The sequence below is a fragment of the Camellia sinensis genome, chromosome 14 (assembly GCF_055761805.1).
Source record: "Camellia sinensis isolate YWXY chromosome 14, ASM5576180v1, whole genome shotgun sequence".
Taxonomy (NCBI): Eukaryota; Viridiplantae; Streptophyta; class Magnoliopsida; order Ericales; family Theaceae; genus Camellia; species Camellia sinensis.
The window spans coordinates 81,382,593-81,450,374 of NC_138974.1; the positions used below are offsets into that span (position 1 = coordinate 81,382,593).

The 67,782-nt window shown below is 36.3% G+C and overlaps 3 protein-coding genes, 1 long non-coding RNA gene and 1 pseudogene across 8 annotated transcripts; 3 read left to right on the plus strand and 2 right to left on the minus strand.

The window, feature by feature from the left end:
- Positions 1-2,727: 2,727 nt before the first annotated feature.
- Positions 2,728-6,319, plus strand: LOC114279807 (receptor-like protein EIX2; annotated as a pseudogene). The gene has a single exon (XR_014351142.1). The product of XR_014351142.1 is annotated as a receptor-like protein EIX2 (transcript).
- Positions 6,320-16,411: 10,092 nt separating this feature from the next.
- LOC114279799 (GDSL-like lipase/acylhydrolase superfamily protein) lies at positions 16,412-19,036 on the plus strand. The gene is made up of 5 exons (XM_028222075.2): positions 16,412-16,839; positions 16,959-17,089; positions 17,683-17,916; positions 18,226-18,481; positions 18,592-19,036. Exons 1-5 carry the CDS (start codon positions 16,590-16,592, stop codon positions 18,783-18,785), a joined length of 1,065 nt encoding a protein of 354 aa, XP_028077876.2. The 5' UTR covers positions 16,412-16,589; the 3' UTR covers positions 18,786-19,036.
- Positions 19,037-20,948: 1,912 nt separating this feature from the next.
- Positions 20,949-25,282, plus strand: LOC114279813 (recQ-mediated instability-like protein). 3 transcript variants are annotated; one of them, XM_028222095.2, is made up of 5 exons: positions 20,949-21,136; positions 21,198-21,327; positions 21,424-21,485; positions 24,748-24,854; positions 24,995-25,282. In XM_028222095.2, the coding sequence occupies exons 1-4, from the start codon at positions 21,017-21,019 to the stop codon at positions 24,841-24,843; spliced, it is 408 nt and encodes a 135-aa protein (XP_028077896.2). In that variant the 5' UTR covers positions 20,949-21,016; the 3' UTR covers positions 24,844-24,854; positions 24,995-25,282. The 3 variants fall into 3 exon arrangements, with proteins under 3 accessions (XP_028077896.2, XP_028077891.2, XP_028077895.2); XM_028222090.2 differs by having other exon boundaries at positions 24,786-24,854; XM_028222094.2 differs by having other exon boundaries at positions 24,748-25,038.
- Positions 25,283-25,783: 501 nt separating this feature from the next.
- LOC114279812 (ARM repeat superfamily protein) lies at positions 25,784-42,925 on the minus strand. 2 transcript variants are annotated; one of them, XR_003635404.2, is made up of 12 exons: positions 42,652-42,925; positions 41,158-41,517; positions 40,314-40,379; positions 39,939-40,078; positions 39,662-39,788; positions 31,773-31,924; positions 30,664-30,799; positions 29,056-29,140; positions 28,692-28,942; positions 28,393-28,529; positions 26,205-26,418; positions 25,784-26,124 (listed from the first exon to the last, which is right to left on the minus strand). XR_003635404.2 is itself a non-coding variant. In XM_028222089.2 (11 exons), exons 1-11 carry the CDS (start codon positions 42,757-42,759, stop codon positions 26,400-26,402), a joined length of 1,581 nt encoding a protein of 526 aa, XP_028077890.2. In that variant the 5' UTR covers positions 42,760-42,925; the 3' UTR covers positions 25,784-26,399. The 2 variants fall into 2 exon arrangements, 1 of the variants encoding a protein (XP_028077890.2); XM_028222089.2 differs by having other exon boundaries at positions 25,784-26,418.
- Positions 32,757-35,904, minus strand: LOC145807773 (uncharacterized). The gene is made up of 2 exons (XR_014351143.1): positions 34,775-35,904; positions 32,757-34,547 (listed from the first exon to the last, which is right to left on the minus strand). It is a non-coding gene; the product is annotated as an uncharacterized LOC145807773 (long non-coding RNA).
- Positions 42,926-67,782: the final 24,857 nt, after the last annotated feature.

Consider the following 67,782-nt stretch of genomic DNA (forward strand, 5'->3'; position numbering starts at 1 on the left):
ATTACCCTTTTGTGTTATCAATGCATCTTGGCCTCTAGCCTCCTCTTCGACTCGAATACGAGTGATCAACGCCTCTAAGAAAGTCTCATTTTGTTTGTTGCACATGTTCTTTTGGAATTCTCTCCAAGATGGTAGTAACTTGTCAACAAGTCCTGCAACAACTAAATTGTCACCAATCTTGATGCTTTTAAATACTTCTGCAACTATCATTTGGAAATCTTGTGCTTACTCCACAACAGATTTTCCATCCACAATTTGGAAGTGAAAATATCAACTAGCTGCATACGTTTTTTGCTCCTGCCTCTTCACTATCATACTTAGCCTGTAAAGCTTTCCAAATTTTCTTTGCGAAAGTGTAAGTCGTGTCACAGTAATCATAAAATTGATCAGCAAGGCAATTTAAAAGATAAAAACAACATTTATACTCATATGTATTGTATAAAGCCATTTTTGCTTCATGTGCCTCGTAGTCTTCATCATTCATCTCCTCAGTTAGGATTTTGTTTGGGTTCTTCTTGGTAAGAACATAAGCAACTTTCAAAAAGCTGAGGTAAAAAAGAACTTTTCCTTTCCACCTCTTAAAATGAACTCCCTTGAACTTGAAAGGCTTGTTAAGATCTCCAATTCCGTCATTGGCTTTTTCTGGTACTTGTTCCATATTGATCTCCTTAAAATTGTTGGTGAAAATACTAGAAGAATTATATTTTATTGATAAATAATGCAAAGAAAATTAGATACAAATAGATCAGACTGAGGCACTGATATCTCGTTTTCTTTAAGGAGATCAAGCCTACTGCAGTAGAAAGAACCCAAATACCGATGCAGCAGCCACTAAACTCTGACTTGTCCCCTACAGGATACAACAGCCCGACCACTTGTCGTATGGTTCAGGCCAACTCTGCACAAGATGATGAACCCAAAGCTCCACCAAGAAAAACACCCTTGTTTGACTAGTAATCTCTCAAGTGTAAAAATAATTGGTCTAGAAATGAATAGATGAGAGGAACAATTTATAAGCTACTAAGACCTTACAAATCACACCAAAAAATAATGACCATTAAACTAGAGAAAATGAAGAGTCCCAAAACCTCCAAATATTAACTCACCACCAAGCACATGACCTTCCAATTAACCTCCATTCATGAACAAGACAAAAGGTCACCAAAATAAATAAATAAATAAATAAAAATATTAAAATGGTCCAGCACTCTTCAATTGGGCCACGTGGCAATTCCCGCCGAGTTATTCACAATCCGATGTGTGGCTGTCCACTCCAAGAGCAGCTTCTACCAACCGGCCTAGCTTCAAGATACCCAATTGATCATCTTCAGCTCGGTTAAGCCAGTGGAACTCGCCCAAGCCAACCTTGCCCGGCCTTGAACCATGGTTAACTTCATAAAAATTGACTTACGAAAATTTTGAAGGTAAGTCATTTTTGAGAAAATAATACAAAAATATTTTTCTTAAAAAATGTTTTATTTACTTTTTACTCAGCCAAAAAATAAAAAATAAGTAAAATATACGTCAAAACAGAAGGAGTCTTAATTTTTCCAATTCACTGAAATATTTTTTGGAAGTGAATAACATCAAAGACTCCAAAGGTGGAAATGAAGGTCTTTTCCACGAAGACCATCGCTTTCTTAATAATGGCACTTGTTGGAGCACCCACATTCTTTCTCAGCCCAAAAAAAAGTCTTGAACCACCCAAAAAACATGAATATGGTAATTAATTTATTCTCATTAAAAATCATTCATCTCATGCTTATTCATGTTAAATGATGCAATCCACTTTTTTGACGAGTCATTAAGCCAACCTTTGGCTGCTTACAAAGTATTGGTAAAACAAAAAAGTCATACATTGAATTGAAACATGTAAAACAACATTACTTTGATGAAATTAGTTTACAGAAATAGTTAAATTTTTAAGAAATCTTATCTTCAGAGTGGGGAAATATGTATATGATTTAACTGATATGGAATATAATCTTGTGTTAGTGATGTGCAATGGTGATTTTAATGTAATATTAGTGATAGTGGTATTATCTATCTCATATCCCTCTCGTTCTCTTACCTTAATTCCTTTCTTTAACACACAATGAGTTTTTTTTATTGTGTGTTATGGAGAGTAAGTTTGAAATTGAATGACGAGATAATCTAGACTAAAAAATCTGATCTTTTGGTGTTCTAAGACCAACAATTCATTGCTATAGTGTGTTATTCGTCTCTTTTAATGGATTCAATTTCTAGTGATTAATTTTGGTATCAATTAATTATGATCAGTTAAATTAGAAGAGAGACGAATGGACAAGAGAGACAACTCTGTGTGGTTCCTTCCCATTAACTCTGTGTTGATCATTCTTCTTTAATGGCGATTGATAATTTTATTTTTAATGTATTTTTAGTAAAACCAAATATGAATATAACATTGTGATGAAATGATAATTTTATTTCACTTAATTAACCAAACACTAATTTAAGGTAGTTGAAACCTATTGGATGCCTGAGAAGCAAGCCAAAGTCCATTAACATATCTGATTTGATCTTGGTGCAAGTTCCACTAAGTCGTTCCCACTTCACTGACTCAAGTTTGAATTTTCCATACAACTGATCCAATCAATCAAAATTTCCAGAAGAGAGGGAAAAAAAAATCTAGTAACTGTGTGGTTTTGGACACTATAAATTGCCCACAGATTTAGTTTTTGTTATTGAGTTGCATAATGATGGATAGATTCATGAGAGTTATAGCATTTCTAGTTCTTGTGATTCTCACTATAGCAACCATTAATCGTAGCTCTTGCAATGGTGATGTGGTTTGCATTAATAGTGAGAAACAAGCTCTTCTAAGCTTCAAGCAAGAGCTCAAAGACCCTTCAAACAGGCTCTCCTCTTGGGATGTTGAAGATGATTGTTGCAAATGGGCAGGGGTGGTTTGTGACAAGTTAAATTAAATGGCCATGTAATTGAGCTCCACCTTCAAAATCCCAACTCTACAACTCCGGTGGTTGGCAAAGTTCATCAGAGCTCGGCCTTGGGTGGCAAAATAGATCCTTCTTTGATCAATTTGACGCGCCTGAATTACCTCGATTTAAGTCAAAATGATTTTGGAGGAATTCATATCCCAAGGTTCATCGGAAGCTTGGCAAACCTACACTATCTTTCTTTATCCGGGGCAGGATTTGGAGGAAAGATCCCCCACCAGCTCGGAAACCTGTCAAGTTTACGCTTTCTAAGTCTAAGTGGTGGTGGTTCATACCCTGGTGTCAAATTAAGTGTTGTTAACCTTCAATGGCTTTCTGGTCTTTCCCATTTGGAGCGCCTCGACTTCAGTCAAGTGAACCTCAAGAAAGCATCCCATGATTGGCTACAGGTGATTAACATGCTCCCTTCCTTGGTAGAGTTAAATATGTCATCTTGTGAACTTCATCGCGTTCCTCCTCAACTTCGTCATGTGAATTTCTCATCACTTACTCTGCTAGATCTTTCTAAAAATGACTTCAACTCCTTAATACCTGGGTGGATATCGAGTCTCAGTAGTCTCGTTTCGCTTCATCTTAGTTCTTGTGGTTTTGGAGGTCCTTTTCCTGATGGTTTTTGCAACTTGACGTCTCTCAAAGTCCTTGATTTGTTTCAAAATGACCTTAATTCTTCACTTCCCAGTTGGTTATTTAGTTTGAATGGTTTAGTTTCTCTCAACTTAAACTCCAATCGCTTCCAAGGTCCAATTCCACATGGCCCTTGGAACTCGACCTCTTTGAGATTCTTTGATGTCTCTCAAAATGAACTTAATTCCTCACTACCCAATGCATTATTCAGCTTAAATGACCTACTTTCTCTCAACCTACATCAAAATGGATTTGAAGGTCCACTTCCCGGTTCCCTCTGGAACATGACCAGTCTTCGAGATCTTGATTTGTCCGAGAATAATTTCAATTCCACCATACCAGTCAGTCTGTACAGTTGCAGCCATTTAGAATCACTCAACCTTGGCCACAACCAATTCCAGGGTGCAATCTCAAGCAACGTTGGAAACCTGACCTCTGTCACCATCCTCGACCTCTCATACAATAAACTTGAAGGGAGAATATCCGTGTCTATGGGAAATCTTTGTAACTTGAGGGTTATCAATCTCTCAAGTAACAAACTCGCAGTACAACTGTCAGACGTGTTGAAGAGCTTGTCCGGATGCATTTTAGAATCTCTAGAAACATTAGAACTATGGGAAAATCAACTTTTCGGTCATTTCACTGAGCAATTCGGACGATTTAAAAATCTACGCGAACTTTATTTTCAAAACAATTTAATTTCGGGTCCGATTCCAGTGAGTGTAGGAAGACTGTCATCCTTGGCAGTGTTAGATTTAAGCTATAATAAGTTGAATGGAACTCTTCCAAAAAGTCTTGGACACCTTTCAAAGTTGGGAATACTTTATATCTCTTATAATATGCTGGAAGGGGCTGTGTCTGAAGATCACTTTGCCAATCTGACATCTCTGGTGGAATTATCAGCATCCGGAAACCAATTAAGTTTCAATGTGAATCCAAACTGGATTCCCCCTTTCCAACTCGAATTGGTATATTTGCGATCTTGGCAGTTGGGACCGCAGTTTCCCCTTTGGCTGCAATCACAGAAGCATATTTTGCAATTGGACATGTCCTGCACTGGGATATCTGTTGCCGTTCCTACTTGGTTTTGGAATGTGTCTTCCTCCACCACTTATGTAAACCTCTCTCACAACCAAATCCATGGTGAGGTTCTGAAAATCCCACACGTTCATTTCGCGGATGATTTTTACGTTCCCTCATTGTTTTACTTGGGTTCCAACAACTTTAGCGGTCCATTGCCCCGTCTCTCACAGGATGTGACCGAGTTAGACCTTTCCAACAATGCATTTTCGGGAGGTTTGTCCGATTTCCTATGTGATTCAGAGGATGGACCTTACCAATTGGAACTTCTTCATCTAGGAGGAAATCTTTTGTCGGGACAAATTCCTGATTGTTGGACAAACTGGACTTCATTGCTCGCCTTGAATCTGGAAAACAATTATCTGAGTGGGAAGATTCCGAGCTCCATGGGGCTTATACCGTACTTGCATTCATTGCACTTGCGCAATAATAGTCTCTCTGGTTTGCTGCCTTCGTCTCTACAAAATTGGATCGCCTTATTGGCACTTGACCTCGCCGAGAACGAGTTTATTGGAAACATACCGACATGGATAGGGAAAGGCATTCCAAATTTACAGATTCTTAGCCTTCGCTCGAATTATTTTCATGGAAAAGTTTCTCCTGAATTGTGTCGCCTTGCCTCTCTTCAAATCCTAGATCTTGCAGACAACAATTTATCTGGAAGCATTCCGAGTTGTATCAGCAATTTCACAGCATTGGTCTCTGAAAAAACTTCAGCTGAAAGGAATTCCTATTCTTTTCACTATGGAGTATTCTTAGAGAATGCATATGTGGTGACGAAAGGCAGCGAGTTTGATTATGATACCATTGTTAAACTGGTCACTAGCATGGACCTTTCGTGTAACAATTTTTCAGGAGAGATTCCACAAGAACTAACAGGTTTGTTGGGGCTGCGATCATTAAATTTGTCGAACAATCATTTGAGTGGAATGATCCCACCAAAGATTGGAGAAATGGGATTGTTGGAGTCGTTGGATTTCTCCAGAAATCAACTTTCAGGAGAAATCCCTCCGAGCATGTCAGATTTGACGTTTTTGAGTTACTTGAATTTTTCTTACAATAACTTGTCAGGGAGGATTCCATCAAGCACGCAGCTCCAGAGCTTTGATGCTTCTAGCTATATCGGCAACAAACTTTGTGGACCTCCGCTCACAAAGAATTGCAGTGTCGATGGTGTAGCACCTAACCCCGGAAACAATGGTGATGATGGAGGAGCTAAATCTGAAGTGTATTTGTTTTATTTGTGCGTGGCTTGCGGATTTGCCATGGGTTTTTGGGTTGTCATTGGTCCTTTGTTGTTCAGAAGATCATGGAGAATTGCCTATTTTCGATTTCTAGATGACATGTGGGATAGGTTTTATGTTTTGTTACGAGTCAATTTTAATAAATTTCAAAAGTAATGTAAAGATGTTGTACTTGTGCTTCTTTTTTTTAAGTTGATGGGATTCGAATCCCAGCGTATGTTGGGGCCAAAAACACGAGTTGTGATTTAGCCCACTTTAGTTATAAATAAATAGTTATAAAAGGCATCTTTTTAAGGAGTGTAGCTCATCATTGTTAAAGCTTTTGTGGTTCTTTTCAATTATGAAACATATGGAAATGCTTAAGAAAAATAAAATAGAGTATATTAACCTTCATTGCAGAGAATTCTCAGAGTATCATTTCTTGCCACATATTAGCTAGAAAATTCAACCAAAACTGTAAAACAGAAACAGTAGGATATATTAAAACAGAAACAAAATTATATATATAAATATATAAATTATTTTCTAATTTATATTTTAAAATAATAAATAAAATTAATTAAAAATTTAATACTAATGAACAAAAGAAAAAGCAATATACTTAAGATTTCTAATAAAATGTTTCTTGAAGATATTTAAAAATTACACCTTTTAAAACAGGATCATTAAATAAAGGATTGTTTGGGAAGTACCATATTAGCTCACTTTTTTTTATTTTCTTATCTTTTTTGGGTCACATCACATCTCTACTTTTCTATATATTCTTTCATAAAAAGTAAAAATGTATACTTAATTATCTTTTTTGTGTCACATCGCATCTTTACTTTTCTAAACATATTTTCGTAAAAAATAAAAAAATATATACTTATTTGGCACTTCCCAAACTACCACTAAGTTGATATTAAAAAAATTTACTTTTTATAATGGCATAAATAATTTAAATATGATTTTTTAGAAATTCTTTTTAATTTCAAAATTACAATAAAATACCATATTAAATTTTGTAGAAATTCTTTACAATAATTTTTTTAATTATTATTTACAATAAATTCTTATTTATTAAATTCTTATGATTTTTAAAAATAACATAGCACAGTTACCACTAAGTTGATATTAAATTTTTATTTACAATAAATTTTTAAATTACAATAATTTAAATATGATTGTTTTAGAAATTATTTTTAATTTAAAAATTACAATAAAATACCATATTAATTTAAAAATTACAATAAAATATTAAATAGAACAAAAACAAATTTCTTGCAAAATAAAAGTATTTCAATAAATAAAGGTAAGAAGAAAATTTAATATAGTATTTTCATTTGATCTGAAAATAATTTCAGATGAGCGATAAATTATCACTTATAACCCACTTTTTTTTTTAAATAAAAAAAATTTAACAAACTATCACTTTTAATAAAAACAATTAATGTTTCTTCGTAATTTATTTTAGCAAAAGTAACTTTTTAGCAATTTGAGTCAAGTATATCTTTATTCTTTATTTTAATTTCTTTAATTGACAATTGAGTTTTAAAAAAAAAATCTAACAAAATTCACCATGTTTGGTAAGTACTAAAAAAGTTATATTTTGTTCTTTTGTCAAATAAAAAAATTTATATTAAAAAATATTATTGTTCAAGTCCTTATAGTTTAGAAGGATATAATTTTTTTATAAAATTTAAAAAAAAAAATTAATAGCGATTAATAATTTGAACATGTAATGTCCCGAAATAATTACAATAATTCAACCCAAGGTAACTAATACAATGTAATCATATATGAAATATAAGCTTTCATTAATTAGAGTTCATACACAAAATGTGACACATGCGATATATATTTATAAATCGTTCATCATAAATCTACAGCATGTGTTATAAATAGTAAAAGGAAGGAAAGCTAAACAAATATTCATATGCCCTCAAGGCTTACATTTTTCTAAATCACTACTTGGTTACAATAAAAATGAGTCTAACTCAATGCAATCAAGTGCTTTGCTATACAAAGTAAATACAAGCAAAAAGAAGCTCTTGCTTTAAATCCTTCCAAGCTACTGTCTTGGCGGAAGTATATCACCAATACCTAAAAATAGTTTTTCTCAAATATGGTGAGCTAAAGCCTAATACAAACAATCTAACACAATATATGAATCTTGACAAATATACAAGTATGAGATGCATATCCAATGCCCGTGGCAAAATCATTTATAACTCTTTTACAAAACCATGATATGCCAAGCTTTACATCTCAATTCATTTTATCTAAATTCATTTTATCTCAATTCAAAGATCATTCACCATTTTATTCAAACCACCAAACTGAGGATACAATTCAGTGGGTCTCTACCCAACACAACATTATACACACAATTCCATTTGCCATTTTACGGATATTTCATTCACGGGAATCGACACCATGTATACACACAATTTTCGGGACTTTCACCCTAAGCACACAGGCCAACTTAATTCAATAGAGTCCATCCCCTTTCTTCTTCCAAACATGGAGTATATCTCCTTTCTTCTCCCACACATCATACATTTACAATGTATTAAAAACATAGTTATATTCCATGATAACGGATAAGAGATTAGTTTCAATTCACAAAATCCTTATGTAATTTCTACAACAATCTTAGTTATCCTCTACCGATAGTCCAAAACAGATATTTCTACATAGATATGCAATCTCCAAGACAGATAAATTATCCAAATTTCTATAGATGAGAGATAATACATATGCAACTCCACCATTTATCTAAACATCCATCCAATTTCATATTCCCAATACTAATTTCATTTATTTATACAAAATAACTATTTAAGATACTTTAGGACAAAACTCTATTTTCTTCCAAAATCCATCACAGGCAGGGACGGAACCAAGAGTTATACACTGGGGGGCCAAGTCGAGACTAGGCATATATGTATGGGTCAGATTAGGCCTCGTTTGGGAACAAGCTTTTTTAGTAATTTTTTAGCTTTTTGGCTAAAATATGATGTAAAAAATAATAATATGTTTGGAATGACTTTTTGACTTTTTACGAAAAGATGTGTAAAAAATAGAGAGAAAATAGAATCTTTGACTTTTTAGCATAAGTTGTTGGCTTTTTGACTTTTTGACTTTTTTAGTGACTTTTTCACTAAAAAAAACAGTTGCCAAATGAATCTCAAGTCTCAACCCAAAACGACTCATACAGAATGATAAAAAAATTTCATATAGAATGATATGATTTATAAACCTTTTACTTTTAGGTTAAACACTTGTGAAGATAACTTTTATTTTATAAATTTTGTTTTAATATTTTTTTGTTTATACATATGTATATTAAACTACTAATTAAAATGATTGACCAACAAAATTAGTTCCATGTATGTTCATTAATCACTCAATCGTAAAACAAATATAAACAGCAAACTTTTACTGCTATTTCAAACCATTTGGGATTGACCAAAAAAATGAATAAACTATTACTTTTACTTCATATCATACTAGCATATCACTCGTGCTATGCATGGATTGCATTTACAATCTATCTATATTATATATTAAGCAAAATGGGATTTTTAACCCCCAAGGCCTATGGGAGTTTCAATATCCTAATCTGAATTTTCTAAATTTTTTATTAAAAAAAAACCTCAATATTTATTGATTTGGTCAAAATTCTCTGATCAGCATTTATTAATTTTTTTCAATTCACATGTATAAGATTTTTTTTTTTAAATCAAAAAATTAGGAAATTTGGATTGGGAAATTGGGGCTCCTTTTCAAGGAATTAAATGTCTTTTTTTTATTTTATTATATTAAAGTTTAATATTTTGATAATAATCATATGTGTTAGACTAATCATATATGTTGGAACTTTTTAAGGAATTCATATGTGTTAGATTTCAAAGAATTTTTTTTATGATTGTTCTTAATGCATTAAAGTGTTATTATGAGGGTAAGACTTGGGAGTTGGGAGAAGTTAATAAATGCTAAGAATTTTTTTTTTCTAAATTTTTTATTAAAAAAAAATTAACATTTATTGATTTGGTCAAAATCCCCTGATCAGCATTTATTAACTTTTTTCAATCTACATGTCTAAGATTTTTTTTTTTTAAATCAAAAAATCAGAAAATTCAGATTGGGAGATTCGAGCTCATTTTCAAGGAATTAAATGTCTTTTTTTTATTATATTATATTAAAGTTTAATATTTTGACAATAATCATATCTGTTGGACTTTTTAAGAAATTTTTTTTATGCTTGTTTTTAATGCATTAAAGTGTTATGATGAAGGATAATAATCATATGTGTTGGGACTTTTCAAGGAATTCATATGTGTTGGATTTCAAAGAATTTTTTTTATGTTTGTTCTTAATGCATTAAAGTGTTATTATGAGGGATAATAATCATATGTGTTGAGACTTTTCAAGGAAGTCATATGTGTTGGATTTCAAAGAATTTTTTTTATGGTTGTTCTTAATGCATTAAAGTGTTATTATAAGGGTAAGACTTGGGAGTTGGGAGAAGTTAATAAATCCTAAGATTTTTTTTTTTTTTAAATCAAAAAATCAGGAAATTTAGATTGGGAGATTGGAGCTCTCACAAGGCTTGGGGTTAAAAACTCCCTTTTGCTTAATATATAGTATAGATTGTTGTCCTGCAAAGGGAAAAATGGTTGTTAGAGAATGGAGGGGGGCCCACGGTAAAGTATTTGCAGGAAGTAGCTATACAATCCATAATATTCTAAAGTGAAGCTTGAAAGTCGGGGGGGGCCACAGCCACCTATGGTCTCAACAAAGTTTCGTCTCTGATCCCGGGTACTAAAATCAACAAATTTATCACAACAAAATCTCACATCTACTCTCATAACCATTTTTAATGCACACATTTGAAAACCCCTCTTTTGATTTTAAACCAAAACCTTAGGTTTGTTCAAAATCATCCCAAACTCCAATATTCTTTACATGTCAACAAATAACTAAGTTAAAACTCTTAGAAAAGTGTATAAAGTGCCTACCTCGAAGCTAAAGATCAAGAAGAAAATGGAGAAACCTCAAATGAACCGAAACCCACTTTTGTTCAGATGAAAAGAGAGCCCACAGCGTCCTCTACCTTTTTAACAAAGGCACACGGGTGGAGAAATCCCTAGATCTAGATAAAAATGTAAAGAGAATGTAGGTTTTAGAGAAATAGGGTCTTAACTTTAGGATTTTGAGAGAAAAGATATGAAAAAGTGATGTAAAAAGTCACTTTCACGAACAAGAAGTGACGCTCCAGCATCTGGCACAATAAGTTGTTCCGCTCGAGCGCAGAATGCACACTCCTAGTAGTTTTGCAAACAACAGACCAGCGCTCGATTACAAGAAAGGTCGCTTAAGCTGAGCCCACTCGAGCGTAGAATACACTCTCCCAGTAGTTTTGCAAACCTGCAAAAGTACTGAGAGTTCACAAAGCCTACTCGAGCGCAAAAAGTGCCACTTCAGCGAAGAAGTAAAATTCTGAACAACAAAAGGTTGAAAGCTAAGCAACCAACCTGTTCCAAACATAACCACTACGACCCAAAAGCCAAACTCAATGAGGGAAAAGAGAAATAAGGCAGGAGCAACAATACAGAATCATGAAACTCGAGTCCAGAATACAAAAAAGTTCGGGTCAAAACCGAAATCGCTATAGAACACATGTATTTGAAACAAATTATATTTAGACTAATAATATTATGACACATGTGAATATTGATCACATTCTAATTGTAGTAATATAATTTGAAGAAAAATTTAAATTTGAATTTTTTATTTTATAATTTAATAAATGATGCAAAATTTATAGAATGAATATTGATTTCATTTCAATTATAGTAACATAATTTAAGTAAGAATCCAAATTTGAAATTTTATTTTAAGAATATAAGATTAATTTATAGACCAATCATATTGTAACACATATTAACAAAAAATTAAACAAAATAAAAAATGAGAAAAAAGGATTACAACTTTAATTTATAGAACAATCATATTGTAACACGTATTAACAAAAAATTAAACAAAATAAAAAAAATGAGAAAAAAGAATTACAGTTTTCAACCTTAATGAAATGACAATATTTTGCAATTATAATATTATATAGATATGTAGATATATAGATAAATCATGGAATACATCATTATTTAAAACTTATATATTATGGAATAAATCATTATAATTTTAAATTTAAATTAATGGAATGTTTTTCATATTTAGTGTCTCTCAAATTTGAATTTTGAAATGGATTAATATACTTTCTATTTTTTATTTTATATATTTGATATACTTTCCATTTGAAAGTCATAAATCAAGAGGTATTATTATTTTTTTATTATTATTATTTTGGCTTGAATGAGAGCTATAGAGGATTTTTTTAATTATTTAAAATTAAAAAATTAGAAATTTTAACTTGAGATATTAGGGCTTTCACAAGATTTGTGGTTAGAAACTCCATTTTATTTATATAATATATAGATAGATAGATTTAATAAGAACTTATATTTGTTTTAAATATTTTTTTAATATACAAATTATTTTTTTTAGATTTTTTATAAAAATAATTTAACGATCCCATCATTAACCATAATATATGGGAAAAGTTGAAAATGATGTAACAATAGGTATGAGAAAAGTCAAAAATGCTTATAAGGTAGGAAAAGTCAACAAATGCTAAGATTTTTTTTTTTTAACTCAAAAAATTTAGAAATTAAGATTGAAATATTAGATCTCTCACAAAACTTGTAGGTCAGAAACTGGCATTTTTCTTATATAATATATAGATTATAGGACCACAAGTATAATTTATCCTGAAAACAAACCTTTCATGCTTCCCATATGTTTCAAAGTTCATTGAAGATATCCAGATCTATTTATTCAAAATAAAAAATAAAAATGAAAAATGAAAAATGAAAAAGAAAGAAAATATCCTTATTAAATTTGTTCTGCAATTGAGCAACCAAAAAAATTTCCAGATAACAAGGTTTTTGGAAGCAGATTATCAAAAAACTAGAAAAGAACAATGATTTGGAAATAATAATTTGCAGGAAAAAAAAAAAAAAATATATGGAAGCTGGGTTTTTTTTCACATTTTCCTACCTTTTTTTTTTGTTTGTTTTTTTGTCCATTCCCAAATTTCTCCTCAAATTTGACAGTTTAATGGCCCAAATATTGCGGCTAATTTAACAATCTTCATCATCCAACCAACAAACAGATTAAATATACAAATAACTAAATATATATATATATATATAGAGAGAGAGAGAGAGAGAGAGAGAGAGCCATACCCTTGCTTAGGTATTACATAGACTGAATTTCTAGAAGATTGACAAGATCAATCTGTAAAGAAGAAGCTAATAAAGATTTTTTAACACCACCCACCAAATTACAGCTAAAAGACCAAGAAAAATAGTAAGTCATTTATTTTCTATAAGAGAAGTAATCAGAGAGCAATTTGGGCACTCACCATACTAATATTTATGTTGTTTGGTACTCTAAATAAAATAAAATAAATAAATAACATATTAGTTGAAACCAATAATATTTTTGTATGCAATAAAGGCACCAGCTTTGGCTAACTTTGCCCTATTAAATGTAATAAAGGTATTCAATTGCCAAAACAGGGTGTCTAAGTCTATGATCATATTTATATTGACATAACAATAATGCTATGCCTTATAAATAATAAATAAATAAAGCACACAAAAAAATTAATATATGTTTCAAATTGAGATTAATTTCAAGCCTCCGTTTGGGAAGTGGGTTGGCTTTTTGGCTTTTTGGCTTTTTTGGCTATTTTAGCCTGGCTAAAAAGCTTGGTTTGGGAAGGGCTTTTTGGCTTTTTGGCTTTTTTGACTTTTTTTGTGAGAGAAGAATGTAATGATTATAGGTTGGATGTGATGTTTTGTTTGTTATGGCTAAAATAGCCTATTTTGTTTTTTGTGGCTAAAATAGCCAAAAAAGCCTGAAAAAACCCTTGCCAAACGGAGGCCAAGTGTGTTTTTCAACATACCTAGAATGAATGGGTCACGCATTGATTTTACCATATATATTTTTGTGATTTTTTACATGTGCTAACAATAATGTTTTATATAAAGATTTGGGTACGTTCTATTTTTCACTCTTGAACTTTCACTCAAATTTTACTTTAATCTCTCATATTTTAATTGTAACAATTAAATTTGTAGGCCCATAACCTTGTGGCCTAGTGACACGGAGGCAACACTTGAAGTATGGCTAGGAAGAGGTTGAGAGTTGAACTTTCTACGTGAGTTAATCAATAATTAACAATTAATTTTCGATTTAAACCCATGATTCAATGTGATTATTTAAATTTAAGTAAAACTTAAAACATGAGGGCCAAAGTAGAATTTGAGGGTGAGTTGGCACGTTGTTAAAAGTCACCTTTTTTTCGAATTTTTTTTGTCTTTAGTAATTTTTTTTCTTCAAAATTATGTCAAATTTTGTACTTTTCAAGTTTGTCTTGTGTAGATAAATCTAAAAAAAGAAAAAGAAAAAGAAAAAAATTCACCAAAAACCAACAAAAAAAAAATTTAATCTTTCTAAACTTTTTTATTTTATATTTTTCAAACGGATCAAATTGAGTAGTAGTCAAAAGCATAAAATTTTTTTAAAATTAAAAATCAAAAAAGACTAAAAAAATCAATCCAAAACACACACAGTGAAGTGAAAAGTGCAATTTCTCCGTTTGGCAATAGCTAAACAGAACTTTTTTTGCTATTTTAGTCACAAAAAATAAAATAGGTTATTTTAGCCACAAAAAATAAAATATCACATCCAACTCATAATCATTACATTCTTCTCTCACAAAAAAAGTCAAAAAGCCAAAAAGTCCTTCTCAAACCAAACTTTTTAATCCAAGCTAAAATAGCCAAAAAAATCAAAAAGCCAACCCACTTCCCAAACGGAGGCTAAGTTTTTTTTTTTTTTTCCTCCTTTAATGTTCTTAAAATGTGCTCACCAGAGCACTTTCTATCTAATTTTTAATAATGGTGCCACTTGTATCAATTAGTATACTAATTAACAACACTAATTATAATATTATTATTGACCCCACTCATTATACAAATTATAAATACTAAAAATCTCTTAAATTATATCACATCATCAATTGGTATACTAATTGGTATATTAATTATTACATATAGTATCATTTAATTTTTAATAATAAATAACAGAAAGACTATATTGAAATACGAGTTAAAATTTAAATACGCAATTGTTATAATTAAAATATGAGAAACTAAAAGAGACATTGAGATGAAAGTTTGAGAGTGAAAAGTTATCCTACAAAGATTTCTTTAGGGTCGGTTGCATGTAGGTTATTAATAGTAGCAAATACATTAAAATAGGGCACACTAGCTAGACAACAACATAGAAAGGTCAGCATTGAGCAGCTGAGAGTTTTACACTGTATTTCAACTGAGACCCTTTCTGGTAGTATAAGAGTGATATGGAAAGTGTCCTAGAAGCTAGTTAGGACAGCTCAAAAACATACTTGAACAAGACACGTCTCTTGAATTTAGATGGATGTGCTTATATATAAGGACATTGTTGGTCATATTGAATAGTTTATTGGCATGTAAAATTCCAAGGGCAAGTTCGGGTTTTTGCTACCCCTTATTGAGAAGGGCCTCACCAAATAAATAAATAAAGTATTGCTTATAACATTCGTGTAATCTTTTTGGACCCTCTACTTTTTTAGATATTCGCAAACTTTTTTCAACTTTTGTAAAAAAATATTTGAACACCTCACTTAATACTAAAATTAATCTCCAATCGTCTCAAATTCTAACCCTACCTCCACCTTAGCTACTAGCCACCACTACTACCACCTCCAACTTTGGCCACCCTCCCCGCCCCTTTGATGCCACCCCTTCATCTCCTTCAACTATACAAAGAGAAATAGTGAAGGTGGGAAAGCTACGAGAGTGGGGTTGCGGTTAAGGGGGTGGGATTGGGTGTGCAGGGGAGATGAAATGGTGGGAAGAAGCAGGTGAGGATAAGAGTTTAAAATGATGTTTATACTTTTATATTTAATTTTTATTAAAGATGACCAAAAAAAAAAATCCCTCCCAAAGGCAGCCTAACAATCCAATCCCAAAAAAAAAAAAAAAAACAGGGCAGCCTAACACAATTTAATTGAATTGGATTGACTTGTCAGCTATTATGGATCAATGAATGCTTCTAAGTGCACAAGAAATAAAAGGTACTTCTCCAATACGAATCATATGGCACAAGGAGGGTAAAATCCCTTGAAGCAAATTATAATAAATCATTAATTTCTGCTTGTGTGGTATGTTTGGTGTAGGTACAGTTGACAGATTCAGTAATTAATTTAGTACATAGTAATCTAAATTTATCTTATTAATTTGACATTTTTAACACTTCATCACGTTAAACAAAGATTTTCTTAAAAAGGGATTTCAATATTTTAGCTACTTTGACAAGCTTGTGAGTTGTAAATGATCAGATTTCTTCAAATGTTGCCATTCTAGCCTATGTGGCACTTTAGGTGCCAGTTCCAGGTTCCTTTAAATTCTCCCTTTCTCACTAACAATCCCAACATCCCCTCTCTCTCTCTCTCTCTCTCTCACTGAACAAGCAAATTTAGTTCACAGTTGATCAACAGAAAAAAATCATGGGCATTTCAAAAAATGTCTTGGGCTTGTTTATTGTTCTAGTAGGGATGGTCTTCTGTGTGGGGGTGAATGGGCAGCCTCTAGTACCAGCATTGTTCATATTTGGGGACTCAGTGAATGATGCAGGGAATAACAACCACATTTCCACCATTGTCAAAGCTAACTTCCCTCCTTATGGCAGAGACTTCCTCCGTCGTCACAGAGCTACCGGAAGGTTCTGCAATGGCAGGCTTGCTGTTGATTTCACTGGTTTCTCTCTCCCCCTATCTCTCTCTCTCTCTTTCTTTCCCTTTATGAGGTTTTCATCCTAATGTTTTTTTTTTTTTTTTCCTTCTTCTTCCTGTTGGGTCATAATCTATGATGATCAGCTGAGAACATAGGTTTCACTTCATACCCACCAGCTTATCTTAGCAAGAAAGCAAGAGGGAAGAACCTCTTGATTGGAGCCAACTTTGCCTCTGCTTCTTCTGGCTTTTATGAACCTACTGCAAAATTATATGTAAGTGTCATGCCAACACTCTGCATATATATATATATTTACTAGAAGATTGAGCACATTAGGTGTGTAATTAAAACTGTCAATATGAAAATCACGAATGGGTAAGAATGAAGAGTGAAAGTAGTTGAGTAGTAGTAGACAACAGTTGTTTTACTTTGACTGCTATGCAAAGGTAATTTATGTGGAGAAAATATTGTTGCGATTTTTTGAGTTCTTTGTTTTATATAATAGAATGGATATATACATGTACCAAAAATCCTAGACAAAAACATACTTCTTACAAAACAAAATTCTCGGAATGATATGTGCACACAAAAATTATAGAAATGTGTACAATCCAAAAAAAAAAAAAGAAAAACCCTTTTTTATCGCCATTATGTGTACATAGTATTATTGTATACTTTGGGGATTTTATGTGTATTTGTTCAATTTGATTTTGTCAAAACTTCATGTAAAATTCTAAAAATGCCCCTTCTCTAATAATAAAATATTATTTTTTCATGATAAAAAAATGTAATTGAAAATTAGTTGGGACACATGAGAAAAATAAATAAATAAATGATATGATGATATGGGAAATTGGTGGGTGGCAGCACACAATACCATTGAGTAAACAGCTGGAATACTACAAGGAGTACCAGAAGAGAATAGTTGGAATTGCTGGGCAAGCCAATGCTTCTTCCATTATCAATGGTTCGGTCTACTTCATCAGTGCTGGTAGTAGTGACTTTGTTCAAAACTATTACATCAATCCTCTTCTCTACAAGGTCTACACACCAGATCAGTTCTCTGACATCCTCATTCACTCCTATTCCACTTTTGTTCAGGTATTATTTTTACTTATTACAATTACCTAAGTCCTAGTATTAAATAATTTTACATCTTATGCCTAAGTAGCTAGTTAACAATTCACTGTCCCCTTTTCTCAATGCACCACCAGCTATTCGATCATGTAAAACAATTTCGAGACATGTGAGTCTCAAGACATGATCCATTAATTAGGGGTGTATTGAGACGAGAGGAACAAAAAATTTAAAAACAGAGAATCTTATGCCAGTTAAAAAAGTTAGAATAATAAATAAAAAAAAGTTTTGGGATATTGGATTTGCAAATGTGAACACATGTTTTGGGGACAGGAGCTATATGGGTTGGGAGCAAGGAGGATTGGAGTGACAACTCTGCCACCACTTGGATGCTTGCCAGCAACCATTACAATATTTGGATCTGATAGCAATGAATGTGTGGCCAAATTAAACAAGGCTGCAATCTCATTCAACAAGAAGCTCAATGTTACCTCTCAGAGTTTGCAAAACAAGCTCTCCAACCTCACCCTTGTTGTCTTGGATGTCTACCAGCCTCTATATGACCTTGTCACAAACACTTCTAATTATGGTAATGTATTTTATGAAAACAAGAAAAAACAATTCTCACTCTGATAATCTGGTCACTAGTGCTTGAGGTGAATCCATGACTGAGAAATCAAATTATTGTGAAATGAACAGGATTTGCAGAGGCAAGGAAGGCATGTTGTGGAACAGGGTTAATAGAGACATCAATATTATGCGATGCAAAGTCCCCTGGAACTTGCGCTAATGCTACTGAGTATGTGTTCTGGGATGGCTTCCATCCCACTGAAGCTGCCAACAACCTCCTATCCAACAATCTGCTCATCAGTGGCATCGCTCTCATCTCCTAATTAAACTCAAACACTTGAATCAAAATATTCACACTTGCATTTGCAGCATTTTCCTAAATTGATGAATTCGCTTTTAGTAATGTTCTTGATACACAGTCAATTTGGTTGGGTTTTTTTTTTTTTTTTTGGTATGTGTGTGACTTCAATTGAATAATGAAGGTGCAACATGCTTGATATATATGTATGTGAAAGGTGTACCTTGGATTTCAATGATGATGAGATTACTACTTTAATTAAACTTCATTTGTAAACTCTTTATATTGGATGGATGCACTTTGAGACATTGGTGTCTTGGCCAACTGCCAGCTCTTTGCTTAATTGGTTCAATGAGATATTGAGATCCATGACCGTTCCATTAATATTTACAATCTCATTTGTAAAAGCTGACTTAGGAATTTGGATTTGTGAGAAAAAGAAAAAAAATAATAATTTATTCAGAGTCCTCTTTGTATTTTTATGATCCAAACGCTGTGATCCCCTCATTTCCTTGACTTAAAATGTAAGGGTTTTTTTGGATTAAAGATTGAAGACTCAATTTATAGAGAGAAATAAAAAGAAATGAGAAAAGTAAGGTTGTGAATTACCCGAGTTGGACTGAGCCAAACTGAGTAATCGATTATTTAATTTTAACTTAAAAATTTAACTTATTTACATAATAATCTGATCTCAAACGATTTTTAAAAAAATTAAACGTGAGTAAATCTCAAGAAACTTAGGTTGTCCTGCAACATTAGGAAAAATAGAATGAAATAAAAATTAATATTTTTGTCTATCATTTTCTTTTATAAATAACTCTTCAATGAAGAAAAGTAATTAGAATCTCAAAATATTTATATATGGAGAGTGGAAAGAGTATAAATATCAACGCAGAAGGAGCAGAAAGGAAATTTGGTGAGGAGGGAGTGAGCCAAATGGATTTTGGGAAGAAGGATTTTTGGTTTTTTAAGGTCAAAATTAGGGATGGTAATTTGAATTCGGTCCAATGGGGGCCCGACCCCCGATCCCGATTAGAACGGTTTTTTCTCAAAAAAAATACACTTGACAAGCCAATGATGATATTTGAAAATGAATCCCCGATAATTTTTGGGCCGAGGGCGGTGATACATTTTCCAGCCTCCGCCCTATCTCCTCCCGAACTGAAATTACATATATACCTCTATATCTATTCATATATATATACCCTTCTTTCCACCAAATCAGCAAGCAAAGAGCAGAGAGAGAGAGAGAGAGAGAGAGAGAATCGAGAGAGAGAGAGAATCGAGAGAGAGAGAGAGAGAGAGCAGAGACAGAGAAAGGCGATGAGAAGATCAGAGGAGCAGAGAGCAAAGAGAGAGAGAGAGAGCAAAGGCGAGTAGAGAGCAAAGAGCAGAGAGAGAGAGTATCGAACCACCAAATCACTCTATCTTCTCTTCGCAGCAACTGTCGCCTCCTCCTCTGCGCCACTGCTACTATCGCGATGCCAGAGTCACCGAACCTCCATACTCTGGCGTCAGTTCCCTCCGGCACGACAGATCTCCCTCTCAGATCTCTCTCTCTTTCTCTTCTCAGATCTCTCTTTACTCAAATACACAAATGATGCTATTGATGATGTTGTTGTTTTTGTACGAAGATTTTTCAAGGTCAGAGAAACTCAATTCCTGTTAGGGAGAGAAGGGTGGGGGGTGATGAGTTCCTTGCCGAGAATCAAGGACGGGGATGGAAAATTTTCTACCTTCGAGAATTGGGGATGGGAAGTGTAATCTCCGACCCCGCCTGACCCGTTGCCATTTCTAATCAAAATAACACTAAAAAATAAAATAAGTTAAAATAATTAATAAAATAAAATGTCACATCAAATTTATAATCATTTTATTTTTCCTCTCACAAACTTCACGTAGAACTAAAAAAATGTTAATCCTCTTTCTAAACATAATTATTTTAAGCCTTCGTTTGACATATTGGCTTTTTTAGTTTTTTTTGCTAAAATAGTTATAAAAAAAATAGATTAAAAAGTCAATAAAATAAAATATCACATCCAAATCATATTATTTTATTTTTTTTTACAAAAATCAAAAAATCTACCTTAAATAAGACCTTTTAATCCTAAATTAAAATAATTAAAAAAATCAACTCACATCATCCCTAAAATAATTAAAAATTAAAATGACATATTAAAATAATCAACTTTCCGCCATGATAAGATTGAACATGTTCCCTGGGAAAATAGCACTCAGCAACAGAGAGAGAGAGATATGGATTACAGTCTAGCGGCACTGAAGCTGTTATGCGTACAGCTAAATAGCGCCCGCCAAACTCCGTCGCAATCCGCCATGAGCCTCGGCGGCATTCTCTTCCAACGCGCCTGGTTACAGGTCTCTCTCTCTCTCTCTCTCTCTCTCTCTTTCTTGCTTTATAACCCAACTCCGAATGCAGGGCGTTTTGGTCTCAATAGCCTCCGGCGACGGCGACGGAGGCGGAAGTTTCCTCCTGGATGACGGCACCGGCGTCATCGAACTCTCCCTCTCCCTCTCCGGAGACTTCCTTAACCTCCCCTGGAACTTAGGTCTGTCTTCTCCTCCACCCAATCGCCGCCTTCTACTCTCTCTCTCTCTCTCTCTCTCTCTCTCATTCTCATGCTTTCTTATATGTGCATATACAGGTATGTATGTAATGGTTGTTGGAGGGTTTTTTGTCCGCACTGCTGAAATCCCCATTATTAAGGTAAACAAAACCCAAAAAAAAAAAAAAACAGTTTCACCTTCCTCCTTTTTCTCTTCCTCTTTTTATGTGCAATTGTGATGGATGTGTATGTATGGTGGATTTAAACAGAGTTCAATTATCAATAATTTGATTTAAGTTCAATTCAATGACTATATAAGGCCATGTTTGTTTGGGTGAACATGAGCTTGAGATTGGATTAATAGTCCAATAAGGCTATATTTGTTTGGGTGGACATGAACTTCGATTGGACTAATAGTCCAATAAAATTATTAATTCGATATTTGGTTAAACAATTAAAACATGAACTAACAATCCAGCCAGATATGGTATTCGTTATATGATGGACTATTCAGTCATACAGAGGAAGTGGAATATAAATTAGAGAACTAAGTCAAAGTCTAGACTATTATTCTTCCTTATAATTCTAACTCAATCCAAACAAAAGATATGATACACAATCTAAAGGATTCGTAGTCGTAGGACTATTAATCATGAGAATGCTAATCCAACCTAATCCAGTTCGCCCAAACAAACATGGCCAAAATTATTAATTCGATATTTGATTAAACAATTGAAGTATGGACTAACAATCCATTCGGATATGATATCCTACATGTAGGGACGGCAATTTGAAACCGGCCCGACGGGGACCCGACCCCCCGACCCCGATCACAATGGTTTTTTTCTGAAAAATATCCCCGTGGGGACGGGGATGGTATTTGAAATTAAATTCCCGATTAGTTTCGAGACGGGGACGGGGATAGCTTTCACAGCCCCGGACCCGGCCCGTCCCCGTCCCCGTCCCCGTCCCCGATTTTCTCCCCGAAATAAAATTACTATAATACCCCTGTCTATATATATTACTATAATCCCCGTCCCCTTCCTCACACAATCACACAAACACACAGCTTCATTCGCGTGAGAGAGAGAGAGAGAGAGAAGAAAGTCACAGCTTCCTCACACACTGATCTCCTTCGCTGCCGTCCTCCGCCGATCTAATAGCACCGCTCCTCCACCGCCCTCCTTAACTCTCTCACTCGTATCTTCTCTCTCGACTCTCTCACTGTCTTCACTCTCTCGTTCTCACCTTTCACTCTCTCAACTCTCTCGTTCTTCTCTCTCTCTCTCTCTCAACTCTCTCACAGTCACGGGGACATCACCACCACCACCGCTGGCCCCGCCACAGCCACCGTCACCGTCGATCTCGCCAACACCGTCGATCTGTTAGATCTGTCCTCTCTCTCTCTCTCTGATCTGATGTTGTTGTTGTTGATCTGTACTCAGATCTGTGTTGTTCAGAATAATTTTTTTTAATTTGTTTAATTATATGTATTGTTCAAAATTGATCTGTACTCAGATCTGGTTTGTTAATTTGTGATATTATATTGATTAGTCAGTGTTTTGTTGAACAAAATTCGAAAAAAAAAAAAAAAAAAACCCGGGGATATTTCGGGGTCAGGGAAACCCGATCCCCGTTAGGGGACAGGGACGGAAGGGTGATGGGCTCCCCCGCCGGGGATCGGGGGCGGGGACGGGGATTTTGTAATCTTCGGGGATCGGGGACGGGGAGGGTGGTCCCCGGCCACGCCCCGGCCCGTTGCCATTCCTACCAACATGTGATGGACTATTCATTCCCACAGAGAAGGTGGGATAAAAATTGGAGGATTAAGCCAAAATCTAAACTATTAGTCCCTCCTTATAATCCTAACTTAATCCAAACATAGGATAGTAAATACAATCCAAAGGATTCGTAGTCCTAGGACTATTAGTCGTGGGAATGCTAATCCAATCTAACCCAGTCCGCCTAAACAAACATAGCCTAAGTTTATTATATCTATAGCTTATCAAATGGTGTGAGAGACCCAGGTGAATTGGGTAGGTATTTAGATAAAAGTTGGGAGATTGAAGGAAAATGTTCACTAGAACTTGCATTGATGTAAACTTATTTTGGGAAGGGTTGAATGAACATTATGTTTTGGAACTACCCTTTGTATGTTTTTCAAATGAAGGTTATGAAATTGTTGTTAGTATTATTAACATATGCATGAATTTGAGCTCGGTTTCCCATGGGGTATGAGATGTTTGATTAAATAACCATGAGAGTTTTTGTTTTTTTCCATTATGACTGATGTGGGCTGAGCAAATTGGAAAAAGCTAGCAGGTCCACCTTAAACCTTGGCTTCCACTTGAAAGTAAGGGGATTCGAACCCTGGCAGCAAGGAGAGGAGCAAACTCTCTTACCACTAGGGCGGTCACCTTGGTGGTTTAAAATTATTGTTACTATTAACATGTGCATGAATTGAGCTCTGCATCCTATGGGGTATGAGATGAATTGATTAAATAACCATCAGAGTCGAAGTTGTATCATTATAGTGGTATTACATTTTGTAGTAGTCTCTTTACTTTAGATAGTCTTGAGATTTATTAAAAATGTCAATACAGAGCAGATGTTTAATTTTGACACTTCCAATCCCTACTTTTTTTGACATCCTTGAGGTATTCAATGCTGCAGATGTTAGACAAGCATTTCTCAATTCTTCTTGAGATTTCTTTTATAATAATCTTGCTATATTCACTCTTAAGGAGCTAATTCCCTTTATTTGATTTTGTGGGAAATGTGGAATCCTTTATCAATTTCATGAGGAAATGCCCAGACAAACACTTTATTGTCTATTTAAATTTGTTGGATTAAAACAAGACTTGGAAGGTAGGATCAACATTAGGATTATTTGCTATAATGCACTGCCATGAGATTGAAATGCTTAAGCAGGTGCATCCAAAAGCATATAATTACATCTATTTCCTACACTAGTTATGTTTTTCTTTCTATTACATAAATAGTAGAGCACATAATGATATCGGATTTGTGACTTGAGAATGTGGGTAACAAGAATTATGTAGAGCACATAATGGTAGAAGGAACTTCCTAACACAATGCTTCAAGAATGAAGGTTTAAGCAATGTTTTTTGGTGAGTGCAGTAACAAATCTACACATTGGTGGTGGAAATGGAGCTAGTGACTTTCAAGAGTAAGCTCATAATGAAAAACAACTATATGTTTAACAGAATGTGGTGGTGAAATATAATTACAGCTGAAGAATACATCTAAAGGATATAGAAAGAACAATAAATGTAGGCATTTATTAGAGTTCTCTATGATTAATCGGCATTGTTCTTGATAATGTAAAGTTCTTGGAGGAGTAACCAGTGGTTATGGACATTGCTTAATAGCATTTTTTGTGGTATTGTTGTTCTCTTACAGTTTACTGAGGTTAATGTTGTGCACTTGAACGTCCTCAGGTTCACAAAATGGTTGACCTTTCACCATTTCCTGATCGAGAAGCAATGTGGTACTTAGAAGTTATGGAGGTATACAAACTTTTCTACCAACCCCTTTTCGAAGAATGATGATAGAAAGCAAGAGAGAGAGCTCATCTTGTCTTTTTTCTTCTAATTAAATGCAACAAAGTTTTGATTATGATACTCTCGATTCTATCTGGAATGTACAGGGAATTCCCATATTCTTATGTTCACATGGTTTATTTGGTTCAAATGAACACTGAATCCGATTTTAGTAGAAGGCAAAAGAATAGATCACTCTGTCTACCCAGCTGCTGTATATCAGATTATAGTTGGAATTTGAATTTTTCCCAAATTCAAATTAGGAGCCCTAGTGATAGGAGACAGAGGGTGGAAGGGCCCCAAATCTGTTTGTACTTTGTACTTTTTAATTGTGCAATTAATTCCTCTAACGAATTTCCAATTCACCAAAACCCAAATGAAAAAGAAAGATAAAATGGTCCATTTTATTTATTTTTTATTTTTATGGTGGAAAACTCCAACTGTCTCACCCTATTATCCACTTCAAGGATTAAAAGGTTAAATTTTTTGTGCAATTGTAATGTGGAACCTGAACAGCCTCAATTTCTCCATTTTAAGACCCTGTGCCAATTGATGAGTTGATATTTTCTCGTGCTATTATGGGTATAAAGAAATAGTTAACAGTTTTGTATCTCACATTCAGGACCCTTGAAAAACTCCATTAAATTCTCACTCAATCCCTCAATAGAATCACCATGGTAGTGTACTAGTTACACAAAAAAACTTTCCCTCAGGCCTTCAATTCCTTTTGTTTTCTTTTCATTTAAAAAAAAAAAAAAAGAAGAAGAAGAGTTACTTTCCACCTTCATGTAAGTACAGCAGCCTACACGGATGGCAAAACAAGAAAGGAGGGTGCGAGAGACAGGTCCCAAAATTATCAAATTCACAACTGGAAATTGAAGCAAAAACAATGGAAATTATGAGCTACAAAATGACCTCATATATTATAGTGAAACTATCATATCATCTAATATTCGCCTCAATTACATTACTGCAGCATTCCACAACATGAGTGAGGCCACCATCAATATGTAAACGATGACACAACTGACCTATCAGAATCGAAGCATGCAAGCTGATTTCAACATTTCTACCTCCTAGCTGATTACATTATTGCTGAAACCTCTGGATGATTTTTGATGCTACTTCCACCTAAGTATGGTCAGATCGATGCAGAAACCCTAACATCATACCTGCCCCCTTTGAATACTTGCAGCCATTACATGTAAAGATACACTTAATGATCCTTTAATTGGGCCTGCTTCATGCGAATCACATGTCACACTTCTATGATTCAAGATTTTGAAACTGGAAGAAAACATGAGAACGGCTTCTTACAATGTAGTCCTGGAAAATAAGTACACCTTTCTCAAGGAACCAGCCAATTCACTCAAATGATTTCAGCTTTATGTTCCAGAGAGCAAAGTACTCGAAAGCTCAAATAAAGTTCAAGGCAACACATTCAGAAAGCAGTATATAATGATGATAGTGAGGTGGCGGGGAGACATTTAGAGGATGAGATCAATCAATGATTCATGATCCTGCATTAGGTCTGCAAAAGTTGAACATCAGAATTTCAAGAACAATCATTAAAATGCCTTCCACAATAGTTTTGATTCATATGTCATATGAACATAGGTGCAATAGCAAACCAACAAACAAAAATGAAACAGTTAGGAACCACTTCCCATTTGAACCCTTTTACAGTGACTAAACTACAATAGACATCAAAGATAACTTGAATATAACCCGATGAAGCACAAACTAGACTGACATGCAAGGGTTAGTACTGTCCTATGGTTTCACAAGGCACAAAGTGACTTTCAGAATGATGCTCATGACCATTGAGTAGCCATTAGTCAGTTTGGCACAAAGGTGTAGGCATTGTGCCCTCTATTCGACTTGCTGGCACACTCACAAGCACACACGAGTGACATCTCCATACATTAGACATCTCTGCCTTGTAGCACAATTTTTATCTTGTCAAACGAAAAATGTTCACGGGCTTGGAAGGACTTTCATAGGCATTCAATGTGTAGGGTTTCTCTATAGAAGTCGTTCTTGTCAGTAAAACTAATCTTGAAAAATGACAGTGCAGGATAACAAGACTTAGATGGTTATGGCTAGATTAGACTTTGGTAAAGCCCAAGTGACATACAGGCTATACCCACTGCATGAAAAGTCAAACCATGATGCTTGGGTAATGTTGCCATTTCTTAATCAAAGTAAATTGGATCAGATATAATTTAGTCTTGTTCCCAAGCAACTCTAAATACATAGAAGTCACTATGAATAATGTGACTATCAAAAATAGATAAATAAATAAAATGTAGACATGGTAATCCACCTCTGACACTGTCTTGATACAATGCTCTTAATGTGGTTGATGCATATGGTCATTGCCAGCAATGCTTCTGCCAATATAACTTAACAAAAGAAAAAGAGATGCTTCTAAAATATAATGGGTTTCATTCAGAAAAGAAAATATCTTCAAATATAAAATTATTGCGGATTTCTTCTCAACTTTCATCTCTAAAAGCTTTGTCTCATACAACTAGAGATAATATAGTACCTCGGTCTTTGATGCCTTAACTAGTTCTTTTCAAATTTGCATGAACTTGAAATGAACATTTTTAAATAAATAACACAAGTACACAATAAAAGTCCATTTTAACTTCTAAGAAATCTGAAGAAATGCCATGTAAAATTTCTTTAGCTCAACGGTTCACCATTCAAACATATGCCACAAACCAAGGGAGGGCCACATCAATACCTTATAAATGTGATTAATTCAGTTTAGTATACATGTTAGTTTAGCCCTTAATCATGCAGAAAACCTTCAATCTTATGTATCTAGAGACAGACAGCATTTGGCACATGTATATGGTTTATTTTATCCTACTACAAGATGAGCAGAAACAGTACTCTCTCTCAAATTTTAATCAAGAATCAATGACTTTTATGCATTATATCAAATATCTAAACGGTAATTAATAATGATGGAACCAACGCTTAAGGTAAATACTATCTTTTGTTTCTGCTGCAGTTGAAGTGCTAAATTGACATACAACATAATTCACTGCTGCAGTCAATGTTTTTTTCATTTCAGTTGATCAGTCATGCTCAGTGGATATATAAGATTTAAAACACTTCACTAAATAGGACTGCCACCTTGTGCCCATCAGTAAAAAGAAAAGGACTGTCACTTTGTGACTTCAGCCAGTGTTACCAAATTAAATTACGACATCCATAATCCATAATTTAGATAGTGTGGTCAAAAAATCTCAATCCTTTCTGCAAGGTGATACTAAAAACAATTACAAAATCCTTTAGCATATGAAGCTTAGGGTCAAAGGACGTGAATATTGAACAACCAATTACACAAGAAAAAAGAAAATTATAGCGTCAACACACTGATAATTAGGCAGCTAAACATGGTATTTTAAAAATTGGTAAACAACATGCATCCCAAATTATGAGTGACAGTAGTAGTACCCAAAAAAAAAGAAAAGAAGAAGCAGCTTACTGAGTATATTTGCGACAGCATTCCAACAATCCATCTACCATCCCTTCTTGTACATGACTATCCCCCATGATATTGCTTTCCTCAATAGAACCCTTTGAGTTAGTCCAACAGCTTAAAATATTGATAATCTTTCTCAGCTATTGCAGAGGTAAAAGGAAACAAGAAGAATGAAAGACCAAGTGAATGTTATGACAAAAATAAAGAGCCCCAAGACAGTGTATGGGTATATTACATTTCTACAACTGAATTCAATGGTATTGTTACTAGGGAAAGTTCAACTAACTCATATAAAAGGATACAGCTGTAGCTCTAGCACTTAATTTTGCACTGTCCTTGCAGTTGTCTAACTGTTGGTCAAGGAGCTCATCTTCAATGAGCTCTGATTTGCTAACAAAAACTGAAACATACTGATGCAGTGTTGATAAACTCATCTGACTTTCTTGAACTTGAACCAATAGTCTTCCAATAATGCTCCAAAGTGCACTTCTCGCTTCAATATCATCCGAAGCAAAAGGAAATACATCAAACAGGCCCTGTAAGAAAGACAAGTCTGGATGGATCTGACTGTCACTGCTTATTCTCAAACAATTTTGATGATGACAACACCAAATAAGTGAACTGGCAACACTATTGCAAGAGATTTTACTGATTGGAGCACTTTACCTGGTGATATCTCCAATGCTAGATCAGCTACATCAGTAAGTATATTAGCAATTAGAACAGCAGCAGTAACACAAGAGTTGGCAACCTGCAGAGAAAGATCCTACCATTTAAGTGCTTGCAAAATTTCAGTGCCATTCTTTCTTATCAAAGTATGAAAACAAAAGTCATATATGAAGTACTAGCTTCATAGAGTTGCTTTGTGACAACCATCTGTTTCACTCCCCTCTTTTCACATCACTCCCCAGCTGCATTTAACTTGAGGTGACTTCCACAATATTTTCATTTCTTTTTTTATTTCTTATTTTTGTTGATTAGCATATGTATTAGTATTAAAATAATAAAAATAAAATAAAAACAAGGTGATGAACCCTTCTACATAGGGACATATAAAAAAGTAAACTCGGGTTCATATGCAATGGACTATCAATACAAGGATTTGCACTCCCACATACCCACACGTATAATTAACTTAAAAACTTATTATTCAATGGCTGAACAGTGATCAACACTCCTTTAGAAGACAGACCTTTCACACCCTCCAGACTTGCACCACATCAGAGTGGAACCATAAGCCAGGCCTTCATTCTCCTCTTCAGAATGATACACCTCTCCCCAGCTACCTAAGAATCATCAACTGACAAAGAAAACAACCAAAAACACCAAAAGCTACCAGCTCAAGAGCCAAAAGTTCCCTCAAAAGCTCTCTCATGGTGCTACAATGGATAAACATGTGAACCGATATTCGCCTGACCACAAACATGCAACACTAATTCAGGACAGGATAACCTTCCTTTTTTCAATCAAATTATCAATATTAAGGAGCCAACTCACAACCCGAAAAAGCAACCGTATACCTTGACTTTCAAATCCCTTTCTAAGGAAATGAAGTGCCACTTGTACCCATCAGTATCTAATAATAGAATTTAATCATTTAACCACAAACTTTCAATTGCTAGCACTCTATCCAAAACTTGTAAGGGAAAAGAAAATGCAGAACGGCTTCAACACCTACACGGGAAAGTACTATAACTTTTTGCTAATTGAGAAATTTCTAAATATATTTCGAACAGAAGAGAAGCATTACAAGAAGCAGCCACATCATGACTGCTCGCCAAAAACTAATCATTTATTTAATTTAGCTTAGTGGTAAACTAATAATATATGATTCAGGTTCTTGAATTGTTGATCAATTGAAACTTTAACAAATCCGTAAATCATTAACCAGGAACGCGAATTAGAAACAGCACCAACTTGGATTTATAGAAAATCGACAAATTCATAGGCATACAAATGCAAAATCACAAACATGTTTAACATCTATATACCATACATAGGTAGATATATACATAAATACACATACATACATTTTCTGAAAAAAAAACTGCAACGTACCTCATGCAAATGCAAAATCACAAACATGTTTAACATCTATATACCATACATACGTAGATATATACATAAATACACATACATACATTTTCCGAAAAACTGCAATGTACCTCATGCAAATGCAAAATCACAAACATGTTTAACATCTATATACCATACATATGTAGATATATATACATAAATACACATACATACACTTTCCAAATAACTGCAATGTACCTCAATTTTGTCAGGGAATTTGACCAGGTCAATGAGTAGTTGAAAAAGTTCCTTGTTAGAACTGACTTCTTGTGAGTAATCATCAATGACAGAGAGAGCTTCAATTGACCGAAGAATTATATCAAGAACACAGTACCTGAAATTGCATATTGTTAAACATCAGGAAAAAAAGAAATATGATTCGTTACTAAGAAAGTTTTTTTTTTTTTTTTTTTTTGATAACCAGGTATCCGGCCTATTGGACCGACTCATCCAGGAGACTAATCCCACCGCCCACTTGCGAGGGTCACAATTAAAGCCAAGGCAAAGCCCTGTATTAGTTACTAAGAAAGTTAACATCTACAACTAGGTAGATGAGTTATCCCACCTAGAAAATCGTACCAAACTATTGTAGCACAATAGACCACACAATACAGATATACTAATTTTGGTACACATCTCTAACAAAACCCTTAATTCCTAAGACAGTTCCGTACTTTCTCTATTTTCCTTGGTGTAAAATCATGATTACATGCCATTATATACACAAATGCAGCCAGAAGCCCCTAGAATAGGACATGCCTTAGAAGTTAGAAATCAAGTTATTAGAGCAGAAGTGGTGGTCGAGAACATGTTAGGATAAATCAATTCTAATAATACATCTTCGTAATACACTACTATGCAATTCAATTAATTTGGAGGTGCAAACTTTCAAACTACAATTATAATGTTTGTTTTATCATGCAACATTTTGAATTTAAGTATACTAAACATTACATGAAGCTGTTTTGAAAACCAAAAATAAAGGATAAGTAATGAAAACAATATATTCAGGGCAGCTACATCAGCAAATAATTTAAGCCTAAGAAGCACAAACAGCCAACAAGGCAATCAAAGGTCAGACCGATGACTGATGAAACATCATTCTCTTTCAAATGTTAAAAGGATATTCATTCAAACCCACACGGTCACGGCCACCAGTGGTTGTGGAAATTGCAGAGTTTAAATATGGTTGCAATAACACCATAGACTGATAACTTGGGAAGTGCTTGCACAAAATATATGCAGCTCATAGTGGAAGGGAGATTTCAGCCTACATCGTATATATAAAGGCAAAACATCATCTTTACCTTTCAGGTACTCTTTCTCCTGATAATTTGCTTGTCTCAAAAGTTAAGAGATTAATCAGAAGACTTGGAAGACCCAACTGCATCAAACTTGGAAGTAGAGTAGCAACAACCTCCTGCTCACTTTCTAAGATGGCTAACAGTAGCCCCACACTCTGGTCAGAAAATAAATTCTATTTCAGAGTATTGAATACAATAATGATCAATAATTTCAATCCAGTCTTGCCAATAATAAGAAAAATTAGAACCATAAGGACACAAACATAGAGAAACGGACATAAACATAGAGAAACGATTACTGAAGTAATCCTAACTTCTTAATTTGATAGAAATGACAAATTTCAATAGCAAAAAATAGTAATACTAAATAAACAAAAAAGGGCAGCCTAGTGCACGATGCTCCTAGCACTACCGATTTTGAGAAGAGTCAAATGGACACAATCTTACCCTCGTATGCGGAGGAGTTGTTTCTGTGTTTAAGAAACTGTAACAATATTTATGATTATACCAATAATGGAACCCCTTTTAGCAATTCTCATCTCATTAATGACCATGAAAAGAAACTTCAACTAACTGCAGTTACACCCAACATCGTATTGGAGTCAATATAAAGCCAAAATTTTACGCAAAGACAGCAATTAATTTAACCAAAATATTCAAAAACGAACCTTCACCACACCATCTTCCAGTAGATCCCTTCATTTAAAAAATTAATCAATATTTCACCTCATTATTATATTCACTAAATATGACCTCATAGCTTTGATATAGACTACCAGATCATTGCTACAGAAAACTTTATGCAGAAGTTGAATAACAATATTTTCTCAGTCTGTTAACCCTTAAACCAAGCCCAGTGTTTGAATGTTTAATAGAAGACATCAAATCATTGCTAGTGAAAACTTTATGCAGAAGTTGAATAATAACACTTTCTCAGTCTGTTAACCCTTAAACCGAGCCAAATGTTTGGATGTGTAAACAAAAGGATGAAAAGAATTGTTTTGACTTACCTATGAATGAGGTAGAGCCTTGTATTTATAATAAAACAATATTACAAAATAGGAAACGAACAAAATAGGAAACGACGATAAAAAAGACATTAAATCTATGATTGACACAATCACAGATTTTATACACACTACCATAATTACAATCGTCACTATTTCCTAATTTAACACTACCATAATTATAATATCACTATTTCCTAATTCCAACACTCCCCCTCAAGCTGATGTGAAGATATTCAATAAACGCAACTTGCCGATAGACGATTGGAGTAATATTGGGCCTACAGACTTGGTGAACATATCTGCTAACTGCTGAGAAGAAGAGGCAAAGGATGGTCTCACAATACCAATCTGAACCTTCTCTTGAATGAAATGTATATCAACCTCTATATGCTTAGTACGCTCATGTAGAACAGAATCAAAAGACAGCATAATAGCAGACTTATTGTCTCAAAACAAAGACGCAAGAACAGTCTCCTCAAATCCCAACTCTGCCAAAAATAGAACGTAGCCATAGAATCTCACAAGTGCCTTGTGCCATAGCCCTAAACTCAACTTCTGCAGAAGACCTAGAAACAGCTGTTTGCTTCTTACTTTTCCATGATATAAGATGATCACTATAGAAAGTACAAAAGCCAAAAGTAGAACGCCTATCCATTCTAAATCCTGCATAGTCAACATCAGTAAAACAAGAGAGTCCAGATTGAGGATCAGCTTTGAAGAACAATCCCAAGCCAGGAGAGGTCTTCAAATATCTCAAGATGTGATGAACCACATCAAAATGTTCTGCACAAGGTGCATGCATGAATTGGCTAACCACACTAACCGCAAATGTCAAGTCAGGTCTAGAATTAGTCAGATAGATGAGATGCCCAACAAGATGCTAATATATGCCTGGGTTCTCCAGTAATTCGTCAAAATTTGATGTAAGCTTGACATTGGGATTCATAGGAGTAGAAGCAGGTTTACACCCCAACATACCAGTATCCTTAAGTAAGTCAAGAGTGTGCTTCCTTTGAGATAAGGAGATTCCTTACCGTGAGCAAGCCACCTCAATCCCTAGAAAATACTTGAGATTTCCCAACTCCTTAATATCAAAGATGTGTCCCAAATCCTGTTTTACTTGATCAATGCCTATAGAGTCATCACCGGTGAGAATGATATCATCCACGTAAACCAACAAGACTATACACTGACCTGTAGAATTACGACGGATGAAGCACGTATGGTCTGAATGGCACTAAACAAAGCTCATGGAGATGATGACTGAGCTGAAACGACTAAACCAAGCTTGTGGAGACTGCTTCAAGCCATACAAAGACTTGCGCAGTCGACATACTTTCCCCGAATACTCCCCCTCAGCTCGAAAACCAAGAGGAGGGGCCATATAAATCGTCTCAAGAAGATCCCCATGTAGAAAGGCATTCTTGACATTAAGCTGATGAAGGGGCCAAGAATAGGATGCGGCAAGAGAGATGAGTAGACGAACAGATGTAAGCTTGGCAACAGGGGCAAAGGTTGCACCAAAATCCTTGCCAGGAACTTGAGTAAAGCCCTTGGCCACTAAGCGGGCCTTATAACAGTCAATGGAACCATCAGGTAAGTACTTAATAGCAAAGATCCATTTGCAACCCACGATACTCTTGGTAAAAGTACCAAATCCCAAGGATAATTGTGTTCTAAAGTTGCCATTTTAGTCTGCATGGCCGCCACCCATTTTGGATTCTGAAGGGCCTCAGACATAGACCGAGGAATAGACTTGGACTCAAGCCTGCCAAGGAAAGAATGATATAAGTCTGAAACCCTGGCATATGAGAGAAACTGGGAAATGGGATGATCAATACTACACAAATAACCCCAACGGTTGGGTGGATGTCGATCCCGAGGAGGATTAAAACGAAGAAGGGAAGGAGATGTATGTAAAGGGGAAGAATTACCTGACCCAAGAGCCGAAGAGGTAGCAGGAGGGGGCTGAGAATGAGGGCAGCGAGAGTATACCTGTAAGGGAGGCGAAGGAGGCAAAGGTGGAGGATGAAGGGGGGGACAACCTCGTCTAAAATGGGGACCGGGCGAACACTCGGAGTATCTGAAGGGGAAACCTGTAAAGGGGGGTTAGGACTAAAAAAAAAGAAGATCCACACAAAAGTAACATCCAAAGTGTGGTGAAAATGATGAGACACAGGATCAAAACATCTATATACTTTAGATATGAAGGAATATCCCAAAAAGATATAACGAATAGACTTGTCATCTAACTTAGTGCGAGTGGGACGGCGGTCCTAAACAAAACATGTACACCCAAAAATACGAGGTAAAAGAGGAAAAAGTATAGTATTAGGCATAAGAATATGGAATGGGGTAAGGCCATGTAACACACGACTAGGAGTCCTATTAATGAGATAGATAGCAGTAAGAACAGCCATATGCCAATAAGACTTGGGCACACACATACCACAAAGAAGACAACATACGACAGATATAATATGACGGTTTTTACGTTCAGCCACACCATTTGTTCAGAGGTCCGAGGACATGTAAGTTGTTGAAGAATACCCGTTCAATTAAGGTGGGAACGAAACTCGTTGGAGATGTATTCCCCACCATTATCAGAGTGGATGTTCGTAACAACTATATGAAATTGTGTCTTAACCATTTGCAAAAACTGAATGAATATAGGAAACACATCAGGCTTGCGGCAAAGTAAATAAAAGCAAGTGCACCTAGTGTGATCATCAATAAAAGTCACATAATAACGATGACCCGAAAAAGCAAAAACAAGAGAGGGGTCCCAAACATCAGAATGAATAAGGTCAAAAGCACTAGGGGCCCGTGTCATATGAGGTATATAACTAGTACGGATATGTTTAGACAACTCACAAGTAACACAATGAAATTTAGAATCTTGCAAGCTTTATTTAGTAAAAAGAAAAGTTGACATAAATATTAAAAGTTAACATGACCCATACGAGATAACTCTAAAGTTTAAACAGAAAAAACACAAGATATAGAAGTAGGCAAAATAAACGCCTGAAAACTGGCTAAAGTCGAAGGCTGGTCCAGTGGATCCCCAAAGTAATATAGCCCGTCGTGCTCATATCCCCTGCCAAAAATCCTCTATGAACTCAGGTCTTGTAAAAGACATGAAGAAGGAAAGAAGATAACAGTGCAGTTAAAGGTTTTGGCAAGACGACTAACAGATAAAGGATTATAAGCAAACTTGGAAACATGCAACACAAAAGATAAAGTGATAGTAGGGGATAAAGACAAAACATCCTAATGTTGGACAAAAGAGCAAGAACTATCAACAAGACACACAGATGAGGCAACAATTGTGGGTTCAGGAAAGGAAAGAAAAGAAAACTCACCAGTCATATGATCAGTAGCCCCAAAATCGAGAATACATGAAGGACTAGCAGACCAAACATGGAAAGCAGTAGAAGTACCTATAGCAAGGGTGGCAGTACAGGAGGATGGACCAAGAGAACCAGTGGTGAGAGACCCAAGTTGAGCCTGAAGCTGACCAATCTGAGTCTGTAACTGCTATAGATTAGGGACATTAGGAGGCTCAGAAGCAGGAGTAACTTCCACCAAAGTAGCAGTGTGAGCAGAGCCAGAACCATGTGGAGCAGGACCACGGGGACAGAAGGGCGTCGCCTCAACTTATGATGAAGTTTGACATGTCCAGGCACACCACAATGATGACAAGTAACAAAACCGGTGGAACTTCGAGAACTAGAACTCGCAGCAAGAGCCATCTGATCTGCTAAAACTGGAGGAACTGAAGAAACACTAGGCTGAACCAATCGTTGGCGACACTAATCACTGTCAATAGTTGCAAAAGCTTCATAAAGAGATGGCATGGGTGATGTGTTTAGAATCTGAATTCGAAGAGATTCAAATTCAGAGTTTAAACCCATGAGAAACTGATAAGTATGCTGTCGGGTAAACCTCTTGGATACAAGGGAGGCGGCTGCTGATGGAAGGTCAGTCAAAGGCTCATATTGAGCAAGTTCCTCCCAACGAGCCTAAAGATATCCAAAGAATTCAACGACCAAAAAGGCCAAGAGAGGACTGAGAGGCCCGGGTATGATTGTGAGCATCATTGTGAGCATGAGCGTACATTTGTGACAATGCCAGCCACAAACTTGAAACTGTATCGCAATAAAGGAACATATGACAAAACTGATAAGCTCAAAGATACGGGCATCATTGTAAGCATGAGCACACATTTGTGACAATGCCTGCCACAAACTCGAAACTGTATCGCAATAAAGGAACATATGATAAATCCGATCTTCCATGGAATTGAACATCCATCCCAATATAGTGCAATTATCGATATCCCACTAAGCACGTATAGGGGCTGTCGCAGTTGGCGGGGTAACAATAGATAAAAGCCAATGGGCATTCCCCTTTCCCCCAAGATAGAGTTTAAGGGAACGGCTCCAAACAGTAAAAAATTTCCCATTCAACACCACACTCGTAATATGATGAACAGAAGTATGATGAGAAAAAGAAAAATCAAAACCAACAGGAATAGGTTTGGTGGTTACATCAAAAAAGACAATAAGAGATGGCTCGGTCATGGTGGAAGAATAGGGGCTAAAAAACACACAAAATCACAGCAACAATGGCTGAAATAATGCAAGAAGCCGGGAAAAACTCCATGGCTTATCCAAATAAATGCTACCGAACAAATCTGGTAGCCCAATGAATCAACAGGACAGAAAAAAGGTGCCTAAAACATCAACACAACACCCCAAGAATGGGAAAAGGGACCCAGACCACCCTAGAGGGTAGCCGAAGCACACAGGACCAGAACAAAGTCTGGTCAACAGCAAATAGAGCCTCTGCAAGAGTGTAAGAGACCTGCCGAGGGAAAAACAGGGAATAAGAAGCACTGTTGGGTGGTCTAGAAGGTGTGGGTAGGGCTGTCGGTGGCTGAGAGAGGAAAAAGAAGGCTAGCCGTGGTGATAGATGGGACTGGGTAGTGCCGACAGAGGGAGAGGAGGGCTAGGGTGGCCGATCTTTGGCTCTGATACCAAAAAGGATGAAAAGAATTATTTTGGCTTACCTATGAATGAGGTAGAGCCTTATATTTATAATGAAACAATATTATAAAATAAGAAATGAACAAAATAGGAAACGAAGATAAAAAAGATATTAAATCTGTGATTGACACAATCACAAATTTTATACACAATACCATCATTACAATATTCACTATTTCCTAATTCAACACTACCATAACTATAATATCACTATTTCCTAATTCCAACATAAACTAGAATCCTAGCAATATTTTCAAGAGGATTGGTGTCGGTATTTTAATGTTTACATAAAATAGGTCAAGAACTCATATTTATAAGAACTAGATCATCAGCCCAAAAAGACAAAATGAAGATACAAGTGTCAAGTCAATCATCCAGATGGCACTCTTTCCAATTTTTCTCTTCCCATCTACTCACTGAACTTAACTTGAAGGAATGTTTGACTTTTCCTCTTGAATCTTCTCCCATGAAAATATTTTACAACTTCATTTCACCTATCCTTAACTCTTTTTTTAAAAATAATAATAATAACAAAACCGCCTATTTCATCATAGGATGCTGAGTTTTACATTACAAAGACAATGCCTGAATGAAACAATGATTGGTGTTTAATCCCTAAATAACCTCACTTTTCAAGTTACATGAAACCACCTCTTTTCCTTGCAAGTTGCCACCATCCCTATAGAATTTTGCCAAGAGATTTTACATACCCGATAAAAAAACAAAAGTATCACCAACAAACTCCTTGATGAAATCCAATCTTGGATGTTGTTTTTCAACCAGACTTTCAATATGCCATGTGTAGTTTGAACAAATTACAAGTAAAACTAAAGTTAGTTTTTTTTTTTTTTCACTATATCGGAAAAGAAAAAAAATAATAATAATAAAAATAAATAAATAAAATAAATAAAGTTAGTTGACTCACTTGATTAACACATATTCTAAAGGAACCACTTTGTTGCCTTAGTCAATATCTGAAAGGCACAAGAGTCAAGGGCATGAGGATTCCACTACCCACTAATAATGAGATAAACTGAAAGTTTTGTTTTCACTAGACAACTGTAAAGCATGCTTCTAGGCACAGAATTTCAGGGAAAGTAAGGCAGAAGATGCCATAAGAGTAGTGAACTGAAATGACAAGATCAAAATGTAGATCATTAACAAAGGGGGTGTTTCTATATATTGTTAGGCAAAGTAAGGGGTGTTACATTTATTTCAAAAACGTAAGAGGGCATCTTTAAAAACTCAATAGGTGTTAGTGTAATTTCTCTTAAATTTACTTGCACTTTACATTCTGATGCATTTTAACAGATTTGTTAACATACTAGGATTATTTCATTCCTACTCCAACTATGACTGACTTAAAATATGAAATTTTGATCCTTTTGAATAATAAGACTGTTTTAAACCTAATAAAGACTAAATAGAAGACCCAATAACATAATTTCAACCAATAAAAAAACCCATAGGTGACCCCTATAGCCTATGTCAGCAATTTATTAAATTACAAAATATCTCTAATTACTAAAACTTAATAGAAAGTCATTAACTTTATCCAACAGCATTCTAATATATAAATTACATGAAACCCTAGGAATACTTCATGAAGTTTTGCCCTTTTCTTATCACCATGTTCGTCATCATTAAGACAATGCACTTTTTTTTTTGATCGGCAAAGAAAAATTTCATTAACAGCATGAAATTAAAGGTACAGGAACATCATTAAGACAATGCACTGATGTGGAAAAGTTAATACAGTCACCCTCACACAGACACGTCATTTGTAATGCCAAACTGTCAAGAAAAAAAAATTGAGTCGAATATTGTTTGCTACCTTTTCTATAAGCTGTGGATTTAAGGTGTTTTCTGCAACCCATAAAACACGGGATAGAATATTTTCCGGATGCAATGTTTTAGCCCAAGTAACACATCCACTACCTTGAAGTCCCAAAGTTAATACCCTGTCAAAATACTCAATGTAAGAAAAAAATTATTGTAGATCATAAAATGAGAGCCAAATATGATGCTACTTATCAACCATACATCATGTACTTTATCATGGAAACCTTTAAGACGGTCGTAAAGGAACAACAAATTCATTTGTGTATTACCGGTAAGCTTCACATAGGCAAGGGGTATCATCTAAAAACAACTGATCAACAATTACTTCAATCAGTCCATCTGTAGAGGCTATGTGTTTGCGAGGCACCTCATGGCATGCAAGGTTTCCAATTATTCCAAGGATAATTTCCTGAAAGGAAGCAAAGATAAATCTTAAGACAGCCACTTCAGCACATTAGTTCTTTGAAGATGATCTTGAGCAGCTTTAATTTCATATGATACAAGACAAAAGGACCAAAGGTTAGGTGTGTACCCAATCTTTCCCCTCCCAAACACACATTAATGTGTACTAATTGGGCATTGTTTTTTTTTTACAAGACAAAGGACCTATTACAAATTACCAACAGCACAGAAATGCAGCTTACTGTGACACGAGCAGGTTGAGGAACCATTAGATTTTCCAAAAGCACTTCAAGGACAAGGTTTTGCACCTGCATAGCAATTGAAAACACAGGGTCAATTAAGACACCAAATTAGAGGTTAAAACTGTGGGAGCAATGGTAGATAGAGGTTTGTAGATTATAGCCAAAACAAAATACAAGTTGCACTCCAACACCAGTTGTAACCACACACATTCATTCTTTGGCCCGTGCATAAAATAGTTTTATCTAATTAATGTTAGGTGCTTTCTGAGAGAGAGAGAGAGAGAGGTATGTCACATTACAAAAGTTAAGAATATCACCGGCGAATACCAACCATCTTCCTCATAGTGCCAAAACTGGCCCAGCCTTAAATGAGACTAGCCTCGTTTGGGAACAGGCTAATTTAGTAACTTTTTGGCTATTTGGCTAAAAAGGTAGGTAAAAAAAACTTGTATGTTTGGGATGACTTTTTGGCTAATTACGAAAAGATGTGCAAAAAGTAGAGAGAAAAGAGAATCTTTGACTTTTTGGTATGGGTTGTTGGCTTTTTAGCTAATTTAGTAACTTTTTGGCTAATTGGCTAAAATAGCCTCTTGCCAAACGAGGCCTAAAGCTAGCAAATTAGCAATTGTAATCTTGCTTTTTAAATTGCATGACTCTTCAGATTTAGTGTCTTATAAGAATTATTTCCATAAACAAATCAAATAAAAGTCAGATTCCATGAATAGCCAACTCAACAAATAGATCAGATACCAGAAACCTCTCCTGGAAGTTTATATGTAGTGATGCACAAATCCGTTCGAAATAAAAAAAGAACATGAAGCAGGTGTAACACAAAACCACAAACCATGAAATCGGCATGTGTTTTACTAGCTGCAAGGTCCCACAAAACACATCCACACTCTTCCCAAGCATGTTCTCCCACTGATCCACCCTCTTTTTCATGTAATCCATCATCTCCTCCATCATGATCAGTAAGTTCAGCAGTTTCCATCGCCTCAATTTCATTGCATTGATCATTCAGAACACCATTCCGGGACAGCAAGACCCCACTTTCATCCCTTCCATCAGCTTTTGATCCTTGAGAAGATGCATCATAAGCATCAACTTCAGGAGATTTATTACCATTCCTGCCATCTGGTGGTAGAAGTTTCCGTATTAAGGATATTATATAACTAGGATCAACTGTTGTTGAGATGTCAAAAAACTGCATGATAAAATTAAAAACCTCAGTATAAGCAGCCAAAATGAACGTCCATACAGAAGAATAGCTAAAGGACTTGGAAATAAATGTTATATACAGGTAAAGTTGGTATTTTCTGTACACGTATCTATGTTCTTATCATCTATACATTATGATTTGCATAACCAAAGTGTAATGAGAAGGAAGAACGAACTTTAAGAACTACTGCTAGTTTGTAGTTCAGATTGTAGACTCTGACCATGGCTGCTTTTCAACATCAGCTAAGTGGGATGCATAAGTGGCTGACACATCTATTTAACCAACAAAATAATCAATAATTTGATAGTATAAAGGACTGTTTGGGAAAAGTCTCAAAACTAGTTTTATTGGTTATACACTTGGTCTAAACTATTTGGACATAAGTTTGGCAACTGTGGGCAGGCCAAATTTCTCTGAATATGGGGTCATTCGCGGGAAGTGAGTATATGGATCTTGCGAGTGATATCTCGCCAAACCCCTTGAGCCCATGGTCCATAAAGTCCGAATAAGCCCACTTAGACCAAGGATTCATATTAACCAAATAGCCTTAATTTCCAAAACACACAAGTTATTGGATAATTTCCCGATAGCTAGTTCACAATGCATCCATTTGAATCAATTAACCACAAAGGCTAATAATGAAGACCGGAGGGCCAATTATATTCAATTATAAGGCCTTGCCCACCGCGGTGTGATCTAATCTCTTCATCCAGGTCCTGTCAGATTATCCAAACTGTTTACAGAGAAAAACTAGTTCAAGTTTATTTTGAAATGGACCTGCTAGCCAGAGTTGGCACTGAACCAAATTGGTCCAAGTTTTTTCGATTCCCAAATACCATAACACAACATATTTGTCAAGGAACAGCATGACTTTGAATATTGATATTCTATTTAATAGACAAATTAATTCCTCCAGGAAGTATCAACATCACAGGCCTCATCTATACATGGAATAAAGTGGACTCTAATAATATTAAAAATAAAAAAAAAATAAACAGTAACCCTAGTTCTAGGATTTCCTGAACTTATCACTCCGGACTAATTGCTCTATAGGCTTGATTAAAATTGGAAAAATGTAGTCACAGGACATATACATATATGTAAGAGACTCAATTTGACCTCATCAGAAGGGGCGGTAGGGTGGTGAGCTGGTTCGTGGTTTCCATCTTCTCCTTCTTCTTCTTCTTGTTGTTGTTCATCAATGGCTGATTCTGATTGTATCGACATGAATAAGCTGTGATTATGCGATGCAATTTGCCGTTTAGGATTGGTTGCGAAAGGTTAGCTAAGATGCTTCTGATTTTACACTTTCCCGCAATTTTCCCAATTTTTCAGTCTGTTTGGATGCTGAGAAGTGGAAAGAAAATGGAGAAAATATCAAATCAATGGTAAAATAGGGTTTCTTTTATACTAGCTAGCAAATCTCCCGGCAAAAAAAAATAATAATAAAATAACTCACAAAATTTAATACTATTTTTATAAATTTCATAACATTTTTAACTAGGGGTGAGCAGCGGATATATCGATTCGTCAAAATTGACCGAACCAAACCGATCCACCGCATTTTGGACGGATGCGTGATGACGAGCGAACGATTGTAGATTGATTTTCTCCAATCCGCCGATCTAGCGGACGGATGGCGGATTTGAGATTCCTTTGGTCACAACCGAACCGCCAAACCGCGAGCACCTCTAGTAATTTATAAAACTTTGTGTTTTCAATTTGTTTAAATATTCTATTTGTGTTTTCAATTAAAAAATAGTTTAAATATTTTGTTGAAAAAAAGTTTTCAACTTGAATATCTTTTTTGAATTGAAAAAAATAAACGTATTATTTATCTATATTTTTAATTTTTAAATCTATCTCTAAAAATAATAAATAGAAAATATGATATATGTTGGTTGGTTTTTGTTTTCAAAAACAAATATAGACTCTGTTCATGGTTTTGGTAGTTTGAATTGTTTTTATATTTTAAGAACCACGTATTATAATACTTTATGTGGATGAGGCATGCTGTGATTGTAGTATGTAGATGAGGCATGTAGTGATTGTGATATTCTAAAGTTTCAAACTTTCTTGCTTTGGATGAGGCATGCAGTGATTGTAATATTTTTTTATTCTTTTTTTTTTGTTGTTGATGAAGTGCACAAGTTGAATTATGTTAAAAATTTATAAAATTTTAAATTGTAATATTTTTTTATTCTTTTTTTTTTGTTGTTGATGAAGTGCACAAGTTGAATTATGTTAAAAATTTATAAAATTTTAAACCGCCAAACCGATTCACATCCATCCGCCAAACCGCCAATCCGCTCAATCCACATCCGCCGGATTGGCGAACGGATGCAGATTGATTTTCTCCAATCCGCCAATCTGACGAACGGATGGTGGATTGGAGGTTCTGTGACCGCAACCAACCCGCGCCCACCTCTATTTTTAACTTTTACATTTTTTATCACATCTTCCTTATTAACAATTGCACTTGTTAATATTTGCTAGTTAATATTTGCTATATATATATATATATATGAAAAATAGTAAATATATATAATTTTTATATAAAAGCGTCATGCAAAATGTTATGATAATGACATTAACACAATTATGACTCATAATTATGTGTTTTTTTATTTTAGATTAAAGGTTATAAATAATCACATTATTCTGTAAATAATTATTGTTCTCAAATTCTATTTATATAGCATTACCCTATTATATATTTAACATCATAACTTTCACTATTTTACACTAGACAAATAGTTATTAAAAAAAAAAATTATTAAAATGTGCTCTTAGTTACCTTGGGAGGCTTAAAAAAAGTATGTCTCTAAAAAAATTCAAGCCACTGAGGTCGGGGATATGCAATTGTGCATCGATAGCAAAACAAATAGTGGAGTTGACGATAGCAGTTCACCTGTGGATGTTGATGGTGTGGACAACGTGAATAAGGTACAAATACTGCCTTTAATGCCCCACAAGTTCTGAATACCCAATTCATGCCCACATCAATAATGTGAATCAGTAATTTTACAATCATCTGTGTTGTATTGTACTAGTTATCAAAGAATTACATGTTTGCAGTTATGACTGTTGCCATATGTTAGTACACATTTCTAACAAACTCCGCACCAAACATCACAAGTTGAGAAAACTATGCTCACAGTTTTTACATCATTTCACGTTCTTTTTTATGACTACCGACCTTGTAATGTAAGCTTCAATATTTTTATGAAATGTGTACTGTTAGTTGGCTGTTTATTTTTGTAGGACTCGTTGACGATGTTGGACAGCGAAGGGTTGTTATCAGCGGAGGAACAAAAACTTCTTCACTATGTATTTGACGATAGCAAAAATGAAATGTATTGTTTCATTTACTACTTGCAAATTTTAAATGACTGTCCACTGTGAAATAACTATCGTTCTAAGGATCATTTATTGCTTGTAGGGACATTGTTGTTTCCATGAATCTTCATGGACGGGCATGTGAAGTTGGCACCCGGCGTGACATGCGCACGCTCAAACCAGAGTCGTGGCTATCCGACACTGTAAGTGTTGGCTGCACAAATATGAATCTGCGTTTTTCAGTACCCCTGAACTCAGAAACCTTTCTAATCAACTTGCCTTGTGTCTTGCATACAATGTTCCAGCCAATCAACTTGGTGGTGGTGCAATTGACTAATCGACAGAGGGATTTACACAATGACGGGAGGCATACTGATTGGTTCTTTCTCGTATATCTGTCGGTAAGTAAGTGTTTAAAGCTACGTTGTGTATTGTGTATGACATATTTTGACAAATGTTTCCGTCAATGACCTTTATGCATTACACATACAGACTTTGATTCTAAATAAAGATATACAACCTCTGCACCATGAACATATCGTCACATCATTTTTCGAACATGACAGATACACTGGTACGATTGATGCATGCCAGAGGGTAATATTAATGTTCATCCCGTTATATTAAAAAGAAAATATGAAAGCCATTACATGTTTACATGGCCTCTAAACAAAGTCTGCCATTGTGTTTACGTGTAGATTTACATGCCTTTCAATTACAAAGGAGTGCATTGGTTGTGCGTTAAAATTGATATAGTGGACCGTGTAGCCTACCTATTCGACTCAGTCCCATCCAACCGATCGAACAAAAGGAAGCTAAATGCAGCTAAAATTTTGGTATGTCCTTCTGGTGCATTTCTGAATACTACAAAAAACTTGAACATCCTTTACGCAAACCAACTTCAACCTTGTGGAACAGGTTCAAACTATGCACGACTTGCTACAACTACACTTTGGAAATGATTTTGTTACAGACGTGCGTAGCTTCCACCGCTGCATGTTAGATGAGAGACCAGTACAACAACTGGACGAGTAATCCACAATCCCTCCCTCACATTAATGTCTATGCTGCATGACTGACTTAACGAACCTATTAAGTATTGACGACAACTTTAATGTGAAATTATTTTTGTAGCACGTTTGACTGTGGGATGTTCGTCATCAAATTCATGCAGCAACTTGATTTAAGCCCCGGTCCACACAAGGTACATTCTACCGCTTAATTTCCATTTGTCAATCAAATCCTTCCTCGTATGTCCTGCAATTTTAACTGATTTGTCTTATGATCTTTCTGTACAAAGTTCGCTCCCTCTATGCGTCGTTGTTGGTTGACATTGTTATGGATGTCAATAATGCAAAGATCGCAGAGTACCGGGAGTGCCGTCATATGAGCAATGCCATAAGCTAGGCCAGTGATGGGAATGGGCTGCCAATACACCAGTAATTTGGGTGGCAATAGGACTTAACTAATTTTTTATTCTTTGATTTCAATATGGATGTTAATTATGGCTCCCCAGTATTGTTTTTGCTGGACGATGTAAATATGGACCAACTGCAAAGTGCAAGTCAAATGTAAACATGGATCAAACATGTCGATGTGGCTGCTGACTTAGTACTATTTTCTTTACGCATGTTTCTTGTTCGGATGAATGCGACTGTAACTGTATATAATTTACGGTTGCTTTTGTTACCGAAGTTAATTTATAATTTAATTACAAAAAAGGAAAAATTAATTTTCAAAAATGAAAGAAACCACATTATGAATGAAAACTCAATACTCTTCGTAGGTAAGTTATATATCAGCCCATTAGCACATATGACTCCAGCCAAAACAAAACTTTCATGGCTTACAGGGAAGGTTAAAAAAAAAAAAAATCAAATCTACATATCTGCTGCATCATCAGCAGCGTCTTCTGAAGAGTTGTCCGTACTGTCTGATTGACTGTCCTCATCCATTGTCTTATCAGACTTCGCTTTGTCCGCCGCCAATTTGTCATCAGTCAGCCAATCAACGTTCTTCTTGATAACGCCGAATTGCCGCTCCAAACTTAACAACCGTGTGTCCATTTCATTCAGCCTTTCGTAGATAGCTTGCAACTGCTGGAATACAGGAGCAACATGAGCTTCAACAATAGCTTCAATCTTATTCGAATCGGACATTTTGTAGGAATATGTGTATGGTTTATTTTACTGACTACTTTTTTAAAGGAATGTACAGATTCATAATATTACACAACACTATGCTGTAAGTATTTGTAATATATGGTACATGACTTGTATGTTTACAGAAGACCTCATGCATTGTGATATACATTGTATTAATTTCTCAAACTGGCCGAATTCATCTTGCAAAAATTCGTTCCTTTTTGCATGCACCAAGTCATCCGTTCAGTACCCCTGATCGTCCATTATTTGGCATTTCCAACACACATGCATTGTACCTTCCATCAGTACTATTCCACTGTCATTGATTTCCACACCCACAGTTCATCATACATTCACATTCGTCATTTGTATTTGTGCCCCAACCCAATTACATGTCTACTCATCCATAAAGGTTAGCAAAATTGCTCTTATCAGATACATATGTCTTTCCAATTGCACCGAACCTATTAAATGAAATACCCGCAGTCATTAAGTTGCTTTTACGCAGTTTGGGTAGGTGTTGCCACCAAACAACAATAAGTGTGTTCACATCTTTAAACCTACCACCAACGTATTAATGATTACGGGTTTAAGGTAATTTAACATTTACAACCAACCACAAAAAAGTTTGCAACCAGTGTTGTTTCCTTTGCATTTGGGTTTGTTTTTGCGTCCATATATTCTTCGTGAACCTGCGAAAACAAAGTTGGACTCAATCAAGAACCTTCACACCTATAGATGCACACCACGGTAAATGTGGTCGTGGACAATCACTTGCAACGGCTGCCAGCTCCCGACCGAAGTCACCAGAATTGGATTATGCAGGTGGGTATATCGATTCCTTCGGTGATCGACGTTTCTTTGAAACAGGGTTCCCACTGTGGAGTTTTGAACCTCTACGGGATTACAACTGCACCCCAATACAAGATGCTTGCCTGGGGAAGTATTTTGGAATTCCAGTTTCACTGTTTGCCAAACGAGTTCAGTGTGAATACCACTGTCGACGTGCTTTTCTGAAGGTCACAAAAGCCCGATCGGTTGAAATGCAGCGGCAATTCCCTCATGTCAGCGAGTCCCAACTTAAGCATCGTTTGCAAAGCGAGGTTGATCAAATGACTCGTCGACTCATTAGGAACTCACGGATAGAGGACGCAAAGGCAGAGTCGAAGATATATGGATCGAACCCGGCATCTGCGATCAAGGCTATAATGGAGGATCCTGCACTGGTGTCGGACCCTGACCTTTCAGATTACTCAGACTCCGAGGTTGTTGATTTGAGCGAGGATTAGCAGACCTGGACATGTGTAAGACATAGTAAGCGTAGTCTTGTAAGATGGCATCGTCGTGCAAAAATAAACGACTTAGAAACTAACAGACCGTCATACTCTGCTAACCATTGCAACGGTGCATGCGTTAATGTCTTCATCATGTCCACTTTGTTGAAGGTATTTTTTTGGGTCACCGTCCTCGACTAAAAGCTGTCTTATGATTTTTGTTGGTACAATGACAAGGTAATTTTTTTGTAATGTCAATGACCGATATCAGAAACTATCATTAACCTATGTTTTGTTGATTACTTCATGTTTGTGAATCGTTCAATATGGACAATAAGGTTTAAGTGTCGGAATCATTGACTGGAATCACAAGCTGTAATTGCAAACAAAAATTGTGCACAACCAGCCAACAGTCTCATACACTCTTAACATCAATATAGGCACAAAATGTTTTGTTTTTTCAAACACAACGGTTGTGTGGAAGCATACCCCATGGGGTCAACCTGTGCATTAGCAATTTTTCTCCCATTGTGCATTGTTATGAACTTATCAGCTCCCCTTCAAACAAAAAAATATACAATAGACCATGCAGAAACAGAGTATTGATATTCATTAATGAAGAAGTCAGCACGATGGTGAAGAAATGTACCACGCATTCTATATCTGCTTTCAACTTGCTAACAGATAATAGTTGAGGCCACAGATAAATGACAAACAGATACTAGTTGACAGATAACAGATTTGCCAAATCTGTTAATTACAAACAAACCTGCAACACATAACAGAAGTTGTTCATTACAACCAAAATTCATGCACCCAGATAAGAGAACCTGCAACAGATAACAGGCCACAGATAAGTGACAATGCACCGACAAAATTCAGTCATCCACAAAGCATCCACAAAATTCATCCACATAGCATCCACAAAAATGAATCCACATACCATCCACAAAATTCGTCCACAGATCTGCCAAATAGCATCCACAAAGCTCTTACAATGACACCAACGTTTCTCAAAATTCATTACAGAATAACATTATAAGTTACATCATAATAACTTATAAAATTCATTCCGTACATTCATTCCATAATAAAATTCATTCCACAAAGCTATTAAGTAAGTTACATAAGTTACATCATAATAAAATTCATTCCATAAACATTACTTACATCATAAAGTACAATACAACAAAAACTGGTACAAACTTCCATTCAATTTCCCAAAATACAAAGAAGTACAAAAGTTATATGATCAAGTACAAAATGATAGAAGGGCTGTGCTACATCCCCTGAATTTGGGGCCCCTAATCCCCCGAAAAATCAGAACAAGGCAAAAAAAAAAAAAAAACATGCCCAAAACGACGTCGTTTTGGGCATTAGGGGGATTAGGGGGGCATTTTTAGGGGGACAAATCATTTGTCAATGATAGAAAATAGGAAAATGATTTGTCCCCCTAAAAATGCCCCCCCTAATCCCCCTAATGCCCAAAACGACGTCGTTTTGGGCAATTTTTATTTTTATTTTTTTTGAAATTTAGGGGGATTAGGGGGCCAAAAATTAAGGGGATGTAGCAAGGCCCTAGAAAATATAATGAAATACACCATCGCTTTGATAATATTTTCTATCCTTTCAAGCCTTCAACCATGGTCATTTCCCAAGTCATGAAGCCTCGTCCTTACATCGTTGAAGTGTTCTACTATTAAAGCATCACCAGCTCTAGTGTTGGAAGGGATTGTGGACATAACGCCTTCATCATCTTCAGCCACGAACTTGAAGTAATTGCAATGGGGAGTGGGAGTGGTACTCTACAATGCATGACAATCAGTTAGTTGAATACGACAAATATTACTGTGACTACTAAAGGATTAAAATTTCCAATACATACTTACATATTTTGATGGGAAAACAAAGCAGAAACGCCCTTCATTTCCATTCTTATTGTTCTGACAATATGTATGGCAGCGGTTTTTCCACAATTGCACAGCCTCGTTTGTAATCTTATGTTGCTAATGTTAGAAGAAGAAGCCATTTTTTAAATCTGCATACATGAGAAATTTGTAGTGCTCTGCTATGCTTCTGTTTGATGGGGTTAATAGCAGGTCTAGTTTAATTTGAGGGACAGAGTGTGTCTTTACTGAAAACATCTATTTGTTCAAACTGCCATGTTTAATAGCATTTGCACAGAAGTTACACAGACTAAACTGTTAATAGCATTTGAACAAACATCGCAGCTCAATGTACACACATAGCATTTTGAAACTGAACAAATACAGCAGTTTCAAACATAGCATTTGTGATTAATTACACACATGTTACACACATAGCATTTTCAATCTGAGCAAGCATGGCAGTTTTACAAACATATCAGTTCAATGTCAAGTAAATTATCAATCACACATGTTAAACAACTATTATCAACAAATCATACTGAAGTGAAATGATTAGGGGCAGATTGTTGGAGATTGTGATTTAGTAGTTATCAAACTGAAATAGTTATCAACAAATGACACATGCGATTTTCAACAAAGCACACTGAAATACTTATCAACAAATCAGTAATAGTTATGAACATTTAAGTTCAGTTTGATAATAGTTATCAATGTTGATAATAGTTAATTCAAGTCACGCAGCTAACACATTAGTTGATAGCAGTTCATTACAACAATTCATGCGTGATTGACAACAAATTCAGCAAAATCACATTATCAATCACACATTAAAAATTACACAACTATATGCATTCGTTCAACTAATTATCAATCTGCATAATCATACTATGTTCTGCAAAGATGTGATCCTTTCATTTTATGTTGGATCAGTTTCTGCGTATTCATACTACATTCTGCAAAATTTATACTTTAACTCTAAAAGGTAAATGCATAAATGTTCGTCACAATATGTGCCACACTTTTCAAGCATACCATTTATCTATCTGCATAACAGTAATTTTCAAATCTATTTTGTGAATCACAACCCTAACTTTTTGATTTCAGCGTTTGGAGGACGAACCTGGTTCATTTATGGCCTGAAAGCGCATGTTATCGTCAACAGATTCCTTCTCTACAGCCAATGGTGGTCGCGGTCGAGCTATGGTTCGTGAAGCAGAGAAAATGAGGGCTACAGCGGTGGGTTGGGTTTATGAGTGGGTGGCCGTCGGGAGTGGTCGCCAGTCAGGCTGGGTTCGGTGGAGGAGGAGTGAGTGTGACAGTGAGGGGGAGTGAGAATGAGATTGAGGTGTATACTCTGTATAACTTGTATAGCAGAGCGGGAAAACGAAAATTTATGTTTGGTTTGCATTTGGGAGACGAGTTTTAAAGAAAAAAATTTCTAAAAAATTGTTTGGTTTGAGTTTTTCTCAAAAAAATTTCAAAATCACTTTCTCTCTCTTACACATCAATCAATCACTTTTTCTCTCTCCTCTCTTCTTCCCAATCACTTTTTCTCTCACACACATCTACTCAAATTCTCCCAAAATATCAAATCATCCCAAACTTCCAAAAAAACAACTCTCCCAAAGTACACAACCAAACAAATAAAAAAAAATTTTAAACTCTCTCCCCAAATTTTTTTTCAAAAACAACTCTCCCAAAAACAAACCAAACAATCTTTATTTTAATTTTTAGTCCATAAGCCAAAAAATCACTAACAAAAGACAGTATGAATAAATATTGGGACCCCCTTTCCCTGTACGAGGATCCTCTCATTGCAAGCCCGTCCTTGCGCCCGTCCTTGCAGAGCCTTCGGGCCTACTTTTAGGCCCAATTTTGATAATCCGAACCGTTCATATTTATGATTTATTCAGTATATCATACCTGTAAAAAATCAAGTTGATCGGATATCAGAAAGCATATGTTCGGAAAACTGTTTATTAAATTCGTTAAAAAAATAGTTTTTAGTTTAATTTTTCGAGCACATACTTTCTGATATCCGATAAACTTGATTTTTTACAGGTATGATATACTGAATAAATCATAAAATATGAACGGTTCAGATTATCAAAATTGGGCCTAAAAGTAGGCCCGAAGGCCCTGCAAGGACGGGCGCAAGGAGGAGCCTGCAAAGAGAGGCTCCTGACCCATTTCGCCCCACCCCCTTTCTTTTCTGATTGGTCACTTTTTCTTTTTTTTTTTTCTTTTTTTTCTTCTCCTATAATCACCGCCCGCCATGTGTGTGTGGGGGGTGGTTGGGGTTGAAGTTCGAGGGGGCCTAAATCACTGCTAATTTATAAAAAGCAACAACTCATACCAAAATTGAATGATTTTATTTTCTCTATATTTTTTGCACATATTTTCGTAAAAACCCAAAAATTTGTCCCAAACATACTGGGTATGTTTGGTTTGAGTTTTACAAATGAGTTTTACCAAAAAAAAATTCCGAAAATTGTTTGGTTTGACATTTTTCTGCAAAAATTTGCAAAAATCACTTTCTCTGTTACACATCAATCAATCACTTTTTCTCTCTCATCTCTCACTCTCAATCACTTGTTCTCTCACACACATCTACTCAATTATCCCAAAATATCAAATCATTCCAAACTCCCAACAAAAAGTTGTCAGTCAAAATGTACAACCAAACAAACCAAAAAAAATTATAAACTGTCTCCCCAAAATGTTTTCCATAAACAAACCAAACAAGCCCACTAGTTTTTTGTACCTCATATTTTAGGCAAATAGCCAAGAAATTTCTAAATCAGGCCGTTCAATGTGTACAACTCGTCGAGTAGTATATGTCTATTAAAAATCATGGTCATCGGATATCGGTAACTATATGATCAAATCATTTTTGTATAAAAATAAGGGATGGTGTTATAGTTAACAGTTGAAAGAAAACTACTCCGATCAAATAACTTTCGATATTCGATCAACGTGATTTTCCATAGATATGCAGTACGCGACGAACTGTACACATTTAATGATTCAGATTCTCAAAACGGGTCCCCTGATTGCCCCCACGGGCCGAACAACACTACCCAATGCAATGCCCAATATTTGTGTATTCAGAATACGTTGGGATTATGATACCCTCGATTTGTTATATAGATTTGTTGGTTTGGCCCCTGCTATCCTGTGTAATGTACTTACTGTACTTCCTTAGTAATTAATTTGCTGTCTCAGTTTGTTTGTACTTATACGATCGATATGTCCAGCCCTGAACGAAAATAACTTACGACTCGGTTCGCATGTAACAGTTTTGTTATAATTCAATCGCTAATATGTCGACTACTTATTACTGTGAAGACGTATTTTGTTATAATTCTAGCGCTAATATTCTAGTTGCATCCACAATGGATGTGTTATTGTATTTGTTACTGTCAGCTGTTAATTTTTGGCGAACGAAGTTTCTTGTAATCCACCAGCCTATTAGTCACGCAATACATTGTCCGTTGACCAGTCGGTTCGAAATTTTACCCTTTACGAAATTTTATTCATCGGCCTGCATGAAATTTTAATTTTAATTTCTAGCCCGAAAATTTAACTTAGCATTACCCTACCTTACGCTACGCCTCGTTTGTGAAAAATAAACAAAAACTAAAAAAATCAGCAAAAATAATTAATAACATAAATTGGCACGTCAAACATATAATCAGTGCAAATTTCCTGTCACAAACATCATATCCAAGTACAACAAAATCTATTACTTTGAAAACACAAAAAATTAAATTTAAAAAATATAAAAATACTAAAATAACATAAAAATAGCAACTTCCTAACCATCTTTTAGGGCTGGTTTGGCATGTTTACAAAAAGCCAAAAGTCAAAAAGTCACTATTTTGACTTGAATCACATTATTTTAAGTCACATCACCTCTCACACACATCATTTCAACCCCCAACCCAAACGGAACCCATATTTCACAAAAAGTGAAAAAGTACATTTATTTATATTTAAAAAGTGAGGAAAAAAATTGGACTAAAAAAGTGCAATTTTTGTCTTTGTGGATGAAAAAAATGAGGAAAAAAATATGGATGTTTGGGTTAATTTTTTGACTTTTATGAAAAAATGTATATTACAAAATTGTATAAATTAATGTGCAAGGAAAAATTAGAATTCGGAGTTGTGTAGCTGTAATTTTTGACTTTTTGTGAATAGTAATAACTTTTGACTTTTTGGTTTTTTTTCCCAAGTTGCCAAACTTGGCCTTAATATGTAGTGTCACGTACGTTTCCGTTTCCCTCCCAAATTTGGAACAAAAACCAAAGTCGCCAGACAGCGCTTTTGAAATCCCACAGATGCAGTACTTTTCATGATGACCCACATGCCGTAGCCTTTCTAATCTCACCAACTCATTTCCATTTCCCACATACAAATTTCGGCAACTTTGCTGTCCCTCATTCTCTCTCCATTTCGGTTTTGCTGTCCACCTCCAGTAACACACTCTCTCTCTGTCTCTCCATTTTGACTGCGCCAGGTCGCCGACGGTAACAGTCACCATTTTCTCGGGCATGTGTGAGTCTGTCTATTTTTTATTTCGGAGCACATTATTATTATGACCTACTGTGTTCCACTCGCACGACATTACCATTTCTCAACTATTAAACTGTTCCTCCTTAGGTCATTGAAACCATACGTACGATTAGGTATACAAACTACACGGGTGACAAACTGATATTGCCATTGAGGAGTTCCAAAGTGACAAACGGTCTTCGTTGAGCAGTGTAGTCAGGTTTTTATTTCTCTGTATGAAGGTAAGTTGCGTATGGGTGCTGTTGGGTTGAATGTCCGATGTGGCCCTGTTCCAAGTGTGCGCATTGGTTGTTGATTCTGGCTTGAAGTCGTAAATACTGTAAAACGAGTACAACATATGGCCAATTAATTTTCGTAAAACAGTGGCATGCCATATCTGCATAAATTCACGACAACATATCGTACTTGAAAATAAACGAAAAGTACCACTCGTACAATGCACGTATGACTCAATGGTCCGTTGATTGTAAGTTGTTAACAGTCAATTTCGTTTTGTTACAATTTGGGAGTAACGTTCTTTCTGCATCCTTATGAATATTGCATGAAATTATTTGCAGGAATTATCGTAATTGGATATGGGCGACATGTCAGACAATGCGAAGCAACTGTGAGTTTATGTCGTTCAGTATTTGATACAGTTAGGTTTGCAAGGTTATGTTTCTTGTACCTACTAAATACCACGGTCTGTTCGTGTATGGCATATTGTACCGTTATGTACTGCCATCAGGAGGTTATGCGATTTGAGGTTATGTTCGTGTAATGGATTAAAACTGTGTCGATTTCTTACCAGAATATGTGCACATACGGCACATGTCGCGTATTCTGCGGAGAGAATTTGTGAAATCCATAATTCACTGAGTTATACTAAACCACTTCAGTTCATAATTTTCGATGACAACAGAAAACGACGTTACCAATTTCACGAAAATGGCACAACTTTTGAAATGGGAAGGCAAGATTGACTAACTTTAAAGTTAACTGACGAAGATGATAGAATGCACAAAACGTACATACCACCGATGTAATTTGGCCTTGAACAAAATTTCATTTACTCTGATATTTGTTACAGGCAAAGGAAAACATTGAAGGCAAGTGGCAAAGGTTCACGAATGAAAAGGGTTGACATTACCGAGCCCCCTCGTCGAAAGCAGCCACTTGGGCCATTTATTTTTTACAGGTTCGATCCGTGTCCTTCAAAGCGGCTCACAGTACGAATCCCTCTTGTCAGAAATGTGTGACAGTATTTTTGCACAATTCTGCATTACATATTTTGAACTCATAGCTTGCGCCTGTGCAGATTTCAGTTTGTACTTACAAGAAATTAAGATTTTAGAGACCAAAAGTAAGGGCCAAAATAATTTGGACCATTTATAATTGTTGTTGCAGAAATGATGTGGTTATTATATTTTTAGCAACCAAAATTGGACATTACGGATGCATTATTATGTAGTTGGGACCAAATTTGTTTGTGTCACAAATTGTGTACATATATGTATATATATCCATCCATATCTAACATATACTTGCGCCGAAATTGACAATGGTTGCAGCCAGCAACAATTCAAGGAAATACGAGAAGCAGACAACCCCGGACCGAATATGGTTAGTGTGCAGACATGTAGTAAGTAGAGTACCGTGATGGAAACACGTGACTGCTGTGATAGCAAAGTATGGACTTCTATTCCATGCGCACACCAGTCATGTGCTTCTATTGTGTCGCATTCAGCGATTTCCAGCAGTCATAGACGCCATATTGCATGTTCTTATAAACTCCGATTATTTGTAAAATTCCATGTCCATTTTTATTTCAACTGTGTGCGAAATAGTAATTTGTATGTGCAAACATATGTAAATACCAGAAAATGTGCACACATTGCGAGTGATACAACTTTTGGTGATAATTATTTTGGACTTACAGCTCCTATTTGTCCTATATGTGCGCCACGTTGGTGTAACACTTACAGAGCCGAAAGGATATTGGGGAAAGGTGGAAGGAACTCCCCTGTGATGAGAAGAAGAGGTTTCAGGACATGGCTAAGGCAAGTGCCAAGGAACTGGGCGAAGAAGTTGCAAAGAAATCTACAAAGGTACTTACGTGCTTAGTGTTTTCGTAACTGCATTTGGGGAGGACCTGCTATCGACACAATGTTGGTTAATTTTTTGTATTAATGTTCACGTTAATAACATTGCAGAGTAAAATGCAAGTCCGCATATCATTGAAGACAATTGTTGATATCGTGAACCGGTGTAACGAAGCACAAAAGCAGGCAGTCATTGATATTGGGTTCGGTGGCCTCCTCGGGTTAAAGTGTACCCGTATAGATCACAACATGTGCCAATGGTTGGTACAAAACTTCGATCCCAACGCGTGTTCGTTAACTGTTCATGGCCGTCACCTGAGGCTCACCTGTGAGGAAGTGCATGTCTTATTGGGTATACGGTCAGAAGGCAATGACGTGCAGTTCACTGGTTCAATAGACGCATATCCCAATATCTACGAAGAGGTTGGAGCTGTTAAGGGAATCATTCCTTTGAATCAGTTGAGAGTTTATCTGACTGAGAGTGATGGTGCGGATGACGAGTTTCGGCGGAAGTTTGCGCTGTACGTGTTGGGGGCCATGTTGTGTCCTACCACAATGACCGCGTTGAGCCTGTTGTTCGTTCATGCCGTGAAGGACGTGACCGGTATGGAGGCATGTAATTAGGTAAAGGTGACACTGCAATTCCTTGTCAAAGGTGTTCGGAAGTATAAGATGAAGGTTCAGCGCGAGGCAACTAGATGTGTTTTCCTTCTAATGGTAACGTAATCGACCGTTGTTTGTTTGTACCATGCCAATTACATATTTCATCCATTGCTGTGCATATGGTTCAATAAAATGGCAGTCGTTGCAAAATACAAACTTACCTGTTATTGAACAGCATGACAAATATACCTGTACGGGCCACATTTTTTGTAACCACGAAAAGCTTATCTTTTTAACCAGAAAGCTGCATGGGGATTCTGTCATCGAGACACATAAACACATACATATGATTGTGTTGTAAGTTGTATGCATTGTTAGCGAATACGGATTATTTTGCTCGGAAGTGTATAGTAAATATCTTTTCCCCCTTATAATGCAGCTATTTTACTTGTATCGTTTTGCCCCTCCCTGTAAGAGTACGTCGGCTACTACACACTCTATCCCTCGGCTAAATGATTGGGGTGATGCCGAAATACGGGAGACGAGACGACGTATGGGAAGGAAGCAAATGTTGCAGCAACATGAGGTAATCAACCCATTCGTTCTGCACATTTGACAGCATTGCCCCACCTGTGTTATGGATAACAGTGACAGACAGAATTTGTGTTCCTATGACTAGGTGACAAGCAGTGACAAACAGTGACCCATTCCTTAGCATACGTCATATTTTCAATTTGTCCCTCCCTATTTACTCTGAAATACTCGAACTTTTAGGGGAAAACATGAAGTTTCCATGTGGACGATGTTGTAGCCTTACAAATTCAATTTTATGTACTACTTCCGTTACGAAATGAATTTTGGTTAAGCCCTGAAGTCAGATTTTTGGAAAAGCTTGAAGATTTTGGTTTTTTAACCTTATAAAAAGGTCAAAACATTGTCGTTCAGTTATTGTTAGTTAGTTTGTAATTGAAAGTTTCTCTTTGTTTATGTAATTGGGAAAAGGTAAAGTAGTAAACATGGGATCGACTGTGAAGTTTTTATCCACACCAGATGAGCATCGTTTACAACAAATTTTTTTTTCATTTCAGACAAATGGAGTAATTAATTTTTATTAGATATATTTAATATGTAAAGTGTGTACACATATGTTGTGTGCAACTTAAGAAAGCAGACCGAAACTTTACGATTCACAGTTGAGATTGATTAACGATTCAGTGGATTACCATTTTCATTTATGATTTGAATCCCGATTTGACAACTATGTTAGGTGGAGTTTCATCCAACAAAAGTGGAAAGCAACGACATTGATGACGCAATTGACACACACCATGTCAATAACAAACAGAAACCACGGATTGATGATGTTCGTTTCAGCAAGGTTGAGACCGACATTGGTGAACTAAAGGAAACCATGAAGCAAGTGCTTCACAGCAATGCGGAAACAAGGGACATGTTGCTCAATTTTCGAGGGAAGGAAGCTGTTGACAATGCAAAGGTAAGCAAAAGCAATCAGTACACATGCTTCACACAGTTCATAGAGGTTACTTGAAGGTGAAATATCGTAGTAAGTTAATGTATGTGTTTGTGTGATTAGGTGGAGTCGACTGAAAGAAATTGTAACATTAACATATCCTCCAGCATTGGTGAACTGAAAAGAATGCTGAACGAATTGGTTGCAGCTATATTGTCTGGGAAACAACCGTTTACTGAACAGACACATATTGCTGAAATGAAGCAAATGATGCAGCAAGTGCTGGCAGGTTTATCGGAAACAACACAATTGCTTCGCTAAGAGGAAAAGGGTGTTGACCCCACCATGGGAGTCGAGTTGCATGATAGCGGCGTGGTCTTCCCAAATTATTATGGTAGCCTAAATGAGGGTAATGTTCAAGATTTATAGGGGGTGGATTGGAAGGACAATTATGTGAATGGAATGTTGTCCAATGAGATAATTGATATGCACGTTGGACAGTTGCGTACCATCCAAGAAGTTGGGGACATGCACAACAACCGTGGCCTTGCGTTGGAGGAAACATACGCAAGCGAAGAAAGCAAATCTCTTTCGGTTCAGTTTCTGGCCATGAAGAACGTTGCAAAACAGAGTTTATCTTCCTTTGATGATTTGTAAACCTTGCCACCAATGCGAGGAGAAGTAGACAATGTGCATCCTTCTGCTGGTAAGGTTGCCCAAACATTGGGAGCGGGACAAATTGTAACAGGCACACGAAAGGGAAGAGGAAGAGGAAGAGGTGTTGAAACGATAGACGTAGGGGATATGCATTCGTGCAACGATAGCAAAATAAGTACTCGACTTACTGCCGAAAAATTCCCAAGTCGCCACATCACTTCACCTTTCGTATGTTTCATTACCAATTGATGCCGACAGCATTACTGATCTTAATAGAACCATTATTTGTGTTGTATTTTAATATTTGTCATTCTAGTGCAAGTTTGCAGTAACAAATGTTGTACAATTGTCTTACAGATTTCGGACAAAGTCCTGTCCAAACTGCACAGGTTGGATAAACGGTTCCGTTCAGAGGTTAGACATCGCTTCACCAATTTTAGATGCATAAGGATGTGTTATGTACTTTGCAAATTAAATTTCTGAACAGTGGTGAGTTAGTTAATTGTTTATATTAATAGGAGGAGCTGATGTTACTTGATTGTTTATATTGATAGAAGGACTTGATAACACTGGAGAGCATAAAGGTTTTATCAACGGTCGAACACGAAGTTGTTGACTCTGTACTTCACAACAGAAACAATGAAAGGTACGGATGAGTTTAGTACTCGCAATTAACCTGTTCCGTAGTATTTGTGAAATAAGTTTGAATTCCACCTTTTTCATGTGTCGTGCTATGTTTATTTGATTCTTGTAGGTATCAGTTCTTTAATTTTTCATTCTCTATGATTTTGATGGGTTTATGATGGGTTTATCCATGTTGTATGTAGGATTTTCTTTGAATTTAATGCAGTGGGCTACGGAAAGATCAGTGGCTAAATTTCCTGTCTGAAGTTTTCTTCTTTTGGTCTTATCCTGCACACATGTACCTATTGGGAAAATTGCAAACCACTGATATTTTCACAAAAATATTTACAAATTCATGGAAACCTTTATAATTTTAATTATGAAACTTAATAAAGTTTACCAATGATTTGCAAATTTTTTTGAAAACTTATAATGAAGTGCAATTTTCCCTAGCTATTTTCTTCTATTCTGCTTACATTTTCCATTTTGATCATTTTGGGATATTGTTGGCTCCAGTTTGTAAAAAACGTGTTTCTTTTTTTTTAACTTGCTGACCTGTAAATGAGCATTTCAATTTTCACATATTATTTTAGCAAATACTATTGGACATGTCATAAGTTGTAATATCTAAAACTTTGTCTTTTCATTTTGTTTTTTAAAAACTTAAAACTAATCTTCATTGGATTGGAGCCTAGTAGAATCAGGAATATCTGCCATAGTTGTACAACAGAAAAAACTAATCTTATGTTGTAGAGTTAAGCCAGATACGTTTAAGTTTTACTAGGCTGTAGGTTGCTTTTTACTGGTTGATGTATACGTTTTATGTAGGGACATTGTCGTGTCTATGAATCTGCATGAAATGCCTTGCGAATGTGCTACGCGACGTGACATGCGCACGCTGAAACCAGGGGCATGGCTATCCGACACTGTAAGTCGTGGCATCTGATAATGTTATTTCCACTATATTTGCATGATGGACATATCCATGTAGGGACATTGTTATTTCGTATTACATTTAAACAAATGGCAAACCTTATTTCGCAAGTTGCCTGGTCTGTTACAATGTTCCAGCCAATCAACTTGGTCGCGGTTCAATTGACTAACGGACAGCGGCAAGTACACAAAGACGGAAGGCATACTGCGTGGTTCTTTCCAGTATATGTGTCGGTAAGTAAGTGTTTTAGGTTGGTTGTGTATTGCAGAAGACATATTTTTAGAAAACTTTGGCTGACTGAACTTTACACACTAAACATGCAGACTTTGATACTAAATCAAAAAACTCAACCTCTGAACCATGAAAATATCGTCAAATCATATTTTGGACATGACAGATATACTGGGGTGCTTGATGCATGTCAGAAGGTAATATGAATGTCCATCCCATTGAAGCGAGTAGATTTAATATGAACGTCAGTAATATGAATGTCGATCCCATTTACATGAATGTCAATATAAATATGAAAGTGCGTACATGTTCGCATGCCCTCTAAACAATGTCTTCACTTGTGTTTATGTGTAGATTTACATGTCTTTCAATTATAGAGGAGTACATTGGGTGTGTCTAAAAATAGATATGGTAGACCGTGTGGCGTACCTATTTGACTCATTGGCATCCGCCACACTGGACACCAACAAGCTGAATGCGACAAAAATGTTGTTATGTCGTGCAGAACTTCACAAATCTATTTCCACACTGTCACATCCTTCACATAAACTAACCGTCTCATTCTGCAACAGGTTCAAACAATGCATGCCTTACTGCAACTACAGTTTGGAAATGAATATGCTATAGACGTGCGTACCTTTGACGTCCGCATGTTAGAACAAAGGCCATTACAACAGCTGGACGAGTAATCCACAAACCTTGCGTCACATTGACTTCACTCCTGAATCACTCATTTAACGAACCTGCTTATATTTTACGAGAAACTGAATGTTACATTTCATTTGTAGCACTTCCGACTGTGGGATGTTTGTGATCAAGTACATGCAGCGGCCTGATATACCCAGCGGTCCACACAAGGTACATTGTACCGCTTAATTTCCAATTGCGAAATAAATCCGTTTATTTCCTACCGCTGTAACTGTACCTGATTTGTGTTATTCGCTTTCTGTACATAGTTTCATCCTTCTATGCGCCGGAAGTTGGTGCTTGACTTCATTATGGATGTGAATAATACAAAGATGGGCGAGTATTGTTCGTGCATGTGATTGATTGCAATTACAACAAATAGGGCAACGATTTTATCATGGCCTGCCAGTACGAGAGTAATTTCGATGCCCAACCACAACTGGATTACTGCATCAGCTTGTCGTGATAACTTTTTAGGTCGCAGTTGTGATAATACTAATTTCCCACGCGTATTGATTGTACACATAATTCCAATGTTTGGGACTGGAACAAACGAGGGAAAGTAGTAATGTTTGTTTGCTTTTATCGTGGCCTGTACGTAATGTGATACACATAATTCCAATGTTATGGGTACAGAACAAACAATGCAATGTCATATTTGCCCAAATGACTATAGTAATGTTTGTCCAGTGCAATGTGATATTTGTCCAACAAACAATGCAAGTTGAAAGTAGTAATGTTTGTTCGCTTTTACCACATGAATTATGTTTGTTCGATTTTTTTGAATGCCATGATTTTGTCCAAAACAAAGCAAAAAAAAGCCCACAGAACAAACAAGTAGCGGTGACTATAATGCACTTTGAAGGGGAATTGATTACTTCATAACAATACACAAACGGTGAAAAATTGCACAAAAAATAAAAACAACCATACAACAGACCATTAAAAACACAGAGTATTGATATTCAAATTTTTTTTTTTTGTTCAGCAAAATAAAAAATTGTATTGATGAAAAAGCACATACAAGGTGTCAATGATACATCAAGAAAAAGCTCCAACCTCCTAGTTGATGAGAGACCAACGAAGAGAAACAAAAACAGAAGGAAAACAATAAGAATGTAACTCCAAGCCCATCCTCACAAAACCACATAACAGGGCAACCAGATAAAACTCCAAGGCAGCATGAACAAACTTCAGACCATACAGCCACCATTGAGACTTGAGCCTGAACCTTCAATCTCCATTGAGACTTGAGCCTGATCCTTCAACCTCCAAAAAAAAAAAAAAATAACTACAGCAGCAGACCAACAATTACAACAAGGCCAGTCGCAGACCTCCAATAACTTTCCCCAATCCAGCAGCAGACTTCCAATACAGCACACCAAAACATCATTCAAACAATTGCAAAAAGGCCAATATGCAGCAGCAGACTTAAGCCTATTCGTTGATCCCATATAGTAGCAGCAGAGTACATATATAGCAGAGCAGAGTTGAAGCACAGCAGAGCAGCAACCAGAAATGAGCATGCTTGACCCCATAAACTAAGCCAGAGCAACAAGCCAAAAATAAGCTAAAACATAGAAACATTGAAGCACAGCAGAGCAAAAGTAGCCACCAAGAAGATATGGTAATACCACAGACTGACCAAAATCCTGCATACCACAGATTAACCAAACTCCTGCACCCTTGCAGCAAAAAACACTAAACACCACCCCCTCAATCAGACTTTGATACTATCCAGAATACAATATATGTCGTCCACTGAATACTGTAGGCCTCTATAACTTTGCTTACAGCAAAGTGCAACCCTCACTTTCACCATCTCAGCCAATTCAGGCCCATCAACAATCTTATCATTAAAAAGGCAATCATTCCTACCTTTCTAAATCATTCCTAGGTGTGCAATACAAAAGAATACATATATAAACCAGCCTAGGATTTGGGGAACAGAACGGCTAGAACACCCCACTCTGATTGAGCATCTGCCAGCATGGCTTGGGCTTGGTCCAACTCAGCTTTAGTTGTTTGAATGGATGCAGAACGATGTCTAATTTGGGAGAGCATCATCCTTGCTTCTTGATTAAGCTAGTCATGTTGCTGCTGCAAATGAGCCTTTCTTTGCCGGACAGAGGCAAGTTCTGCCATGAGTTTGGCTTCCTCAAGTTCAAGTGCTGAGTGTTGCTAAAGAATGGCTGCAGAGGTTTGCTGGCTGAGTTTGAGTGAAGTAGATATGGTGTGGGCTTCGTTTAGGAAATCCTTTTTGGTTTGAATATCCTTCGAGCAAGTCTGAACCATCTCTGAAAGGGTTGGCCATTCCGTGATGATCTTGGCCAATTGCTTTAGTTGAATGGGATTGAAAGGATTAGGGGAGAGGTTTACAACAGCAGAAAGACAGGCCAAGGTTTCATCAGGTTTGTGGAGAATGATTTTTTCAACTGGGGTGTTAATGAGGTTGATGAAGGTGGTTAAGGTTTGTTGAGTTTCAGCATCAAACAGATGTAGCCTTTGAGGCAATGAGGATATTTCGTCTAGATCTTGTTGAAGAATAGAAAGTTCGGCCCAAATATCCTGGCATGGACCGACGGCCTGTGAACATTAATAGTTTGGTGAGAATATATGCTTGCAAGTAATAAAGAGTAAATAGGATGAGGTTGGAAATGGTAGTACCTGTCCTGATAACGTGCGCGCAGACGGTTGGCCTTGTTTAGCTGTGGTTGTGGTATCAGGACGAGTTGTTTCTGGTACTGATGAAATGGCAGCATCAGCGCCTTGAGGCTCTTTCTCTAGTTCTGCTAACAGGGGAAAGTCATGAGGACCTTCAAGTTCTGTCTTGCCCATTGGTCGTGGAGATGAGTCCTGTGTTATGTCCATCCCTGTAAGTTGGAGAACAATACCAGTTACTTAAAGATAAGTTTTTTTTTTTCCCAAACGAACAGTAACATTTGTATTTCTATTTACCTTGGTTGTGGTGAACTTCTGGTTGAGGGGATTTTGTGTTGTCATCTGTTGGAGAGGATTGGCTGTTGATTGAAATGTCAAATTCAATCCTCTGTGATTCTTTGTTTGAAGTTTGGGAATTGGAGGGGTTGGATGGTGATGGTTGAGGGCTAGAGACAGAAGGGACAATGTATTGAGGAGAAGTGGAAGGATGTTGTGATGCAGATTGTGTAGATTGCTGTGGCGAAGACTGTGAAGCAGGTTGTAAGGAAGTTTGTTGCGATGCTTCAGGTGGTGGTGGAGTTGGTTTTACAGTGGGTTCTGTGGGTACATTGCTGATTGGACTGGGAATTTGATGAATGTGTTGAGGAGAAGTAGAAGCATCGTCATCATCAGCAGCAGCAAGGAGTAATCTCATTTTTTTTTCTCTGCACAAAAGTAAGTGATCAGTCGGGCGTGAATGGAAATTGAGATGCTGTAAATATGTAAAGTGAAGGCTTACTTGGTAGAGCTGCCCTGAAGGATTTGATGTTGTTTGGCCAACCATTTGGCTGAGAGGGATATCCCACTCACTTAGGTTTGTGCTTAGAGCAGGAGCAGTGGAAGGCTTTTCTCTCTTCTTCGCCGTGACCTCTGTCTCGGCAGGGGTACGGGTGGTAGTTCCTCTCTGTGCTTGTGTCTGCACGGCTGCGAAAGAGTCTGCCATCAATTTTGGAACTGAGGGGGTGTTTGTCTGAGTAGTTGCATCCATTGGATCCTTGCCTTTACGTTGGTCCCTAACCAATGGTTCAGCAGCAGGCCCAATTTTGGCTGTCAAAGGTTAAACAAGTTAGTGTTGTAGAGAAAAAAACAAAACAAATTGCATGACACAGTCAGGGATATGAAGTCTATGAAGGAAGGATACCTGTAGCCTTAAGCTTGGAAGGCGAGGATATGCGGCCCTGAATATGAATACAAGTATCGTTAAGGCATCTTTCAAGTGGCTTGCAGAAAATAATGGCAGACATAAGTCCCCACCAATGGTCAAAAGCAGCCGAGCAGTCCGAAGCAGGTTTGAAGAAGAAGGGGCCAAAATCTTGGAAAAGTTTGGTGTTCTCTGTCAGAATAGATTCAGCTTGTGTAGGATCTTTGAAGTGGATTCTGGACCCAATCTCCTCATGGATGGTTGGGTGGAAATAAGGATAAGGGATAGCCTGGGAAAGACCAAATTGCCTGGACCATTGATTGGGACAGTATGTCTCAAAACTGCAGCTGGATAGCTTGGCGGAGGATATGAAACAGCCAACCAAGACATGTCTAGAGGTGAGAATGTGTCTCCAACTCTCATTTTGTTCTTGGACTTGCTCATTGTGTAAATCAGAAGGGTCTGTGAAGAGGAAGCGAAGTCTACTGGAGGAGAATTCAAAGTTTTGAAATGGCATGTACAGGTTGGAAGGTCTCTGCGAAGGAAGGTTGTAAAACATGGTAAGATGATTTCTGAAAGTGAGGATGGGTTGGCTGTTATAAGTGAGCAGTTGCTCAGCATAGGAGTAGCAAACAGGTTTCAAGGTGTTAGGTGGTGGGGGTCGTGCCTCAGGGAAATAGGCATACAACCAGGTCTGGAAGAGCCAAAAGGGGCCACCACAGTTGCCAGAAATCTTATTGTCGACAAAGGAAAATAGGGCCTTGTAAAGGGTGACAAGAAGATAAGGGGCTAAAGCCATAAGTTGGCCATCTTGCATACACAAGGCAATGGGGAGGTATTCTTTCGTGATCTTGTACCCAGGGACACAAAAAAGAAACTCATAAAGCCAAAGTAAGTAAAAAGCAGTTCTTTCTTTGTCATCGACAGGGGAACCAGGCTTGCCTTGGTATTTTTTGGCAAAATCTGTATAGCACATGTCAATGTTTAAAGTAAATGTCACTTTTGGAGGCTCAAGGAGAGCATGAATTGGATTGCCCAAGATTGGGAGACCAGTCAAGTGAGCTACATCTAAGATAGTAGGGGAAATCATACCAAAATTGAGGAGTAGGGAGTTACTAGACTGCGACCAAAAGCATGTAGCAGCAGCAATCAGCCCTTTGCCCACGTCATAAATTTTAGTCGACAGTCTAATTGCTTCACCAATGCCCTGGTGCTTCCATACTTCAGCATCGTGACCTTCAATTCTCCTGGCCCAGCTTCGCCAATCAGAGTCTGGTGACCTCCACCCTCTGAGTGGGTTTTTGCTGACATTCCAGTTAGTCCACTTGAGCCCAGCTTGGTTGAGAAGAAGGTTCTCACCATTACCAAGGGGATAGTATGGAGCTAGCTCGTCTGGGAAGTAAGACGCGAAGGTAGGGCCTAGAGTAGCCTTAGCGACAGAGCTTATGCTGGGCAATAGGGTTGCACCAAATTTTAGAGAAGCGATACGTGCTCTAATAGGGTCTGGGAAGCGGAGTAGGCCTTCATTGTTCTCCTCAGATGGAGATGGTTGAGATTTTTTTGACACCATGGCTTAGGGTTTTATGGTGCTCTGGTTTTGAACGGCAATGGTTGAGAAGAAGGAGTACAGTCTGGGGAGTTCGAATCAGAGGGAAATAAAGTGGTTTGATATTGAAAGGGTGGGTCTTTTATAGCTTATGATGGGGCCAGTATATTTAAAAGCTCTTATATTGGGCTGTAGTTTATGTTTGTTTTGGGCCCGTATTAAGAAATTTGCTATTGGGCCCAAACGATGGCTCCCTCGTTGAAGTTAAATATCATATAACTTGGACCCCCACAAGGGGGGACCCCCATGACCCCCTCTCTCTCTGATTGGCCACTTTTTTTTTTTTTTTTTTTC

Coding starts and splice junctions, on each gene's coding strand:
- LOC114279799 (XM_028222075.2), top strand. CDS start 16,590: ATGGGCATTTCAAAAAATGTCTTGGGCTTGTTTATTGTTCTAGTAGGG. Junction 16,840..16,958: donor GCTTGCTGTTGATTTCACTG/GTTTCTCTCTCC, acceptor TATGATGATCAG/CTGAGAACATAGGTTTCACT. Junction 17,917..18,225: donor CCTATTCCACTTTTGTTCAG/GTATTATTTTTA, acceptor TTTTGGGGACAG/GAGCTATATGGGTTGGGAGC.
- LOC114279813 (XM_028222090.2), top strand. CDS start 21,017: ATGGATTACAGTCTAGCGGCACTGAAGCTGTTATGCGTACAGCTAAAT. Junction 21,328..21,423: donor TAACCTCCCCTGGAACTTAG/GTCTGTCTTCTC, acceptor GTGCATATACAG/GTATGTATGTAATGGTTGTT. Junction 21,486..24,785: donor CTGAAATCCCCATTATTAAG/GTAAACAAAACC, acceptor GAACGTCCTCAG/GTTCACAAAATGGTTGACCT.
- LOC114279812 (XM_028222089.2), bottom strand. CDS start 42,759: ATGTCGATACAATCAGAATCAGCCATTGATGAACAACAACAAGAAGAA. Junction 31,925..39,661: donor ATCCACAGCTTATAGAAAAG/GTAGCAAACAAT, acceptor TTTTCTGACCAG/AGTGTGGGGCTACTGTTAGC. Junction 28,943..29,055: donor AGCATTGGAGATATCACCAG/GTAAAGTGCTCC, acceptor AGATCCATCCAG/ACTTGTCTTTCTTACAGGGC.